Source organism: Panthera tigris, chromosome C1 (genome assembly GCF_018350195.1).
Source record: "Panthera tigris isolate Pti1 chromosome C1, P.tigris_Pti1_mat1.1, whole genome shotgun sequence".
Lineage (NCBI taxonomy): Eukaryota > Metazoa > Chordata > Mammalia > Carnivora > Felidae > Panthera > Panthera tigris.
In genome coordinates this window covers 8,688,281-8,757,620 of record NC_056667.1, presented here as the reverse complement: position 1 = coordinate 8,757,620, position 69,340 = coordinate 8,688,281, and the positions used below count along the sequence as shown (strand labels likewise).

Genomic DNA, 69,340 nt, shown 5'->3' with positions numbered 1-69,340 from the left:
CACGCTGTGAAGTGACCACCATCTAGGCCTGGCAAAAAGCTCAGAACATCCTCCTGCCATGTGACCGTCGAGGCAACACCCACCACTTTGCCCCACACGCCGTCCGCTGAAGGTCTGAAAGGCAAGCAGGCACCTGGAGAAGAGGCCACCTGCGTGGCCACCCACCAGTGAGCAGAGGCCACCAACTCATTTCCCGGAAGCTGGAGGGCGGGGGGGCGGGAGGATTCAGGAGGACAGGCCCCACCTCTGTGCCAGAGCCCCACCTCTTTCTGGGAGAGAGAGCTTTCTGGTTTCTAGGAAGTTCTCCGACCTGAGCTGCAGAGGCTGCTTGCCCCAGTTAACGCCCTGGGGACAGGAACCTGCCCCCTCTTCAACCAGTAACGATCCCAAACTCAACAGGAAACATTTCTCAAAGTCCACACGAGGTTGATGAGGGGAAGAGGCTCTGGGGGTCAGGGAGGGCAGCTGCTGGGTTTCCCACGCTGTCTCTCGGCCAACTGCAGCCTCAGCGGCACAGGAGACTTAGTCAGGAGGACTGACTGGTGGCCAAGGGCAGCCTGGGCCAAGGCGGGGGGTGGGAACACCTCTTAAGGGGCATAACGGGGATGCGATCAAGCTAACCGTGCGAGCTCTCGGAGCCTGTGAGCCCCTCACAGGGCAAGGTCAAACAGCCCTGTTCTCCGTGGACTCCACATTCTCCAACCATCCCGGACGGGGCGCCCCCTCCCTCCGCCATCTTGCCTTCTGCTACATCCTCTAACGCTCTGGACCAACCCATCTATGACCAATAATAAAACCAGGCTACACAGGCTAAAGACTGAACACAGAACAAGGGACATAGTGAAGAGAAGGGAGGCCAAGCCCCTCCTCAACACGGTACCAGCTACCTGCTCTCTCCACACGCCCCTCCCCTCGGCCACCGACCCCACCCCGGCTTCTGCAACATCTTTCCCGCCCCCTCATGGCACAAGGCCCCCCCCTCGGCCTCCAACCCAATCTCTGCCTCCAAGACGTGTGGGAACCGCTCTGCCGATGCAGCGAAGCTCAGAAGCTGAAAAACCAAACTGACGCTCAGGCAGCAGCCCTTCCGGAAATGCGTTCCAGTGCGATCGGGGAAGAAATCCCACCCTCCCTCGGGCGACCCTTCTTTGTGAGCGTGGAGCGTGGAGCGGAGCGGACGTGTGGTCGGGGGTTAGCGTCGCTGGAGGACGGGGTCTGCCTGACGCCCTCGGAGGCGCCGACCGGGAGTCCCGCGGGGCCGGCGGATCCCGAGACCTTGTCAAGCACTCAAAAGAATCTCAGTCAAGTGCACCCGACAAAGCAAAGACTCGACTCCTCGGTACCATGCGGTCCACGGTCATGATCAAAAAAAAAAGTCTCCTTTAGGGGTACGAGCCTGAAGATCTTCCTGCAACGGCAGGCAAAGGGGGGGGAAACTAGCGTTTCAGGGGCTCAAAATGGTATGAGACGGGGGTGCTTTCGCTCTCAGGGTGGCAGCACCGGACGGGAGCTGCCCGGGGCCCCGGTGGGGGCCACACAGCACGGGCCCTCCCCAGGCGGGCTGCGGCGCCAGGCTGCCCACTATCTGCTGGGCTGCAGGTACTGGTGCGTGAACATGTTGAGCTCGCTGTCCAACCAGCCGGCTTTGTTCCTGCGGAGAAAGGGTTAATTTGTAGCGCTCACAGCTGCCGACAGGTGACACCGAGTGCTGTTCTAAGGACACTGGACTCATAGCCTCATTTACTCCTCTGATAACCCCCACTTTGCAGGTGAGAGAAAGAGACCCAGAGAACTTATGACATAACTTCCCACAATCACGATTCATCAGCCGTGGAGCCAAAAGTAAGGCCTGTCTGACATTCAAGCCCTATGTCCGCTTCACCTGACCACAGGCAGGCCCCTGCTGTCCGGAAGTCAGTTTTCCTGTCTGTCGGTGGGGGGTCGGGTTGCTGGATATGCGGCCCATACGGGCTCACCCCGTCCTTGTTGGCTATGAGCAGCAGAGGCATCGGCGACCACCCCCCCGCCCCCCGCCAAGGGGTCCTTGAAACTGACTCGCCCAGGGCAGTGGGCGGGGAGGGCACATCAGCCCGGGAAAGTCCACCGTTTGCCCAGGGGTTGGCACTGACGTCAGGGGCGGGAGCAGGAAGCGCAGGGTCCCCGGGTGCTGATGTTATCTCAGGCTGAGCGGGCTGAGGACCTTTGCGGAGCGCTTTCTGGTTCAGCTCTGTGGCTCTGTCATGAAATCTCGCTCCATTTTACAGACGAAAACAATGAGACTTAAGAAAGCTCGGTGATCCGCCCAAACACGAGTGCCTGGGCCAGAACCCAGGCCTCTGGCTCCTTAGATCGACCCCCCCCCCCCGGCAAAGCTTGGACAGAAGCTCCGACTTTCCACAGGGACCCCGCACGGACCTGGGTGCCAGTGGGGGCTCTGCCCGTCACCAGCTGCCTGACCAGCTTTCCGACGGGTAAAAATGCCGACGTGGCCCCTTCCCTGCGCCCAGAGAAATGGAGTAAAGCATGTGGCGGGTCCAGCCCGGAGACCCCGGTGCACAGTAGACAGAGAAAGACCACGAACGTGCGGAGTGTCCCGGGGTGCGGGAGCCACGCACACCTGGATCCTCTCCTCCCGGCCTCGCCACTGCCTGTGGGACCCCAGACAAGTTACTTAACTCCTGGAGGCTGCAATTTCCCCTTTTAGAAAACGGAGAGAGGTGACACGACCCTGCAGGGACACGGACGGGTGAGCGGCACGGCGCCCGTCAAGTGCCTGAGGTGCTGCTGAAGGAGAAGGTGCCCGTGAGCGGTCCCTTCACGGCTCCCTTCCGCCCGGCTCCTCCTCCGCCAAGGCCCCGACCGAGGGCGTCCGCAGGGCAGTAACTCTACATCCTGTCGAACGTCCAGCGCTGGCACCGTATCTGGCACCCAGCAGATGCAAACAGCTCACGCGGAGTGAAGTTCACGTCCACGCAAGACACAGACAAGCAGCCAAACACGGCTGCGCCCGGGCCGCACACCGGAGCCCACCGCCTCCGGCCTCCCAGGGCGACCTCACCTGAGCAGCTTTGCTTTGCTCTGAAGTGAATCGAGAACCTCGATTTTCTTGTTCATGGCGGCGATGTCCTGCTCCAGGTTCTCCCGGGTGACGTCAACTTGCTGGCACAGGTGGGCAAAGGTCCCAGACAGTTCCCTGAGTGGGAGAGAGTCGGGATCAACGGGGCCACGTGGCTGGTTTGCAGAACACGGGCACTGGCTAGATCCACCTGGTGCCCATCGGTCAGCCGCTGGCAGCTCTGCCCTGCCCCACGCCGGTGTGGCAGAATCTTCTCCGCCCGCTGCCCAGACCGAGGACGCCACACACGCTCAGCGTCACCACAGTGAGAGACCCAGGAGCACCCTGCCTGGGGCACAGCAGGCGGGGATTCAGATCCCAGCTCTGGCGCTAATCACCAAGTGGCAGGGGAAAAGGGACCGCCCCTCGAGCCTCGGTTTCCCCATCTGGAAAAAGGAGACGCCCGCACAAACAATGTCTACTTCAAAGGGTTCACAGAGAAAATGAAAAATTAGGTGCGAGCAAGGGGCCCAGCACGCAGCAGCGTGAGGAAGGCAGGCCGGCACTCCTCCCGCCCCGACTAGCCAGGCAAGCAGCCTGGCCCCCTCCTGCCCAAAGCCGTGCCAGGAAGACAGGGCCGGGTCTTAGAATTTCAAAGCTCTGCCTACAGACCTTGAAAAAACACTACAAGTGACGTCCCTCGTCCGCCCGCATCTCCCTCCCTTGGGGGAACAGAGGCCTAACTGGTCCCGGCCCCGGGCATAGGGTGTCCCCGGAAACAGCTTTCTCCCCATCCCTGGTCTCAGAGCCGACACTGCACGGCTGAAGGCCAGTGTCAGATGATGCTTGGGATCCAGCGGTTTCCGGGGCAGGTCCGAGGGAAGCCAGCGGGAAGTTCTGAAGCAAAGGAGCCGGCCCCGGCCCCGCGGTGGACTCACTGCTGGACTTGGTGGCTGCAGTTGGAGCCGGTGTAGCTGATGATGAGTTGTAACTTCTCGCTGGCATATTCTACGAACTGACGCTTGAAGGCCCTCTCCTTGGCCCTGGTGGTCCAGGTCAGACGCTCGTAGACATACAGGAGGCCATAGAGCCCGAAGGACAGGGCAATGAGCCGCCAGCCCACCGCCTTCCACACCTGCAGAGGCACAGCGATCAGCCGATGTGGACCCTCTGCCGCCCCCCTGCCTCTCCCAAGGGCCCCAAAGAGCCTTTGTGTCTCTCCTCAGAACGCCTCCTTCCACACCTCTTTGATCCCACGGAGGCCAGAAGGGCAGGAACCTAATTCAGAAACAGGGTAACTTAGCGTTGGTCACGCGAGAAGACTTGTGCTAGGAGGTGGGGGCAGGGGAGTGGCGGTTAGGGGAGTGTGGGGGGTAGGGGAGCGTTGGGAGTAGGGGAGGAGGCACTAGCACCAGAAGCATGGAACCAGACACGCAGAATCCCTAAGGACAAAAGCAGGTGCCCTAAAGTGACATTCCATCCTCAGGACACTGACGAGTAGAATTCCTCACGTCTTTCCTCAGAGGGTGGCTTCTGTCGCTCTGGTCCGTGACACTTTAGTTCGAGGCAGCGCGGTCACAAAAAGCACGGGACACGGAGCCAGAAATCAAGGCTTCAGTGCCACCTGCCGTCCTGGTTGAAACCCACGCCAAGTTCTTTACACACGTTCCTCCCAAAAGAGGCCTGATGGTCTCTCCAGGTCTCAGGGTTGTTTGGGTAAAATGGGCTATCTGACAGGGTCCCATGACCACCGAGTACCGGCGCCTCAGCTAACGACCCTCTGCCAGGTCACCGTCTGAAAAAAGCCACACGGCACGCCAAGTCTGTGGAGACGGAGAGCAAGGGGCCTCAGCTGTGTCCACCCCAGTCTTCCGAGCTGAGAGCACAATCCCCAGCAGTTTTGTCCCTGTCACATCTGCCACCACTCTACGGCTCGAACGACCACAGCAGAGAGAGCGAGCCCACATCCCCAGCAAACTCAGGGTGGAAGTGTCCTGGCCGCAGTGTGTCGTGCGTCAGGACGTGGGGAGTACCCCAGTCACCAAGAAGGCAGCCTGCGATCTCAGGCTTTGGAGTGGAAAGGAAAGGGCAAGAAAACCAGGAGACAGACACACAAGGGTTCAAGGCTCAGCCTGGTCTGTCTTAAACCCTTGCCAGTTTTGCTCTGGGCTTCCTCACCTCCTGGCCACGCCCACCTGTCTGGACTCCAGCTTTGTCACCTTCTCGGGTCCCTTCCCCGAAGCCTGTCACGTAGTAGAGGCCTTCAGGTCAGAGTTCCAATCCTAACTGTCTTTGGCAAGCCACCCAGACTTTCCTCCTCTGTCACACGGGAGCGGTGCCATCTGAACGTCACGTCAGCTGACACTTCAAGAAGTCAATGACTAACACGCCGAAGCTCAGGCTGAGGCCGCACAGCTCCCGAGGCCAGAGACCACCATGAGAAGCCGCCGGTGGGCATGAAAACGCCGCTGTGTGGACTCGGGGACCCTGACCAGCACCGTGCCCCTCGGGCCCCACCCGCCTGTCCTCCAGCCCCCACCCTTCCCGGGCAGGGCTGCCCACTGACCACGCCTCCGACAACGAGAATGCCCATGGAGGTCCTGGACGTCAGGGAGGCCAGGCCGGTGACCATGGAAACCATGAGCTCTTCCTGGGTGAGGGAGCCCTGCGGCAGCGGGGGCATGCTGGGGTTGGCTGGCGTCAGGGGGATGGGGCGCTGCACCTGAAAAGACACGACAGGAGGGGTAAGAAGAATGTGGCAGGTCTCTGGTTCAACAGAGTCCTCAGTGACCCTCAGGACCAGGGGTCCTGGGACAGGGACACAGAGCGGCTCTTCGGTTTCCAAAAAGGCAAAAAGAAAATTAAGCTTTGCGTGCAGCAAGGAAGGACTGAAGCTTTGTAACAGACCTGCCAGCCCCAAGGTGAGCACTGTGGGGACCCCACAAAATGCGAGCAGTGGCAGCCCCCAATGCCTCGGTACAATTCCCCCGAAGTGGGGGTGTGCACCAGGCTCAGTACACACGTGAGTTCGACAGGTAGAGACATGAGTGGTCTTAAAAATCTAAATTTTAAGGGCGCTTGGGTGACTCAGTCAGTTAAGCGTCCGACTTCAGCTCAGGTCATGATGTCACAGCACATGGGTTCAAGCCCCACGTCGGGCCCTGTGCCGACAGCTCAGAGCCTGGAGCCTGCTTCGGATCCTGTGTCTCCCTCTCTCTCTGCCCCTCCCCTGCTTCTGTGCATGCGTGCTCTCTCTCTCAAAAATAAAAATTTTTTTAAAAATCTAAATTCTAAAACGGTGGTATGTGGATAGACTTAAATCATCTATATTCACAAGCCACACGCTTCATTTGATATACGTTAGAAAAAAAACTCAGCTAACGTTTTTGATTCCGCAGATGTCGGTGCTTAAGTCAAGGCTACGTGGATTTGTGGCAAAAACCCGGACCGTGGTGTGGTAGCACACGTGCCGCGGCTGAAACCGCAGGGAACCCCCTGAGAATGGCTCCTAGGTCTGGAGACAGGTGCAGACTGACCTCTGGCGACACCCAAGGGTGCGGGACACTGCTTGCCTGGTCACTGTAGCCCATCAAGGCCCGGCGGCTGTTCTTGGGGCCCAGGAACCTATTCACCAGCATGGTCCACCCGAGTGAAAAATGGAACTCGATGTCCTCCTGGAAGTCAGCACACAGCTTGTCACAGTTCAGGTCGTAGCTGAGGGAGAAGCACTGCCGAGGGACCAGCATGTCTATCTGACTCCGCACAGACGCAGGAAGGAGGGGTTTCAAACCATCTGTCGGGAACACAAACGAGGGGAAAGCGCATCGGCTCGGCCCTGTGCCACAGCGGGGTCCAGCCTCGAAAGGGAGGCCGTGCCAGCCTCCGCCGAGGACGCGGACCGCTCTGCAGGAATGGCCTGTGGCGCCACAAGGGCCCCTCCCAAGAGGCAGGCCAGCTGGCCCCAGGGGTGTGTGGACCGAGGCTCCAACACCTGCTGACGTTTATGCCTCGGGTGAATTTAAGGACAGGCCAAACTCTCAGCCTGTGACAGTCCCGTGTGGTAACTCAAGCCGGCTCCCCGAGTCTGTGTGTGGAACACAGGCTCCACACACCCCAAGAACCTGAGGATACCGGACAGACTCATCGTCAAGAGTGACAGACAAGGAGAGGCCATTATTTCTGTGGACTGGTCTCCAAAGCTGACTGCTGGGCAACCCAAAGCCCCAGTCTCAAGTCCCCACTGACCTATCATGTCCTGCTGCATGGTTTGCAGAGAGCTGGTGATGGCTGTGGAGCAGCGGTCGGACATATTCCGGCCCAGTCCTTCCTCTATATGGCGGTGCAGTTCCTGCAACAGGGAGGCAGAGGTTCAGAGAGGCAACGCCCCCGTCAGGAGTTCGTTCTGGGGACCCAGGGGACAAGGAAGCCCGAGGCTGGTCAGCCCGCACCCAGCAGGTGACCGCGGAACGCGGAGTGGAGCCTGGGTCCTATCTCCCTGGCTGAGGGACCCTGACGCAGACCAGCAGGGGCCGAATCACTGTCACGTGGCAATTCCACCCAGCGGCCCAAGGGATTAAGGTGAGTCCCCGTGCAGAACACCTGCTGCTTAACGACTCACGTTCTTGTAGACCTTGAGGACCACTGGGGAAGGGTGGAAATCCATCTGGTATTCGTCCACCAGCACGGAGAGGCGCCTGATCTCCTCCGCCATCGCAGTGGACACCTGCGGGAGAGGGGCGCGTACCGTGAAGCATGGAGGGCGGGTGAGCCTGGTTCCCTCCTGCAGCACCAGGGGAGCCTAACGAGTCCTCGCAGACCGCACGAGCTTCCCCACAAGCCAGCGGTCTTCTCAGCTCCCCTACGGCAGGAAAGCTTTTGAGGGAGAAGGGATGTCCGAATGGCGGGCAAACGCTCCTCGGAGATGTGGAGGGGAGGCAGGCCCAGAGCACAGGGACTTGCCCAGGGTCACACGAGGGACCGGGGAGCCCAGGGGAGGCTATGCGCCCGCTCCAGTCCGGGCCACAGCTTCCTTCTGGAAGGCTGAGAAACCGCCAGCACCCTGGACACTCCTAGGCAGTCCAGGTCGCCCAGAGTGCTTCCTCCACGATCCTCACCTGCCTCTCCACCTCCTCCGTGATCTGTTTAATCCGCAGCTTATAGTCCTGCGCCAGGAGCTCCAGCTGCTTGTCAATAAACCTCAGCCGCTCTTGCCGTTCTTCCCGCATCTCCAGGCAGTAGACCCTGAGAGAAAGCGCGCTGGGCTCAGGAGCGGGTCCCCACCCGACCAAGCGGAGGAGCGAGGGGACGCCAGGAAGGCTGCACATGCCCCAGCTGGGGCCCCAGCAATGTCAGACGGTGCCCAGAAGCATGCTCTCCCCGTTCCCGAGCACCAGCCCTGTGCCCTGAGGTCTGCCAGCTGGGAAGAGGTGGTGGGGGACCAAGGAGGATGCTTGGGGAGGGGGGAGGGGGGGCGTTTAGAACAGATTCTGCTCATTAATCCGGGAAAAAAAAAGCTCAGCCTCACTAGTCATCGGGGAAATGAAATTAAAAAGAGGTACGACTCTACGCAGGCAGGAACCTGGCAAAAATCACCAAGTCTGAAGTGCCGGTAAGGCTCGGGGAATGCACAGTCCCAGCACGCACCGCGGGGGAACTGGGGACGTGTTCAGACGTTTCAGAGGGCATCAGAGGAAAACGCTAAAACTGAAAATGCACACACCCTAGGACGAAACAGTTCTGCCTCCAGGAGTTAATCTCCTAGACATACTCTTACAAATGTGCACAAGGGGCCACTTGAACCGGTGTCCTCTGCAACAGGGTTTGCAACAGAAAAGAATTAAATCTAAAAACTAATCCATTGGCCGGGGCACCTGGGTAGCTCGATCAGTTAAGCGTTCGACTCTTGGTTTCAGCTCAGGTCACGTTCCCAGAGTCGTGAGATCGAGCCCCATGTCTGGCTCTGTGCTGACAGCGCAGAGCCTGCTTGGGATTCTCTCTCTGCCCCTCCCCTGCTTGCACAGGTGTGCGTGCATATGCTCTCTCTCTCTCTCTCTCGCTCTCTCTCAAATAAATATCAAAAAATAAACAAAACTAAAAATCAACCCATGGGAAAATGAGGTATATTGTCAACGGGATGCTCTATCTCAGTTAATAGAAACACCAACTCTGTGTTACCAGCTCTGTGTTACCCGAAAGGGATAGGGAACAAAACCAAAGCCAAGTGGAAAGAAACACAAGGTGTCCTGACACGTTCAGTACGACACCCTGTCCACATGCCTGAGGCACATCCACAGCAGGATTATGTATTCTTCAGGATTTATGCAAAAGTACTTTCTAAATGGATGATGGGGCTACACACCAAATTCATGGCTGTCATTGCCTCTGAGGAGTGGGCAGGGTGACAGTGGGGGAGGGGCTGAAGACTCAAAGGGTATTTGATGTTTTTTGTTTTATTTCAACTTTAGGATAATATAAAGCAAACACTAAAGAAAGCAAGATGTTTTTACGTTATTCTCTGTATTTTCCCATATTTTAATTTCTATTAAAAACAAAACAAAACAACAACAACAAAAAACGGGCACCTGGGTGGCTCAGTCGGTTAAGCATCTGACTTCAGCTCAGGTCATGATCTCACGGTTCGTGAGTTCGAGCCCTGCATCGGGCTCTATGCTGACAACTCAGAGCCTGGATCCTGCTTTGGATCTGTGTCTCCCTCTCTCTCTGTCCCTTCCCTGCTCAAGCTCGCTCTCTCGCTCTCTCTCTCTCTCTCCTTCCCTCTCTCTCTCTCTCTCAAAAATAAACAAACATAAAAAAAAAAAAAGTTATTTTTAAAAAACTGTGCCCTGGGAGCACCTGGCTGGCTTAGTGCAGTGGAGCATGCGCCCTTGTTCCTGGGGACTGAGCTCAAGCTCCACGATGGGTGTAGAGATTACTTATAATAAAATAAAATCTTTAAAAAAACCAAATCCACGTCTCCTGCCTCTAGCTCTGAGAAACGCTGCCATGCTCAGTGTGGTGTCGGCTGAGGCCTCCAACATCGGGCTTGTGGGGCAACACTTCTAAGAACCACCACACAGACCACGTGGGATGACCAGATACCCACCCAATGGCCGTCCTCGCCAGGCTGCTCCCTGGGGATCTCACTAGTCCCGGTGGCACCGCAGAGACTCAGCTCTGCCGGCAAGTCCCCAGGCTGGGGTGAGTGATCCCTTCCCAGCCCTGCCCTCTGCGGGCACGCGGTGTCGGGTTCTTACCGCTGCTCCTGTGCCGCAACGTGCAGGGAGTCCATGATGAGACGCACCGCTTCCGCGATCTGCTTGGCCCGGACCGTGTGCTGCTCGAACTTGGTCTTCACCGCAGACTGGGAGATGCACTCCTGGAACAGACAAGAGGTGCTGAGGAAGGCGGAGGCCACTGGGGTCCACCAGCCCCAGGCGAGGCTCTGGCGTTCACTGCCAGGGTCATGGCTGGCGGGGGCCGGGGAGGCACAGAATAATCAAACGCTGGAATCAAAGGGCTCACCTCAAATCTCCTTTCAAAGTTCTGAAACTCAAACATCCTCACTTGAAAGCCTTCTGCAAGAGCGCCCCCTAGGAGAATTACACCATATTAGTCCGGAAACAACAGCAGAAGGAAATGGTAACATCGTCCAAAGCCAGCCGACGGGGCACTTGGCTTAAACACTGGCCGAGAAGCAAAGAGCTTCTCCCTCAAGGCTCTTCATCAGAGCCATCTTTACCGGCTGAGCACAAGCCAGATGTCTCAACCATCAGGGAAAAGGAAGTCTGTTCCATCGTACCTCCTTCAGGCATGCCCTGGGCCTTCTGGATCCTGGCGTTGAGCACCTCCTTGGCAGACACGAAGAAGATGCGGTCTCCAGCCTGGCCTCGGTCCACCACGCCCAGCTCATCCACCAGGAAGCTGGTACAACGTTCCATGTGCTGCCGCCGCACCTGAAGCCCAAGCAGATGGGTGGGTGTGACCAGGTGGGTGCCAGCGGCCCCTCCCAATGGAGCCCACAGCCCCGAACTGCCTCTCTTCTAAAGAAGAGGTAAGGTAGTCACATGGTTCAGTATTCCACAGGTACAAACACACACCTCCCACACACATGAGGAATCATCTCCCACTATCGCTGTTCTCTAGCCACCAAGTTCCCCAGAACCCACGTCATGGAGGTTTCTTGGGGCACAGGCTGCCACAAATATTTTATGCACATACAAGCAGAAATGCCTAGACCTGCCCCAAACTACCTCTTGTTAGAACCCACACGGCATCTCACTTTGGTGCCCACAAGGAAAGGAACCCGGAGCCAAGAAACCTAAACTTGGGCTTCACCCTGCCAAGCCGAGTCCTCCCAGGGCCTCGTTTATAAGATCAGTGGACGCCACCGGGAAATCCCTTCTAGCTCTGAAATCCTCAGGTTCTACTGGCAGGTGCTTTCCTCAAGTCGGCAGATTTCCTCCTTCCAAGAACTCTGTTACACGCATCTCAAAGACAAGGAGCTTCCCCATCACTGTCCAGCATCAGCCTGCGGGCCGCGCGCTTCATCGTCCCATGTTACCAGTCTGTTACTCCTTTTCCTTTCCTCTCGTGCAAAAAGGTAAAGAACTAGAGGATTTGCCAGTAAGAATCAATTATTCTTTGCTCCTCCCTGAAGCTTCTTTCCTGGACGTCTTCTGAAAGCTGAGCCTGTTCTATGACGAGTAACTCTTTAGGAACTGAAGTGAGCACTGGCCTCAAACAAGGGTGTGGTTGATGCGGTGGGGACGCTTTTCAGGCCTGGATGACAGCCTTTGGAAGAGTAGAGGGAGCAGGGGAAGTGAGCAGAAGTGAAGGGAGTGTTCCTAAAGCCCTCAGAAGACACCGCAGTGACCCCAGGGAACGCCTGGGAAACCTCTAGTGAAGAAGTCAGTCACGGGCCCAATGTGGCCGGAGAGCCCGCGGGGAGGCTCTGCGTGGACACGGTCCCAAAGTGACGACTAAAGAGCTACTCACCTCTTCCATGTACTCAGGCTCCGAGGCGGACGCGTCCCAGCGGTTGTTCAGGATGAAGATGTTCGGGCGGGACAGGCGCTCACTCACCTTGTGGAAGAACTGCTTCTCCTGACGGGGGACAAAGACCTCAGTACAGGAGGCGCTGTGCCGGCCAAGGTCGTCAGCCACACGCACCCCCTGCCCGCTCAGCTGGGGTCCAGGGGTGTGGGAAAAGGTGGAGGGGTTACCGTCTGCATCAGGGTGGACTCTGAGTTGGCCACCAACACAAACACGTCGGCGTCCAAGCAAAACTTGTCAATCCAGCTGTCCAGCTCTGTGGTGACGTCGATGCCAGGGCTAGAGGTGACGGGGTAAAGCATCATGAGGCACACAGACCTTGGGCCCTAGTCTTCCTGCTCTGCACAGACTTGAGGCAGCCAGGCAAAGGAGGAGGAAGTTACAGGTGTGAGAGAAATCGGGCCCGGCCTTTACTGGAGGGATAATTACTTTTCATTTCATATCCTTCCTGATAGTCTGAAAATATGTTTTGTGTTTTGTTCCACCCGTGTATCACTTTTATTAAAACAACGGTTTGGGGCGCCTGGGTGGCTCGGTCGGTTAGGCATCTGACTCTTGATCTCGGCTCAGGTCATGATCTCGTGGTTCAGGAGTTTGAGCCCCTCGCTGGCAGCATGGAGCTTGCTTGGGATTCTCTCTCTCCCCCCCTCTCTCTCCCCCTCCCCTGCTCTCTCTCTCTTTCTCTCTCCCCCTCAAAACAAACATTGAAAGAAAATAAAATCAAAACATTAAAAATAATGACTTGTGGGGCAACTGGGTGGCTCAGTCTGTTAAGTGTCCGACTTTGGCTCAAGTCATGATCTCACACCTGGTGAGTTCGAGCCCCACATTGGGCTCCGTGCTGACAGCTCAGAGCCTGGAGCCTGCTTCGGATTCGGTGTCTCCCTCTCTCTCTGCCCCTCCCCCGCTTGTACTCTGTCTCTCCCTCTCAAAAACAAACATTAAAAAAAATGTTTTTTAATAATGGTTTGTAATTTCGCTTTGCAGATACGCAATTAAGGTGAAATTTTATATTTCTGTGAGTCCAATAAGCACTACGGTACCGTACTTCTCAAGACAGTTATGACCTGCCCCAAAGTGTTCCTTCGAGAGAAATAAAATACCACACGGACCCCAACACCACAAGCTCCCGACCCTAATACACGCACCAACCTCGGGTTATAGCTGAGAACCTCCTCAACTTTTGGGCCTCCCTCCCATCTGTCTTTATGGATCGTCACTGGGACATTTCCAGGGCACTGATGCCAACGGCTACAGCAGCCAGACCCGGGGAAATCCAGGAGGCGGGAGGATTTGGCGGAGCCAGTAGGAAAGGCCGCACGAGAAGCAGAGCGCCAAACAGGCCCCAGGGGACCCTGGCTGGAGGGTGCAGAGGAAGGAACCCGGAGAGGCCCGGCGTGGACCTCCTACGGAGGCACCTTCCCTCTTACCTGTCCATCAGCACGAGGTCATCCTTCAGAAGTGGGCACTTGGAGTTGGGCCACATCACACTCACCAGGCTGCCAGCATGGAGCTGCTCGTCCTGGTGAAGGGCATGGGCCAGCTGGTTCACAGTCTGACGGGGGAGGAGGAAAAGAATGAAAGAAAGACCGGAGCTGAGGAAGACTCGCTGGCCACCAGCCCGCCCGTGCCGCCCGGCACGCGGGGCTCAGTGGCCCAGTGCTGCGGCCTGGTCTGCTTCCCCTCCTCCTTTCATTTCACACGGAAAAGCCAAGGGCCGGGCCGAGCCAATGAGAAACAACTACTCTTCACTCCTTTCAAAGGCTGCTTTCTTGGCTGTTGTCCTAAAGCTGCAGTTATTCTGCACTGATGAGTTCTCCACGCACCGAAAGGAGCTTCTGGCCCCAAACGAGAATGCCAGCGGCTCTCAGAAAAATAAAAACGGACCAGCCACGGGCTATTGACTGAGAACCACGGGACAAGTGCAGGAGTCGCCCTGTAGCAACAGCCCAGAAAACGAGGCACACGCACTCTTCTGAGCAAGGAGAAGAGCCACCGGCCTGCTTGGCAACACAGGAACTGGAGCCTCCTGACGCTCTTCAGACCCGCCCGGAAGCTCTCAAACCTGCCCAAGCTCAGCTCTGACAGGCCTTCCCATTTCCCACCGCACGGGCACCACCCTCTCCTTAGAGGTGCTGACTGCCCGGTCACAGTGGACGTCCCGGTTGGTCTACGCCCAGACTCGACCCGCCAGCACACCCCCCCCCCCCCCGGCACGGTCCCGCCACGGCACCCTCACCTTGACGCTCCTCTTCTCCTCCGAGCCCTCTGTGAGGAGGAAGGCCTCGTGACCGTCTGTGCCCTCTACCCGCAGGAAGCAGTTGGTGGTGTGGCCGATCCCCGAGGGCAGAACTTTGTCCCAGAGCATGGCATTGATCACCGTGCTCTTCCCGTTGCTCGTCCTGCGAGGACAACCGGCCGTCAGGGAGGCCACCCGTACCTGCCTTGCAGGCTTCCACACGGAAGCTGCCGGCCTGGGAGCCCGAGTCTCTGCAGTGGCACCAGGACCCAGACAGGGGGAGCGAGCACTCTGTGTTTATGCAAACGGATGGACAAACACCTCTGGCCTGTGCCCATGATGTGCTCCCAGGTCATCACTGCAAACCTACCCGCAGGGGCCACCCTAATCTTGGTAACTAGCGTGGTAATCTTTAACAGGGGTGCTAAGTGCATGCGATTGATTTACTAACCTTCCCTCTGTTACCTATTAATCCCACATTCCTCTCTAGAAGGAGAAGAGAGACTCCTCACGTGTCACAGGAGTCAGATCTCTTGCACAACCCTTGAGCACTGAAAGCTGCAAACAGGAGCCACTAAATCTGTACAGAATCGAAATGTTAAAGGCCCCTGCACCCCCTCACTGATGAACGACCCTCGTCCCTTTAAAACCCTCACTGGGGCGCCTGGGTGGCTCAGTCAGTTGAGCGTCTGACTTTGGCTCAGGTATCTCTCAGTCCGTGAGTTCGAGCCCTGCATCGGGCTCTGTGCTGACAGCTCGGAGCCCGGAGCCTGCTTCGGACTCTGTGTCTCCCCCTCTCTCTGCCTCTCCCCTGCTCATGCTCTGTCTGCATCTCAACAATAAATAAAAACATTAAAAAAAAAAAATTTAAAACCCTCATGGGGACACAGAAACTGACGAGTTGGCTATTGGGTAACAGTCCACCTTCCTCCCACGTGGCCAGCCTCCTAAATCAAGCGCATATTCCTTTCCTATCAATACTCATCTTTTCTAAGCTTACTTATATATTTTGAGAGAGAGAGAGAGAGAGAGAGGCAGAGAGAAAGGGAGAGAATCCCAAGCAGGCTCCACTCTGACAGCGCAGAGTCCAACGCGGGGCTCAAACCCCTGAACACCTAAGCCGAAATCAAGAGTCAGACGCTTCACCAACTGAGTCACCCAGGTACCCCTCAATACTCATCTCTCGAGTACTGGTCATTCGAAGGATGGGGAGCCGAACTTGGGATTCGGTAACCAAGTCACAGGCCATTAGGGGCAAGACTCAAGGCAGAGTGCCTATTCCTCAGGCCACTGCTGTGTGTATAGCATCCAACCTGTCCAGGTGTCTTTGTTCCCTTTATTAGATTCTAATCTTTCTAAAGATTAGACATAAGAAATACATTTGGTTTTTGTCCCGTTACTGGCAAGTGCTTCTAAAATCCTTGGAATTTTAGCAAGGGGAGTGTCTTTTGTCATTCACAGGAGCCCCTTTTGAGCACACCTGTCTATGCTAATGAGGGGACGGAGGTTGGGGCCCCTACTCTCAAAATGGGCTGGTCACCAGAAAGACCAAGCGATTAGAGAGTTAGGACTTTCAGCCCCACCCACCTACTTCAGGAAAGAGGAAGGGCCTGTGGATTAAACTCCATAAAAATCTTGAACAATGAGGTCTGATGAGCTTCCGGGTTGACGAAGACATCCATAAGCCTGGAGGGTAGCGCTTCTGGCCCTCACCCTGTGCCCCTCTTCACCTGCTGGTTCTTCTGTATCCTTTACACCAAAACAGTAAGTGTGAGTCACTGTTTCCCCAGCTCTGTGAGCAGCTCCAGCTAATTAGCCAAACTTGAGGAGGAGTCATGGGAACCTCCATGTCACTGCCAGTGACTGCCAGTCACTCCAAAGCACAGATTTCCGAATGGCATCTGAAACGAGGCCCGTCTTGGGGGACTGGGCCTTTAACCTGCAGGATCTAATGCTCCCTCCGGGTAGACAGTGTCAGAGCTGGGTTCAGTCTGCAGGACGTGCAGGGTCTGCTGAGAACTGGAGAACCTCTAGTGTCCACTAGACCTCAAAGTGTAACAAGGAGATGTGATGGCTAAAACTGTAAAACTCTTGGAAGAAAACAGAAGAAAAGCCTCACGACATTGGATTTAGCAATTCCTTGGACAGGACAGCAAAAGTCTGATGGACTTATTCCTACAGAAGTAGGAATAAACTTAATTGGGCTATATCCAAATGAAACACTTCTGGGCATCAAAGCACACAGCCAACCGAGTGAAAAGGCAACGCACAGAACGGGAGGACACATCTACAATCATGTATCCAGTAAGGGGTTAATATGCAGGCTATATACAGAACTCTCACACCTCACAAAAACCCCACAAACAACCCCATCTAAAAATGGACAGTGGACCGGCACAGACATTTCTCCAAAGAAGATACACAAATGGCCGAGAAGCACATTAGAAGATGCTAGGCATCACTAATTAATAGAGAAATGCAAATCAAAACCACGATGAGATTCCACCTCACACCCATGAGGAGGAGCCCCGTGCACTCCCGGGGGGGTTGGAAACCGGTGCGGTCGCTGAGGACAACAACACGGTGGTTCCTCAAAAAATTAAAAATGAAACTACCATACGATCTAGGAATTCTATTTCTGGGCATGTACCCAGAGCACTGGAAGGTCTCGAACAGATATCTGTACACCCACGTTCATACAGCATTCTTCACAACAGCCAAGAAGTAAAAACAACCTAAGTGTTCGTTCTGGATGAACGGATAAACAAGATACGGTCTATACACACGGTGGCATGTTATTCAGCCTGAAAAAGGAAGGCCATCCCGAAGCGCACAACAGAGGGGACCTGGGGACATTATGCTAAATGGAAGAGGTCAGTCACAAAGGGACAGACACCGTACGATTCCACTTATTGGCGGTTCCTCGAAGAGTCAAATCCATAGAGACAGAAAGCAAAGCAGTGGCTGCCAGAGGTTGGGGCAGGGGTGGGGGTTCCGGGAGGACAAAAGCGAGTGTTTCATGGGGATAGAGTTTCAGTTTCTCAAGATGAAGAAGTTCTCGAGATGGACGGTGGTGATGACTGCACAACAGCGTGAACATAGTAAATACTACCAGACTGTAGACTTAAGAGCAATCGTGACAATGGGGTACTCAGACTGCGAGGCTGCACAAGCGCCCCCCTCCCCCCCAGGCAGGAAGAAGGTGTGACAGCTTCACAGACTCACCGGCCAAAAAAAGCCACTTTCATGTGCCGCCGGGCCAACACCTCACTGATGCCCCTCACTTTGGACAGGTAGCCTTTGACGTCCACGACCTGTTCTTCTGTCGTAACGGGGTCCAGTTCCGCATTCCTGTAGGTGTCTGGAGGTGGAGACGGAACATGGGTCACCACTCTGTCCGCGGGGGACAGAGGCCCTGGCCGCAGCTCCCCGCCGCTGCCCGCTGAAGAGCAACCTCCCTGCTGGGGGCCGCAGCGCAGACACCCGGGCTCCAGAGCAAGGAAGTACTGCTTTGCCACCTCTTCCCAGCTGTGCGACCTCAGGCGACGGAGCCCAGTCTCAGACTCCCGACTCTCACAACAAAGAGCAGTGCCCACCTCTTGCGACTGCCGCAAGGATGAATGAACGACGTCCATTTGAGCACTACAATGTTCCCTGCCGTCACTTCCAGGCGTTTTACTTACCAAACAGTGTTCCCTACACACCAGGCACTGCTCTGATCACCTTTCAAACACAGTCTCACCCCATCCTCGTCATTTACCTGCCCCACACTCGGAGCCAGGACGGGACCCTGTGCACCTTCATGAGGCCCTTCCTGACCGGCCCTGCCTACTGCTCCAGCAGGGCCTCCTGCCAGCCCCATCCTGCACGGCCCGTCCCCACCCTCGCCATGCTGCCTCCAGTTACTCTGGGCTTTGCTCAGTGCACCCCCCCCCCCCCCCCCCCCCCCGCCGATGCACAGAGGCGCTGCCTTGGGGGGCTCTGGCTCACTCCCACTTAGGCCTCGTCTAGCATGGACCGCACAGCCCCCGGAAGCCTTCCCTGACTCCCCCAACCCGAGTGAGAGCCCCCCGTTTGTGCTCCCAAAGCACCCTGTACTTCAGCGCTCACCTCACCATGGTGTGACCGTCTAGTTCAAGTGCATCATCTCCCACACGAAAGCCAAACCGTGCGGTCCCCGCACTCAGCAGGTGCACCACAATTGCTAAGCCAGTGGGGACTGGGATCACTGCACTGCTTTCTCCCAGTGGCTCTGACAGGCAGATAGGCAACGGATGACAGAAGCAAATGAGCAAGGTCCGGCCCCACCCCATCTAGTCTTGTACCAGGAAGGCGTGTCAGCTGGCGGAGTACACGGGCGCCTGGTCCCTCGGCACACGCTCGCGGCAACGGACTAAATGTTTATGCCCCCACGACGTGATGGGTCATGAGGGTGCAGCCCTCATGACTAAGATTAGTGCCGTTATCAGAGACCCGGAGAGCTAGCTAACTCCTGCCGTGTGCTTACCTGGGATGTTACACAGGAAACGACAGCAATCCAGGAAGCTGGCCCTCACTAGACACCCAATCTGCTAGAGTCCGGACTCTGAACTTCCAGCCTCCAGAACCGTGACAAGTGAGCTCCTGTTGTTCATAAGCTACCCAGCGTGTGATATTTCTGCTACGGCAACCCGAGACGACGAGGGTACTGGTGACCACAGGCGGCATTCAGAGACCACCGGGTGAGTCTCCCCTGCATGATGCCACGAGGGGAAGTGACCAAACCGCCAAGGCCTCCCAGGTCCCCTGGTCACCGCAGTCTCAGACCCATCACCCCTCCTCCTTCATAGGGGCACATGGGCGTGGCTTCTGCAACGCTCCTGAAAGGAGCTGGGCTCTCGAGCGAGTGGCCACATTTAAAAGAAACAGCCAGAAGACTGACCAGGCGGCCACCATCCCTGCCCCTAGCCAGGGCAGGCCCAAACACATACCCAGAGCACTCCAGCTCTTTCCCCTGCGGCCCACCAACAGGACAGGCCTCCTAGTCTCACAAGAACAAGAACCAAAACAGCCATTCCTAATGCCAGCGCACAGACCCCTTCATTAAGCACGTGTTCGTCCACGGCACCATCAAAGTGAGTGAGTCAGAGCATCACAGACGGTCAGCCGGAGCTCTGGAAGGAGTGACTTGGTCTGCCCCATCTCTGCGTGCACAGAGCCAGGTGCACCCGAGTTACTGCCAAACAAACGGGTCGTGAACTGGAATAACTTCAGCTACCAGTCTTCTAACTGTAAAACTCGGATTTTCACGTTAACAAGTATGTGGGGACCACCTTCTCTTGCATCAAGCACCACGCCAGGGGCAGGGCAGAGAGTCCGTTCTCAGTCTTGGTTTGCTCAGGCTGTTCCAATGAAACCGCACAGACTAGGCGGGTCATACACAACAGACACGTACTGTTCCCAGTTCTGAACTGGAAGGCTCAGATCAGGACGCTGGCCCGGTTAGGGGAGGGCTCTCTCCCAGGTCACAGGTTTCTCACTGTATCCTCACGTGGCAGAAGGGGGCCAGGGAGCTTGGTGGGGTCTCTCGTAAGGGCACTAATCTCCTTCATGAATGCTCCCCCATCGTGACCTAATCACCTCCCAAAGGTCCCACCTGTGAACCCCATCACATTGGGTCTTAGGGTTCCAACATGAGAATGTGGGGGAATGCAAACATTCAGACCACAGTACTGAAAACATTCCCTCTCTCTAAAGGGAGCCTTAAGAAGGAGCCTGTCACATAAACCAACCCGAAGCCAAGCCACGCTAGTGGAAAGCAGACGGTGAAGCATGTCCCTGGGGCGTTTCCACTGAACATGGAGAGCTCTGCGGACTAGAATTTAAAAAGCCCTGGTCTCGCTTGAGCGCCTCTTTCACAAACAAGGAAACCAAGGGCAGATGAGACTCAGCTACTGGGTCTGGATGGACAATCCCAGACACAGGAGCTAACGTATACCTTCTAGAGAGGGAGCCTCAGAAAACCAGAGGCTGGGGTTGGCAATCGACTGAGCGGGCCCTGGGAACCTGTCCTCCTCTGCTGATAGAGCAGGCACCAGGGGCTGGGCTCAAATTAGTAACTAGTGGAAAAGGTGCCAGTGACGCAAGTTTCCTTTCCACAGCCCCGCTGACTAAAAATATCAGAGAAAGAACACCCTGGTCAGGGACAACCAATACCCGCACAGTCAGGCTGAGGAAAACACCTGGGCTTAGGAGTCAGAGATACCTGGTAGAGCCCTGCTGTGTCACTTACAAGATATCGAGCAAATCTCAAAACCTCCATCTGCTTGTCTTCTACGTGGGACTGAGATTCACCCACCCCTCACGATTAAATGATACAGAATACACAGAATTCTTACATGACAGGTCTCTAGTTTTCCTGGTCCGATCTCCCTGGAGCCCAATTCCACATGATTCCCAAAGCACAACACTGCTGAAGGTGACAACCTACCTGGGGATGAGCTCCCCAGGAGCAAGGCTCTACCTCCCCTCCCCTCTATCCTCCCACCTACATATGGAAACTGACAGGTGTGGGCCCGGCTGAGCAGGCCGCCTGTCTCACCTTCAAGGAAGGTGGCGCTCTCTTGGATGTAGGCCCCCAGTTGCTCAAAAATGCCATTGATCTTCTTCTTGGCAGTGACAAAGTGCTTGAGTGGGGAAGCATTCACCTCAGCCATGTGTCTCTTGTCCTTCTTGACTGTAACAATGGAGTTGCACCGAGAGAAAAGCAGGGACATCGCGCTGCAAGAAAAGACAACGTGAGTGAACCCATGAATGCCCAGTTTAGACGTTCTGCTAGGGCTGTGGCGGGGTGCCGTGGGGGGCCTGGGGCTAGCCCTGGGGGCCATCAAGAACACGGGCCCTCCAGGACTAGATCCAGGATGGTAAGGTAAGACTGGCGTCCTCAAGAGTAGGAAGGGACCGCCGAGGACGTGTGGGCACCCAGACAGCTGGAGCCAGGGCTCTGGGTTTAGGCCTTGCGCTGGCTGATCCCCGCCTGTGGAAGAGCAGCAGACCCAGCCTTGATTCCCAGGGAATCAGGCCGGGATCACGAGGGGACACATGAGAAGCCCTCCTCTCGGTCTCAGGCAGAAAAGTGTGACAGAAACCTACTTCTTTCCTACATATCACCCACCTAAGAAAAAGCACGGATGACTGAAAGCAGTGAAAACAAAGTGATGTTCAAAGTCAGTGACCCCCGCCACCCTCCCCTGGCCACTCTGCTATCCAGGTCACGACGGCCATAATCCTGAATGGGTTTTTTGTTTGTATTGGTGGTGGTCGGGGGTGGACAAGGAAGGGTGGTACTCAAGCGAGAGGTCTGCATCCACTCTTTACTTAAAAACACTTATTGGTCTCTTTCACTGCAAGTGTGTGCACTGTAGAAAATGCGGGAACTGAAGGGAAAATCCATAACCCCCCTCCTGTGATAACACTATTAATACCTGTCTATCAGCAGTCTGTTTTGGGGTAGATAGCTCTCTTGCCCTCGATCGTTACAACCTATATTTTCCAAATAGCAGTAACAAACTAGGGGCCGTGAGGCTGAGTTCCAAAGCCTTAGAAATTTTTGCTCAAAGTCAAAAGCGGCAGATAGAGCAGAGAAGGTGGCATCCAGATGTGGCTGGAGATCTCTGGTCCCATAAGTGCACTGCCCCTGAGTTCCCATCATGCACAGAGCTATTTCCCCAGCAGGGCCCTCAGATCCTGGATGTCAAAGGACAAAGGCCCCTCCAACCCCACACAGCTGCGTGTGCCTGGTTCTGCGTCTCCAACACCCAGCAAATTCTCCCTCCCAGGCCACCCTAATCATAGCAACATGGGCTCTCCATGGGAGCCAGCACTCAGCACTCGCTGCATCTGGGAAATGAGAAAGCTCATGAGGGAACATACACCAGAAACTTCCCAAGCGTGCCAAAAGGTACTGAACAAGTTACTGAGAAGCAGAAAGAACATCCAGAGAAAGTGCACAGTGACTGAAAACTGGTTCTCAGGATCTAATCATCCCAAAGAGTGGGCAGACAGACAGACACACAGGGAAATATCAACCCACATGTTTTGCATAACTTACAAATTACTTTGTTAATGATTTCTAGGGAGATAAGAAAGACAAGTAACTGTCCATTTCTACCTTCCTCCTCCTTAAATCGCTACAGCTGTGCACTTTTCTTAGCCTGGGGGTCAAGGCGTCAAGGAATTTTGAGGCAACAGAACCCTGAGAAGGGGAATTGGGAAGAAAGCACCCCTGCCTCCTCCAGAGCAGAAGAGGCACTGGGATCAGGCTTCACGTGGCCCAGCAGGTTAAGACTCTAGGAGAACGGGGGATGAGTGCAAAAAGAGAAAAGCATCAAAAGGAAACGGAAAGGGATCTGGATGGAGCGTGACACGGCTGTAGGGGACAGAACCAGAGCTGGGTTCAAACCGTACTCTTTCTGGGCCAAGTAAACTTGAGCAAGTTATTTAACCTCAGAGCCTTGAATCCTTCATGTGCAGGACAAGAGTGATGCCACACAGATGGAGAAGGCTCAGGCTGACACAGGACAAACTTAAAGGTGATTTTATGGGGGCGCCTGGGTGGCTCAGTTGGTTGGGTGTCTGACTTCGGCTCAGGTCATGATCTCGCGCTCCGTGAGTTCGAGCCCCGCATCGGGCTCTGGGCTGAGAGCTCAGAGCCTGGAGCCTGTTTCGGATTCTGTGTCTCCCTCTCTCTCTGCCCCTCCCCTGCTCATGCTCTGTCTCTCTCTGTCTCAAAAATAAATAAATGTTAAAAAAATAAATAAAAATAAAATAAAATTAAAAAAAGGTGATTTTATGTGTTATGAAGTAACAACAATGATAAACTCCACCAGCAAGATCGGGCAACTCTCCCCTCCAACACCCAGCCTTCAGGGAAGGGCAGAGACGACTCCACCAACACATCCTCGGCTCCCCCTCCCCCACCGTCACGGGGAACCCAGTGAACAGGTCTGCTCAGGGCTGAGGAACAGCAGGGCCCACCCCCAGAAGTGACTTGCTTGCAGGCAGAAAGCTCCCTGAGATCAGTGGGGCTCTTAGAAGCATGTGCTTTCAAGTTCTGGTCATTGTTTGCCAGCCCAAAGGATCCGAAACCAAAAGTGCTAGTGTTCGCTAAGTGCAAGATTCAAAGGCACGCACGCTAGGAAAAGCTTAGCGGTTCAAGGTTACGAGACAGACGTGCTCGGAGTTGCCAGGCCAGGACCTGACCTGCTCTCACCATCCCCCAGCCTGCAGCCGCATGCCCCAGCCCTCTCAGGGATCCTCCCTCCAACCCATCCAAACTGCCTGATTTCTCTGGCTCAGTTAACCCCCAAGCTGAGGTTCCCTGTTTGTGTTGTACGTGCGGCTTCCGGCCTGGTATCCTCTTTTCTTTTTCACCCATTTGGGACACTCCTACTGTCCTTCTAGACCCAACCGTAGCGTCACCCCTCCGTGAAGCCTTCCCTGACGTCTCCAAGGAGGACACGCAACCTTATGGTTTTTAAATCCCCGTCTCCTCGTCTAGTCTGTGACCTTCCAGAAAGATCGCTGGACACAGAGTCGTGACCTGTTTCCAGGTCTACTTTCCTCCTCCACAACTGTGAGAGACACGGATGAGTTAGCGAATGCCCCTTCACGAGAGTGCCTTCTTCCCCTTCCATCCCTAGAATACACACATCTACTTTTTTTTCTTAAAAAGCAGCTTCGGGCTAAGCATCTGTTTCTTAGTGTTTGGAGCTCACGGAATCAAGAGAGTTGACCAAACCTTTCAGATCCCAGGATCTGATCCTTCAAAGAGCAAGTTGGACATACATATGTGCACAAATGGACCCAAGTTACGGAACACACACAAACAAGCCAAGATGGGGGAGGGGGGGAGAGGAAGGCCCACTATCTCAGGGCTTCGCCTGCTGGCTGCCTACTCTAACAGAGTGGTAGGAAGCAGCTGGGATCCTGTTCCTCCTCTGGAAAGCCCTGATAGTCCCTACTTCACCACAGAGCTCACTGCAGGCATGCAGGTCCAGTCCCCTGGGCACAGCTAGGTTAGAGTGGCTCTGATACCAGCTACACACTAAGTGGCATGCTTCAAGCTGGGGTGACAGGCGCAAAGTGCTCTTCAAGTCAGGGTTTCAGATAGTTCAGGACAGCATTTCCCAAAGTGCGGGCACTACAGAAATATAGTGCACCCAATGCTCCATGTAAAAAGGGATCCACAGTAGACAAAATTTCTAAAACACTATATGCCACGGTCATCCTCCATCAGAGCACATGACCAAAGCAAAGACTCTGGAAAAAGGCCTGTTCTAAAAACACTAGCTGAATTGTATTTAATGCAGCATTTCACAAACGTATCTAAACAAGATGTTCTGCTACGTAACGTTTTTTAAAATCCTGAGGAACATCCTTCAGGGAAAGCCTCATTCATCCTGGTCTCCCTCTCCCACCCCAAAAAAGTGCTAGGGGCACAGTATTAACAGATAGTAACCTAAGACCAGAACCAAACCCAATTCCAAACCGAAAAAAAGCTTTGCCTCAACCCAGGCTATTTATTAGTTAAGGAGTATTAGATGCCTCGCACGTGAAAACAGCAGTAGAGAATTCACCGCATGGTGTGTTTGGATCCCAAGCACAGTCCCTAAATCCACACCACCTCCTTACCCAGTTTTATGCACAGCAACTCCTAGCAGGGAAAATAAAATAGGTCCACGGATCGTCTGCTGGCACAACTGGAACAGAGGAGAAGCTGAGAAATTGAAACAAAAGAGTATACAGGGTAAAAGGGGCAGAGTAGACTCTCAGAAGAGCTGTGATAAGGAGCCAGTCTCTGCTGGGCAGAGACAGGGAGGGAGGAGCCAGCAGAGCAGAGAACAAGGGAGACAGAGAATAATTCTTCGGGGAGCCCAAAGATTCCAGCCACCTTCTGAACTGTCAACCTTTAAATAGGCTCTCTCTGCCAACAGTGAAAACCATGGAAACAGAAAGGACATACATACAGTTTTTTTCAGCACAGACTGGAAAACTCCAGCTCTGAGCAAAGATGACATCCCATCCATGACACTTGCCACTGGACAGCCAGCAGAACATACCCCTTTCCACTCAACCCAGATCCAGGGTGCCAGACGTCCCAGCTACCACTTACTTTTTGGATGGTAAGAGACCTTCACAGGCTGGGCATCATGGGCATGGCTGGTGTCAAAAAGACGAAAAGAATCTGAATTCTCCTCTGTCCTGTCTCAGGTTGAGGTTGGCTATTGATTGTGTTGACTCCACCAATTCCAACTTACTGGGGGAAAAAAAGGGACATGTCAACAAGCAGAAAAAAAAAAAAAGGGCGCAAAACACGTTTAACCAGGTTTAAAGCCAAACAAACTCATCCCTGAGGGAAGCTTAGTCATTGCCCCATACTCGGATGGTATGTGAGGAAGTGCCCTGGGGGAAAACACAACACACAGGTGTGGGGACAATCGTGGGGACACACAAACATGTGCTGGTGAGAAGCAGGAGCCCTGGTAAAGACAGGTCCGTGTCCAGAGAGGTGAGAGGAGAGGAGGTAGCAGACCAGGACAAGGACTGGTCTTGAGGATTGTGGAACTGAGGACTAGAGATGAGTGGGTGGGGGTGGAGGAGAAGTAAAAGTGGAACTTATTGAAAGACCGTGTGTGCTACATGCTGTAAAATATATCTGACTTAATTTTTAATTCTATGGGGCAAACAGAGGCTTGGGATACTTAAAAGATTTGTAGACTGCTAATAAGTGGCCAAGCTAGGAACTGAGATACCACCTCCCTTTGACTCCAAAGCACACTTGTTTTTAACTTCGTGGATCTGCCTCACTCCACCCTTCCGGGTGGGAAGGGTGATAATCAGAGGCCTTTCTGGGAGGAAGAAAAGAGAGACGATGGAGAAATTGAAGAAACAGGGCAACGAAAGATTACAATAGAGGATGGGCAGTTTAGGCTTCACGCATCCAAACAGTAAATTATTCCGCATCGTCTGTGTGCCTGTGTGCATGCTAGGCGCTGAAGTTAGGGATGGGTAAATCAGTACCTGCCCTCAAGGGGCTTACCTTCAGGTGAGAAGTCAAACAAGAAAATAGGTGACTGCACCTGAGCGCAGAAAGTGCCCAAAGTGGGAGAGGGCAGGGCGCCACAGTGGTCAACGTGGGCACTTATCTTGTGCTGAGTAAATGCTGGCAAATATAGAAGACTGGATACGAAAGGAAGAAAGGGCTGGGGTGGAATGGGGCCGCGAAGGTGGGAAGGCTGGGGGAGACGAGGAACCTCAAGGAACCCCACCCCCAGTCCAGACACCCACGTCCCGCCCCCTCCTCTCAGGGCCGCGGAGGGCCCCGCAGCGAGGCCGGGGCGTGGAGACGCCCGCCTGCCCGGATCCCGAGTTCCCGGGGCTCCAGCGTCCCACCGGTCCCCGCCGGGCTGCTCAGGACTCGCCGGGCTGGGCTGGGCGGGTCCCCACCCCTCCGGCGCGCTCGCCCTCTCACCTTCACCTTCCCGGCCTCGCGGCGGCCATCATGCCCCTAACGTCACCAGACGGCGCCACCCCGGAGAGAGGCGGGAGGAGGAGGGAGGTCGCGCACGTCACTAGCCGCCGCACGTTTGCCGCCCTGGCCCTGATCAATCGGTGGACTCCGAGCTCAGGCGGTTAGACCCTATCACTCCTTACGGGTCAGGGGGTCTGCCGGCTGAGAGCCCCGAGAGGCGGCTCAGCGGGCTCGCTTACCGCCGGGGCGTCCCAAGCCAATGACGTCAGCAGAAGGACTCCAGCTGCATCGTGGGGGCTGTAGTTCCTCCGGGCGCCCGTCAGGGCGGGGTGGGCGGGGCCTCGAGCTGTCCAAAGGCCAAGAAAACAAGGGCGTGGGTTAGAGGTTCCCGCTTTTTCGTCTGTTGCACCAGAGCCTGACCCTGAGGCCCTTGCCGGCTCTGTGATCCCAGCCTGCGTTTTGTAATTTTAGAGAAGAGCTCTTAAGAGAAAGAGAGGAAGCAAACTTGGGCCTGTTGCCCTTCGGTTGACTTTGAGGAAATGAGAACAGCAACGGTCGCGGAGCAGGCAGGGTGCCTAACATACATGCATTTTATTTAACCTTCAGGACATTCCCTGGAGGCTCAGAGGAGACATTATTCCAGCTCACATATGGCAGACCACTGGGCCTCATTGTGTGCCGGGCGCTAGGACACAGCAGTGAACAGGTTGTCTGGTGGCCTCAGCCACAGCAGGGAAGGTTTGAAGCCTATGCTCTCTCTCCAGTACCGCAGCCACCAGCCACCTGTGGCTATGGAGCCCCTGAAAGGTGGCCAGTGCCAATTGAGATGTGCTGCAGACTCGTACCCCCCCCCCAAAAAAAAAAATAATAATATATACACACACACATATATATATATACACACACATATACATATGTATATACACATATATCCATATATACATATGTATATACACATATATACACATATATCCATATATACATATGGATATACACATATATATACATATATATCTATATATACATATATAGGCACATATAGACACATATATCTATATCTATATCTATATCTATATATACACATATGTATCTATATATACATATATATAGGCACCTGGCTGGCTCAATTGGAAGAACATACGACTCTTGATCTTGGGGTTGTGAGTTCAAGCCCCATTGTTGGGTATAGAGATTACTAAGAAATAAACTTTAAAAAAGGTAAACAATTTCATTAATGCTTTTATGTTGACTATATGTTAGTGATCATATTTTGGATAAAGTGAGTTAAATAAAATATATTGCTAACATTAAGTTCACCTGTTTCTTTTTACTATTTAAAATGTGGCTACTAAAACATCAAAAATTGCATAAAATGGCTCACTGTGTGATATTGGGGTTTATGACAAATACACATTTTGTCTTCATCCACTGTTTCTATAAATTGGGTGTCTCTTGTTATTCATAATGAGCCCCTTTCAACCACACCTGGGTTTATGTGAATGCGGTAACTTTTGGAAACCCCCTAAGGATTGAGGCTGGTTGCCAGGGGAACCAACAATGTGATTAGAGGGTTGAAATTTCAGCTCACTACCTGTAAGCAGAAAGAGTTAGGGGTCCCCAGGAAAAGACAGACATAACTTTCTTGACATAAGTCATTTTAGGGGTGCCTGGCTGGCTCAGTCAGTACAGCATGTGACTCTTGATCTCAGGGTCATGAGTTCAAGCCCCACGCTGGGCATGAAGCCTACTTTTAAAAAGGGGGGGAGGGCACCTGGGTGTCTCGGTCAGGTAAGTGTCTGACTCTTGATTTTGGCTCAGGTCATGATCTCTGGGTTCGTGAGATCAAGCCCCAAGTCGGGCTCTGTGCTGCGTCAGGCTCTGCGCTGACAGCACTGAACCTGCTTGGGATTCTCTCTCTCTCTCTCTCTCTCTCTCTCTCTCTCTCTCTCTTAAAATAAATAAACTTAAAAAAAAAAAGGCATTTTCAGCTCCCCACCATCCCATTGAAGAATGCTAGAACAGCCACACCCAGGCCAGGAGATAAGCTAATCACATCAGGACAATAATCAGTGGTGAAATCCTCAGTGTTGATTCCAAAGTGAACAGTAACCTGACACACATTCTTGAGCTATCTCTGCAGGATCTAAACCCCTCTGAGCACTCAAATAGAGGGCCAATTGGAGCCAGAGACCTGATGCTGATTTTTGCCAGCCCTCCGGACTTTGACCTGGACTCAGTCACCTTCAGATGACTTTTGCCCCCAAGTCCCTGCTGTATTCCCCCTTGTGCCAGCCCCTTCATGCATATGTATGCAATCTTACCTTAAAACTTCCCCGATGTTGTTTCTGGAGACACTGCTTTGGGAAATATCCTTAGTGTTCTCCTTTTACTTGTTGCACGGAAATCCCTTCCTTTTCCTATTCTTTGGCTTGGTTGTGAATTTTGGCTCAAAACCCATCAAGAGGAGAGCCCAGGTTGGGTAACAAATTTGGCAACTCTGGTGGAAACTCTCACCTAACCCCTTCGAGTTCCTTCTGTGGGGAAGGGCATAAGAGAACCCCTCTTGATGCCTGATTTGTTGAGGCACCTCATCTCGCTGAATGAGCTCAGTGGCTGTGCCAAACATTTTTTTAACGTTTACTTATTTTTGAGAGACAGGACGTGAGTGGGGAAGGGGCAGAGAGAGAAGGAGACACAGAATCTGAAGCTGCCTCCAGGCTCTGAGCTGTCAGCACAGAGCCCAACGCAGGGCTCGAACCCATGAAGTATGAGATCATGACCTGAATCAAAGTTGGACGCTTAACCAAATGAGCCACCCAGGCGCCCCCCAAACATTTTAATCAGAGAGTCCCTTCAGAGAGGTCAATGGCAATTATCTCACAAATCAGATTAGGGTTCTGCCGCTATCTCAAGGGGAGAAAAGGAGGGCTGGAGGTCTGAGCAGCTATCTGGTCTGGTCTGGTCTGGTCTGGTCTGGCTGGGGAGTCAGGACTTGTAAGACGTCCTTGTCTCCCCAAGTTCTGGAGGCTGAGAAGGGATGCCTGATCATTGAAGGCCTCCGTGAGCTAGATCTCAGGTTCTGGAGATTGTCTGCAAATTGGGTAGAGAGGTGCCCGTTTGGTATACCTCAACCAGCTGGGTGTCCACTTTTAAATGATCAACTGAAAGAGCTTACTTACCAACGCTCTGCAGGACATTTTCAGTGGGCTCAGAAGAGCTGAATTTGTGTGGACACTAATCCTTATTGCAGATCTCTTGGTAGTTGGAGAACGTTTGTAAAAGAGCTCCATTTGATTGGTTATAAGGCAAGTGCTCACCAAAATTCAGCATTCGAGGGACGCCCAGGTGGCTCAATTGGTTAAGCACCCAGCTCTTGATTTCAGCTCAGGTCATGCTCTCATCGTTCATGAGTTCAAGCCTTGCATCAGGCTCCGCACTAACAGTATGGAAACTGCTTGGGGTCCTCTCTCTCTCCCTCTCTCTCTGCCCCTCCCCAGTTCATGCTCTGTCTCTCTGTCTCTCAAAAATAAATAAACATTAAAAAAAAAAAGGATTTTATTTTTTTTAAGTAGTCTCTACACCCAATGTGGGGCTCAAACTCACAACCCTGAGATCAAGAGTCACTCACTCTACTGATCAAACCGGCCAGGTGCCTCTGTAAGTACACTCTTAAAAAGTTTCCAAAATTTTTGGTTACTTCAAACTTTGACGTTTTTCTGGGTCAAATAATAAATTGGGTTCGATTCAATGGATAGCTAAATCTTTTCCAAATAAGATCCTGCTATAACAATTCACAATTGCTTACCACTTAGTTTCCACTAGACATTACGGTTTCTGAGAATTAAAAATATAATTAAGAATACTGAAAATAATAAGGGAAACAACTCTGTATGCAAGGAAAGATACATGTTTTTGGCAAGAAAGGTATAAGGAATGGGGATACTTTTTTTAATTCTAATTTTTTTAAAAATTTACATCCAAATTAGCATATAATGCAACAAGGGAATACATTTTTTTAAGAAAGTAATTTTGTCCTAAAATGAGACTGGTTGTTATTTTTTTCTAATACTTTAATGTTTTAATTTAATTTTTGAGAGAAAGAGAGAGAAAGCGTGAGCATAAGTTGGGGAGAGGCAGAGAAAGAGGAAGACACAGAATCTGAAGCAGGCTCCAGGCTCTGAGCTGTCAGCATAGAGCCTGACGAGGGGCTTGAACTCATGAGCCTTGAGATCTTGACCTGAGCACCTGACCCGAAGTCAGATGCTTAACCGACTGAGCCACCCAGGGGCCCCAATATATTTTTTTAAGATTTTATTTTTTTAAGTAATCTCTACACTCAGTGTGGGGCTCAAATTCACAACCCCAAGATCAAAACTTGCATGCCCCACCCACTGAGCCAGCCAGGCGCCCCCTGAATCTTATCAATATTAAGAGCTAAGTTTTCCCAAAAAGTTAAAACCAGAACTACCCTACAACCCACCAATTGCACTACTAGGTATTTACCCAAAGGATACAAGAATACTGACTCGAAGGGACACATGCACCCACCCCGATGTTTATTATGAACAATAGCCAAATTATGGCAAGAGCCCAAATGTCCATCGACTGATGAGTGGATAAAGATGTAGTATATACATACACATAATGGAATATTATTCAGCCATCAAAAAGAATGAGATGTTGCCATTTGCAATGATGTGGATGAAGCTAGAGTATATTATGCTAAGGAAAATAAGTCAGTCAGAGAAAGACAAATAGCATATGATTTCACCTATATGTGGAATTTAAGAAACAAAACAGATGAACATAGGAGAAGGGATAAAAAAAAAAAAGAGAGAGAAGCAAACCATAAGAGATTTTTTTAAGTTTATTTATTTTGTGTGAGAGACAGCAGGAGTGAAGGAAGTCAGAGAGTGTTGCATCCACACGACTCCTGAAACAGAACGCTACGGGCACCAGTGACAGTCACAACAAAGTTTATTGCAATGAGAAGCAAGGCCGACCGATCGGGACCGACACTCTGGACCAGAGTGTGGCCTCCAACAGCCGGGGTACAGAGTTTTTATAGCCAACCACATCGTCTAATGATCACCTAGGAACAGAACAAAGAAATAGTTCCCAGATGGGGGTAGAAACAGTTCAGACCTGCCCTTGCCCCAGTCCAATCAAACACTAATCCAGTTGATTTTCCTTGAACTTTTGTTCCCTTGATTGATAGGATAAGGCTGTTATCTCTTAACCTACAGCGTTAAAACAAAGCTGTTATTTCTCAAGGCTACAGGTTAGCCCTAACACTACAATTTAACCCTTACAAGAGAGGGAGAGAAAGCATCCCAAGCAGGCTCTGTGCCGTCAGCTCAGAGCCTGACATGGGGCTTGAAACTAGGAGGTCATGACCTGAGCCAAAATCAAGAGTCAGATGCCCCACCAACTGAGCCAGCCAGGTGCCCAAAGATTTTATTTTTTTAAAGTAATCTGTACACCCAGCATGGGCTTGAACTCCTAACCCTGAGATCAAGAGTTGCTTGCTCCCCAGACTGAGCCAACTAGGCGCCCCAAGGAGAACAGATTCTTTTCTTTTCTTTTTTTAATGTTTATTTATTTTTGAAAGAGAGAGAGAGAGAGAGAGAGACAGAGTGTGAGTGGGGGAGGGGCAGAGAGAGGGGGAGACACAGAATCGGAAGCAGGTTCCAGGCTCTGAGCTGTGAGCACAGCTTGAACTCAAGAACTTCGAGATCAAGACCTGAGCCGAAGTCGGACGCTTAACCAACCAAGCCACCCAGGCGCCCCTAGATTCTTACTGAACCTATGCAGATAACTGTAATTGCCATCAGAGTAAGAATACTCACTGAGAGTTTCCAAGTTTTAGAGGGATCCGGTAGGGAGAAAAAGAGAAATGTTTCAGTTTGTTCACAAAGGAATATTTTACCAAATTTCTGTAAGTCACAGATATGTTAAGAGAAAAAGTTTCCTTAAATCTGGAAAGGCAAACATGGAAGAACCAGCAATGTGTCACACGAGAGTGATTAAAAATTATAATCATTTTCCTTAATTCATTTAGTCCCACGTTATTCTCGTTCTGTTTGAATGCAGTTTTTCCATTAGTTCTGAAAATTCTTACTCAGTTTTAGTTTTAGGATCTGAAGGGTATCAGAAACCTGTATTCATCAAAAGTCCTGTCCATGAATCTCCTTGAAGATGAAAAACATTCGTAAGAGCATCAGAAGAATAATTGTAAATGACGAAAGACTCAAAACTGGCCCTGGGTAGGGGTGCCTGGCTGGCTCAGTTGGTGGAGTGTGCGACTCTTGATCTCAGGGTTGTGGGTTCGAGCCCCATGTTGGGTATAGAGGGTGTTTAAAAATGGAATCTTTTTTTCTTTAATAAAATCCTTAAAAAAAAAAAAAAAAGGTCATGGTTAACGATCTGATGACAGCACATTACGACATACCTGACAAGGAAATTTGGTTATTTCTGGGACACACAACATTTCAATAACTAGATTACAAGTGATGACATTATACCATGGCATAGTAAAACGTTAGGAATTTCATATAATTTCTATGACAACTATAGCATTTACCCATACAATATAACCGGAGGGGGTTTATCATCACTTATTTGACAATCCTTCCCATGGGATTGAAGATGCCAAATAAATAAGTTTATTTTTGATCCGTCAAAAAACTTCCCTTAGAGGAGCCTGGGTGGCTCCGTTGGTTAAGCAACTGACTTCAGCTCAGGTCATGATCTTGAAGTTCTTGAATTCAAGCCCGGCGTGGGGCTCTGTGGTGACAGCTCAGGGCCTGGAGCCTGCTTCGGATTCTGTGTGTCCCTCTCTCTCTGTATTCATCCTGTCCTGCTCCTGCTCTGTCTCTCTCTCAAAACAAACAAACAACAACAACAAACACCGAAAAAAAAAAACACACACACACACACACAAAATTTTTTAAACCCAAAAAGAATGAAATCTTTAAAAAAAAAATGACTTGTTTTACAAAGTAGTTTTAATTTGTCTATTTTTGATGGAAATGAGGGTGATTTTGCAGAGAAAAATGTTTCAGTTACACATACTTATGGCTGTTAAATTCTAGTTCTGATCATCTTTGAGTGTTTGCTGGTTGGCCTATGACACTGGGCTGGATCCTGAATTCTTATCTCGAATATCTAGCTATAATTCACCAAACTAAAGTTTTCAAGTTTCTCCCATTCTTGGACTTGACGAAACCTGTCTTTTCCCCTAAAGCCCTGCAAACCGGAACTAGGTACCTGGAGGCAAACTTCAGAGAAACTTCCACAGTGGCCCGTGTTTATGCCATGTTTGTGCCTGTTGCTGTCTGAGTCATTCAGAATGATCACGGGAGACCTGGGGAGAGAGGCTATACAGAAGAGTGTGTACTGTGTTAAAAACTCACAGAATAAACTCTGACTCTGCCTCTAGCCAAGGCTGTGTGAACTAGGACTTTGCCTGGGGAAGGTCGGCAGGTGGATTTTACTGCCTCTGGGGGATTTAAACACCTTCTGTTTTTTTACAGATACTTTCACTGGAAGGATGGAGGTTTTCCTTGTGGAACTGAAGGGGCAGATGGGGTAATCAAAGGGTTGCCTGGGGGGAGGATTCCTAGCTTTGGTCTTGCCTGAACAATACAAAGTGATAATGGACCAGCATTTGTTTTAAAATAACTCTGGGTGTGGCCCGTGCTCTAGGGACAAAATAGAAGCTACAGGCTGCCGGCAGGGCACAATCATCTAGAATGGTCTTAAGTAAAAGGCACCTTTGGGAAATGCTCTGGGGGAGATTGAGAGCCTAGACGTCCCTTGGGGGGATCGTTGAAAGCTACAACCAGACTTTAAGTGGGGAAGACTTTACCTGGTGCTGAAACTGAATAAGCGATAAAGCTTATAATTCACCTAGGGGACTGTCATTCTGCCCTCAACAAATACACAAATATGAGCCTGCCTTTATCAAATGAAATAAACTCCATTCCTATGAACCAAGTGACTGGGTTTGCTTGAAGACCTGGAAATCAGGGTCATCTCAGGATCAGCTCAGCCCTATCTCAACAGGACCCGACTTGATGCTATTAACCACTCACCCTTTTAGAAAGCTACAGAAGGGGGCACCTGGGTGGCTGGGTCGGTAAAGCGTCTGACTTCAGCTCAGGTCATGATCTCACGGTTCGTGAGTTCGAGCCCCGTGTTGGGCTCTGTGCTGACAGCTCGGAGTCTGGAGCCTGCTTTGGATTCTGTGTCTCCCTCTCTCTCTGCCCCTTCTCTGCTCATGCTGTCTGTCTGTCTGTCTCTCTCTCTCAAAAAGAAATAAGGGGCGCGCCTGGGTGGCTCAGTCGGTTAAGCGGCCGACTTCGGCTCAGGTCACGATTTCACGGTCCGTGAGTTCGAGCCCCACATCGGGCTCTGTGCTGACAGCTCAGAGCCTGGAGCCTGTTTCAGATTCTGTGTCTCCCTCTCTCTGACCCTCCCCTGTTCATGCTCTGTCTCTCTCTGTCTCAAAAATAAATAAACGTTAAAAAAATGTTTTTTAATTAAAAAAAAAAAAGGAAACATTTGAGAAAACTAAAAAAAAAAAAAAAAAAAGAATGAGGAATGCAATATCTCAAGTGTAGGGAGGGCAGATTTTATAAACAGAAAGAGTAAAGAGCTCCTAGAAAAAAGAGAGACAGACATAGCTTTCTTGATGTAAGAAAAGTCATTTTAGGCCCCAGAGGCATTTTGTTAAAGAATGTAAGAACAAACAGCCACTCTCAGGCTTGGAGATAGCTTAATCATATCAAGACAATAATCAGCAATAAAACTCCCAGTGCTGATTCCAAAGACTGACCTGATGCACACTGAATTGTCTCAAAGTGCCCTTTGAGCACTCGGATATGGACCAGAGAATTGAAGACCCTTCCCCTATCCAGCCCAATCCCATGCTGTATTCCCCACGGCACAAGCCCCTTCATGAATATGTATGTACCCTTACCTTAAAACTTCCCTAATTTTGCTGTTGGGGAGACACTGCTTTGGGTCATGTCCCCAGTGTTCTCCTTACTTGTTGCCCATAAACCCCTTCATTTTCCTATTCTTTGGCTTAGTTGTGTCTTTTAGCTTGACACCCACTAAGAAGCAATCATACTCCCTTGGGTAACATTCTCACTCAACCTCCTGGGAGGAGAGAGGACTGAAGATTGACTTGATCATAGATGGCCAGTGGTTTAATCAATCGTGCCTATGCAATGAAGCCTCCATAAAAATCCCTGAGGGACGAGGGTAGCAAAGCTTTCCGGCTTGGTGAACACGTAGAGATATAGGGAGGGTGGTGGGCCCAGAGAGATGGTGAGAGTTCCTTGCCCCATCCCACATACCTGGCCCTACGCATCTCTTCTATCCGGCTGTTTCAAAACTGCAATCTTTTTTTTTTTTTTAAAGATTGACTATTTTGCTTTTTAAAAAAAAAACTTTTTTAGTGCTTATTTATTTTCGAAAGAGAGACAGAGCATGAGCAGGGGAGGGGCAGAGAGAGAGGGAAACACAGAATCTGAAGCAGGCTCCAGGCTCTGAGCTGTCAGCACAGCGGACTTGAACTCACAAACCTTGAGATCATGACCTGAGCTGAAGTCGGGCACTTAACCAACTGAGCCACCCAGGCACCCCCAAAACTGCAATCTTTTATAATAAACCAATAATCTAGGAGGTGGAGTGTTTTCCCAAAATCTGTGAGCCATTCTTGCAAGTTAACCGAACACGGGATAGGGTTGTGGAAATCTCCAATTTATAACTGGTCAGTCAGCAGCTTAGGTGACAATTTGCATGGGTGATTGGTGTTTAAATGGGGGTGTGTGCGGGGGACAGTCTGGTAACAACACTGAGCCCCTAACCTGTGGACTCTGATGCTATCTCCAGGTAGATCGTGTAGGATTGAGTCACATTTGTAGGATATGCTTTTGGTGTCTACCGAGAATTGGAGAATTGCTTTGTGTGGCTTGGTGATCAGAAGTGGAGTATCATGTAGAATAAAAAGGAAAACAACAGTTTTTCTGTGCAGTTGGATCTGTGGCTCACATTATATTTCTACTACACAGCACTGCTTTATAAGCATGGTCGAATCTTGCCACAAATACTTGAAGAGGCAAATCAGTACCCGCAGACCGACCAGCTTATCAGTTCCCAGTAAAGTTGATCCAAGGGAACGTTCCAGCTCTGAGTGAAGCAGCAGCCTCATGTCTAGATTCGGACTCTGCACTGTGCGGCCACTCCCAGACGTGGCCTCTGGGTGTGGCCAGGCCTTTGGGATGGGGCACATACCAGGGCCTGTGACCCACTGCCTGGTAGAGTGGCTGTTTCCTCCTTCTAGCTCCCTGGCCTCCCTAAGGGGACCAAGGGCAGGAAATGAGTTCCATTTGCTTTCTCTTCTTTGGCAGAATCTTGCCCAAGTCAGGTGGAGGCCTGGAGGTTCTCCCTCCTCAACATCTGTCTTGTCTATTTCTGCGAGCTGTGGCCTAGGTCCTGGTCATGTGACTGACCTGCTCCAGGAGGCTTGGAATCCACCCCCAGCCCTCTTCTCTGGCCCTCCAGCCAACACCCCGGCTTTCTCTCTGAAAGGGTTTCAAGCCGTGAGGCTCTCATCGACAAGACTCCCCCAGTTCGACTGATAGTATTATAGGTGAGGGGTGCAGGGCAGGGCTGGGGCCCAATTATAGACCTTTCTTTTCTACATTACCTACTTCTATTTTGGATGGCTTTTTCTAGGTGGACAGGAATTGAGTCGTAATCAAAAACAGGTAGTAGTTGGGGCGCCTGGGTGGCTCAGGTGGGTAAGCATCTGACTTCGGCTCAAGTCATGATCTCACAGTTCATGAGTTTGAGCCCAGCGTGCTAAAAGCTCAGAGCCTGGAGTCTGCTTCGAATTCTGTGTCTCCCTCTCTCTGCCCCTCCCCAGCTCATGCTCTAGCTCTCTCTCTCTCTCTCTCCAAAATAAACATTAAAATTTTTTTTAAGGTAGTAGTTAAAAACAACCCTGATACACACACACATATATGCACAAACCAGCTCAAAAAGGACACCCAAGAAACAGATCAGGCATGGTTGCTTCTGGGGAGAATTCTGTAGCCAGGGGTGAGCAGGATAAGGATTAAGATTTCTACTATATGGGTGCACCTGGGTGGCCCAGTCGGTTAAGCGTCCGACTTCCGCTCAGGTCATGATCTCGCAGTTCATGGGTTTGAGCCCCACGTCAGGCTCTGTGCTGGAGCCTGCATCAGGTTCTGTGTGTGTGTGTGTGTGTGTGTGTGTGTGTGTGTGTGTGTCTGCCCCTCCCTTGCTTGTGCTCTCTCTCTCAAAACTAAATAAACATTTAATAAAAATTTAAAGTATATATAAAAAAGATTTGCACTATATGAATTTACTGTGAGTCAATTTAAAAAACACAAACACTTAAAATTATCTTTAGAAAGCATACACAGAATCCATCAATCATCAATGATATTGAAGCCATGAAGTCCAATCCTCCTTTTACAACCTGGGAAAATGAGATTTTACAAACCCCCCCCCCCCCGCCCCCCCGCCAACAGCAGCCACCCTGCGCCTTGCTGGCCCCAGCCGCCTGGCCTGGAAAGTCTCCACTACTGGGAATCTCGTCCCCCTCCAAGGCCCCACTCAAATGGCATCTGCTACCAGGCTTCTGTCTCAGCACTGCCGGCATTTGGGGACAGTTAATGCTTTGGGTCAGGGGTCATCCCGTACACTGTAGGGTGTTTAAGAGCATGCGGGCCTCTGTCCACCGATGCGGATAACACCCCACCCCCCACCCCTTTCCTGGATGTCACAACCAAAAATGACTTCAGACATTGCCACATATCCCCTGGGGAGAGAAATCACCCTCAGCTCAGAAGCACCGCATCACAGAAGACACTGGCACTTCCTGGGCACCGTGAACCATGTTGCAGCTCTGATTTCTGTCCCACGGCTCGGGGAGCAAGGGACCAGATTTCTAGCGAGGTCATATTCAAACCCCTCTCCCTACGCTTACTTGTGTGACCTGAACTGGCTTCTCCTAAGCCTCCGGTTCCTCATCTATAAAAAGGAAATGACAGAGGCGCCTGGGTGGCTCAGTCGGTTAAGCATCTGACTCTTGATTTAAGCTCAGGTCATGATCTCGTGGTTCGTGAGTTCGAGCCCTGCATCTGGTTCTGCTCTGGAGGTGCAGAGGCCGCTTGGGATTCTCTGTCTCCCTTTCTCTCTCTCTGTCCTTCCCCTGCTCTTTCTCTCAAAATAAATAAACTTAAAAAAAAAAAAAAAAAAGGAAATGACAGCCCCTACCCCAGAGGGCTGAGCACCTGACATACACAATGCCCAGCCCACAGCAAGGGATGGATAGAGGTTGGCCCTCAATATTAATAAACACCCCGAAGTGTTATCAGTGTTACAAGAAGAGTGTGTCCAGGGTGTGGTGGGGGCCACCAGGAGTTCTCTCTGATGCAGATCTCCAGAGATGAAGCATGCCCCAGGCGGCCAGCGCCGGGCTCACGTGTAAGGCTTTACAGAACACACAAATGACACCGGGATCATACGTGACTGGGTTTGGGAAACACAAGCCACCCGGTCTGCTGACACAGCCCTTCTTGCCAGCCACGGGCTCTTAAACCTCTCCCTGCAGACACTCGCTCGGACACGTGCACAGTCACTCACCCAAGCATCTCCCACTCTGTGGTGTGAATGATCTTTAATAGAAACTCTCCTGTTTCTGTCTGTCCCTCTCTCCAGAGGCATCGGGACAGGGTGATTCACTGCAGTGTGCGGACATGTCACTCCCTCCCCCCACGCAGAGGATGGAGCTTTGGCATCGATGCCTTTCCTGTCTCCCAGGGGGGTTTCTGAGTCATCATCTCCAGGGGACAACATTCTGCTCCCACGACAGGAGCCACGGAGGAAGGGGCTTCGGCAGTCCTGGGGGCAGGGAGGGGGCGTGAATCTGATCCGGTCTCTGTGTCTGCTGGGAGCAGAAGTCCTGGGCTGCAGCTCTGCCCGGGAGAAGCTCCAGGGCTCCCTTCTCACACCTAGAGCACCTCTGGGCAGCCGGTTAAGCCCTTGTTCTGCTCAAGTCCCGCCCCATGGAAGAAGCAGACAAAGAGGACTGGGTATGTCAGGAAGATGGGTGGGAAAGGGCAAGTTGCCACAAAGCAATGAACATGCACTGCTGACTACGGGGCGCCTCCCTGGGCTGGGTCCAGAGCACCAGGAAAGCCCCAGCCAAGGAGGTGTGTTCTGCCTCTGGCTCGCGGCCAAATCCCTCCGATGGTGGCTCCAAGAGCAATGGAGGTCAAGAGCCTGGAGGCTGGTCCAGGTTCCCTGGGGCCCCGACACCCCAGAGTGCTGCCCGGCAGTGGTTGTTGGCAAAGAGGAAGAGGTCCGAGGTGGCTGGCCTGGCCAATTAGGGATCGACGAAGGACACGGCGATGTAGCGGGTGCCCCTGGTGGTGGGGAGCCCCTCGTGGTAGTGCGTGAGTCGCCCGGGGTGCATGAGGGTCCAGCCTTTCCGTGGGGCTCGGATGGAGCAGTTGTAGCGCAGGAACCGACAGCCCCCGCCCTGGGAGACAGGAAGCGTCAGTTCTCCCACGGGAAGCTGGGCCCTTCCCCCGCCGCCCTATCCCCCACCTGAGCCACTGCAGCCCAGTGTCCGCAGCCCAGTCTGCCAGGGATGCCTTGTAGAGTGACAGCCACAGCTGCCTAAGGAGGACACTCAACTCAGCAAAGACAGAGGGAGCGAGAGCACTGACCTTGAGTCAGGCAGCCCTGGGCAAAGGTGGGCTACATGCTTTACTAACCCAGGCCTCAGTTTCCCCTCCCAGGAAACAGGCATGAACCTCACAGGGTCATGAGAATTAAGTGAGATGATCCAGGTAAGAGCTCAGGGCCAGGTTTCTCAACCTCAGCACTATGGACATTTGTGGGCAGAAAACCCCCCGTTTTTTAAATTGTGGTAAAATGCATGTAACTGAAACTTTACCATCATAAACATTTTTTAAGTACACAGTTCTGGCGGTACTTTCTCTTGTGGGGGGGGGCTGCCCTGGGCACCCCTGGCCTCTACTCACTAGATGCCAGTAGCACCGCCACAGCTGTGACAACCAAAAATGTCCCCGGGGGTGGGGGGACAAAACCGTCCCCTAGGTGAACCCCTGATACGTGGTAAACTCTCAAAAAAATTAGAGGATGCTTGTGTGGGTGTCCTTCACTGTGGCCAGCCCAGGACTGAGTCCCCAAAATGCTTAGAAAATAGCAGCTTAAAAAAAAAAAAGAGGGGCGCCTGGGTGACTCAGCCAGTTGAGTGTCCAACTTTGGCTCAGGTCATGATCTCATGGTTTGCGAGTTCGAGCCCCACGTTGGGCTTTGCGCTGATACTGTGAATCCTGCTTTGGATTCTCTGTTTCCCTCTCTCTCTCTGCCCCTCCCCTGCTGTCTCTGTCTCTGTCTCTGTCTCTGTCTCTGTCTCTGTCTCTCTCTCTCTCTCAAAAATAAATAAACAGAAAAAAATTAAAAAAAAAATAGCAGCTTAAGGAATGAGTGAATGAACAATGAATGAATGAATGAATGACTCCCTAGCTGAGCACACCTAGAGGCCTCCCTTGGGACCTTGAGGCCCCCAGAGCTGTCCCCTCTCCACCCCACGTCCTCCTGGTTTCCCCGGCTCTCCCCTCCAACCACCAGCCTGAGCCCCGCACCCTGACTAAGCCCATCCTGCCATTTCCAAGGCAGCCTCTTCCTTCTGAGACTGATGGAAACCCTAATCTCCTTATCACCAACAGCTATCAGGCCTGGAGTACTTACTGCGGGTTCCCATAGGCAACCACCTGAATGAGCTCAGGGAACTGTCACAGCAGTTCTGTGGAGGGCCCTCTACATTTTTCCAGCCAAGATAGGAGGAAACTGAGAGCCTAAGAAACATGTCTGAGGCCACAGAGCTGGTGAGTAGGTAGGCAGGTGCCGGTTTACGCAGTCTGACTTCTGACCTCCCGTGCCCACGCTCCACTGTGTCTGAAGTCCTTTCCCTCACAGACCTGGCACCCTCTCTCTCTCTCCGGTTCTTGGGCACTGGGCCCCACAGGCCCCGCGGCCCCAACCACCCCGTGAGCAGCTCACCTCGTAATCCACGCCGACCCGGTTCAGGGCGATGTTGATGGTGAAGGTGGAGGCGTCGTGGTGCGGCATGAGGGACGGCTGCTCATCTGGCTTGTAGCGGACAACAAAGGCCAGGTCGAACTGGGCCTGTGTCAAGGGGGTGGGAAAGAAAAGCGGCTGGACAGAAGCCGCTGAAGAGCAGGAGAGGCAGGGGTGCAGAGGAGGGGCCCCTCACGCAGTCTTTGGGATGCTGGCTCCCTGAGGGCAGGTTTGTTCAACGCCGTGTTCCCCCGTGCCTGGCACAGGGAAGGCTTTCAATAAAGATGTGCAGAGAGGGGAAAGGACAGAAGGAAGGGAAGGAAGAGAAGGGAAGGGAGGGGAGAGGAGGGGAGGGAAGCTAGGGCAGAAGGAAGGCAGCTCATCCTTACAACCCTTGATGGCAACGATGCAGGCTGCTGATTCGTCCGTCAAGGGCAGTGCCCAGGCAGTCAAAGCAGGGGTCTGGAGAAAGCCTTGTGCGTGAGGCGGTGATCAAGGGAGGGAAGGAGCGCAAAGGCAAAGGGGCAGTCAACAGGTACTCAGTGGGGAGCTAAAGGGAAATTGAGAGAGGAGGAGTATGCTGGCCAGCGAGCCGGGGGCTTGTCTGCAAGCTGGGCAGAGGCATCCTTGAGGCAGGATTTAAGGACACGAAGGAAGGAGTCAGAGGAGTGATGTCACAGGCTGGAGGCAAGACGGGCTGCCCCTACCCTGGACTCTTCCAGAGGCGCTCCCACCATGGGAGGAGACTTCACTCCCACCTGGAGACCAAACATTCAGGCCTCTCCCGCAGGCTGGGACCACTCTCTCTCCTTCCCCCCACTCTCCTCTCCCTAGCCACTCCCCCCATATCCCCTCCCTGGCTACATCCCAGGCACACCCACCCTGGTATAATAGCCTGGGTAGAGCTTCTCGGTCATGGGGGCGATGTACTCCACCAGGAACTTGTGCCATTCCCGCTCGAAGCTGATCTGGTTCATGTGGATGTCGATGGTTGGTACGTTTTCGTAGCCACCCTGGATGCGGTTGTCCTGGAAGTGACCAAGGCGAGCGTGGTAAGCAGAATTCTAAGACGGCCGCCTGGTGTGTGGACTGCCCAACCGCCCCCACCCCACCTGTAAACACGATGGGATGAGGTTAGGGCAGAGGGCAAAGCGAACGGGCTCTGCAGATGTCACTGAGGTAACAAGTCAGTTGACTTTGGGTTGATCACACGGGAGAGTGCCCCGGGCGTGCCTTTAAATGAGCATCTTGAAGAGAGAGACTCTCCCGCTGGCCTGGAGGAAGCACGGGAATGAATTCTGCCACAGGAGCTTGGATTAGGACCCTGAGCCTCACCTGAGACCCCAACCCTGGCCGCCCCTCGACTGCAGCCTCGAGAGACCCCTGAGCAGAGGACCCGGCTAAACCACATGTGGACTCCTAGAAACCCGGAGATGATACGTGGGTGTTGTTTTATGCTGTTGAGGCTTCGTGGTGATTTGCTACACCGCAGAAAAAAACCAGGTGCAGAGGGTCACAGGTTGGCTCAGGCACTGGAGTCCCAGCACTGACCTGGTCCCGGGAGCACAAAGGCTGGCCAGACCCCAGAAAGCATGGGCTGTGCCCGTTCCTGGCCTCCGAAGACGATCTCACCACCAAAGCACGTGGATGAGGCTGGTAATCGGAACCACTGGTTACTCCAGCTGCCAGGTCAAAGGTTAGCCAGGCTCTGAGGCACACGGGCCCAGGGCCTCATGTGCCTTTAAAAATGCCCCCTGAACTTTCTAAGATGAGTACAGGTACGGGATTCCTCTTCCAGGGAACCACACAGCCTCTCAATCCAATATGCTACTTGCTTCTGCCGTCTGGTGAATGTGGCCTTAACGTCCCTAATTCTTCCTCATCCCACACTTGCGTGTTCCTCCCCCATTACACACCCAATCTGGTAAAGGAAGCGAAATCATTCTAATAACAAACCAGGAACTGGAAATCTAGAATGTGAGATTAAGGCAGCTCAGAGTCACCTAGCGGTCATGGCAGCCTGGGGACCCATACTCCAACCCATTTCTTCAATCCCCTACTCCTCAGTGCCAGAGCACCCCCCGAAAGAGTCCCAGAGAGAGGGGTGCCTGGGCGGTTCAGTCGGTTAAGCGGCGGACTTCAGTTCAGGTCACGATCGCACGGTTTGTGGGTTCGAGGCCCGCATCGGGCTCTGTGCTGACAGACCACTTGAGATCCTCTGGCCCCCTTTCTCTCTGCCCCTCCTCTGCTCATTCTCTCTCTCTAAATAGATAAATAAACTTAAAACAAACAAGCGAACAAAGTCCCAGAGAGGTTGGCCAGCTTGCCAGGAAAAGAGCCCAGAGGGCAGGCTCCCCCACATTTCCCAGCCCAGGCACCTGGGCCCCCACCTTGTTATCTCCCAGAGACCACTGGCCATAGTGTTCCATCTCCTCCACCAGCTCGTCACAGGCCGTCTCCGTGAAGATGGGGAACCAGTAGACATCTGGGCAGGGCTGGGGAGGGCGGGGACGGAGGGGAGGACTCAGTCACACGGGTCCGGGTGGCACCGCTGCCTCTTCCCCCACCTCCCCCACCCCCCTGTGGAACCCGCCACAGGCAGGGCCCCTCAAGTGGCCCAGGCCCTTCCCCATACCCTGGTCCGTGAGCTGCTAAAGGGGGAAGGAAACTGAGCTCAGAGCTGGTCTTTCTCAGCCAAGGTCACAGAACTACCGGGGCAGAGCCAGGAAGGGAATGTGCGTACGGAGGGAGGACAGCCCAGCAGGCTTCGGGGCAAATAGAGAAGCACTGTTTCTTGCTACTGGCCCATGGCCCACGGTTGAGACCACATTTGGGGACATTTTCCTCTTCCTCGCCTGGGCCAGGAGAGCAACCCAAGGTCCCGAGGCCCCTGCAGACTCCAGCTGGGAAGTACCGACAGGAGGAAGGACCAGCCCTCTGCCCAGGCTCTTGCCCAAGTGCTTCCAGAGCCTCCCCTTCTCTCCTGGGGCAGCTGATTGCCTTCCTCTGCCCTCCATCCCCCTCAGCAGGTGCAGGGTGTGAATCCAGTACCTTTGTCCCCAGAGGCGCCCAGTCCTTACCATCTCTAGCAGCTTCCCTGCCAGGGCCTTGGTGTAGTTCTCGTGGATGTACTTCTCCTTCCAGTCCTGGGGTGGGGGGAGGGGAGTCGGTTGGGGTCCTCAGGCCTGGCCCGGGCCAGCTGGGGCTCCAATGCGGGTGAATGTGTGCATGCCTGGGGGAGGGGGTACGCACCAGGCCCACCGGGTGCAGGTGTATGACGTGGGCACACAGTATGCCTGCAGGAGCTGGTGTCTTCATGGGTACCTACACGCGTGTGCATGTGTGTGCAGGTCTGCGTACAGGTATGTGCATGTGCCCAAGTCAGCCATAAGCTCACAATGTCTAGGAACGCCGTCACCACTTTCTCCTCCTCTGAGCTTCTCGACACCCTCAGAAGTGAGCGAGGCTCAGACAGTATACCCATTTTAGAGCTAAGATAACTGAGACCCCAAAGGTCGAGCGGCTCAACTAAGTCACAGCTGAGGGTCCACAGACCCAGGCCTGACTCCTGGTCTCCCCTCCACTAGATGGCGCTGCCTCTCCAGAGCCCGCTTCTCCCAGCCCAAACCCTGCCCCACACGGTCCCTGGGGTGGAGGAAGGCAGGTGGCAGGTAGCCCTCAGAGCCCCAGCCCTTCTCAGGCTGAGCAGGAGTCCCCTTACACCACTGGCTCGCTGGGGTCCCTTCCTCTCCCTCCCCTGCCCATCCACCCAGGACCTCACCTCGGGGTTGCTGAACACCTCCCAGAGGTCGTTGTGGAGGTGGCTGGTCTGGTAGCTGTCCAGGGAGAGCAGGTGGCCAAAGGTGTGCCGGTTGGTCAGGTACATGAACACATCCTGGGGAGAACAGGACGGATGGAAGAGAGCCCCTCTCCCCCACCAGTCCCAGGAGAGAGAGGCATGGCTGCAGCCTCCTCTGTCCATCAAGTTGGAGATCAGGGAACCAAGTGCGGGCACCCCATCTCGTCTCCCTAGCACCCGGCCAGGCCTGACATGGATACAATCAAGGAGGGCTTCCTGGAGGACTGAATGGGAATCAAAGAACCAATGTTGATGGTGTAGAAGCAAAGAATGGTGTCTGCTCCTGAAGTTCAGAGCACAGGAAGACACCATCATGCTGCCACATTTAAATAAAAATAACCACAGTCGGGGGCACCTGGGTGGCTCAGTCGGTTGAGCATACGACTTGGGCTCAGGTCATGATCTTACGGTTTGTGAGTTCAAGTCCCATATCGGGCTTGCTGCTGTCAGCCTATCAGCACAGAGCCCACTTTGGATCCTCTGTCCCGATCTCTGCCCTTCCCCGCTCACTCGCGCTCTCTCTCAAAACTAAATATTCTTAAAAAATAAAATAACCACAAAAACATATCGGGTGGGGCACAGGGAGAGGGCAAGGGCGTCTCTTTGGCACATTACTCTGTGCTGACAGCTCGGGGCCTGCTTGGGATTCTGTCTCCCTCTCTCTCTAATGTACTAAGGTACATCTAATGTACTCGGGGTACATTTAGGTGGAGAGTTTAGGGTTTTTTGGCTGTGTTGAAAATGTCAATGAAACAGACGGTGTGAAAACTGGGTCCACTAAAATGGTCCCCACGGACCCTAAGGACCAGCCCTCGTGCCTGATGCCCCGAGTGCCCCCCACCAGGCCCTGGCATCTCAGAAGCTCGAGGCCTAAGGCGACAAGATCCAGACCACCTTCTCCATCAACGGCCCCCCCCCCCCCCCCCCCCCCCGCCGACTGCCCAGCGCTGCCGACCTGCTGCCGGATATTGGCACAGAAGGCCATGTCGGGGTCCAGCTTGCTGTGGTGGAACAGGTCTGTCTGCAACAGCTCAGCCCGCAGGGCACTGCCCTTGATCAGGTAGATGTTGGAGATGTAGGGCACGTTCCAGACGCCACTAAGGGTGAGAGAGGAAGATGGAGGCGGCTGCAGGCCGTCATAGGCTAGAGATCAGGGCCCCGGGGGAGGAGGCAGTCAGAGGCCGGGAGGGCACGAGAGTGCTGACTTGATTCCCCTACCCTGGGCACATGGGCTCAGGACAACTGCCGGGAAGTCCTTCCCTGTGTCTGACTGCAGTCTTCCCTGCTTTGGGTTTTGCAGGAATTCGAGGGCAACAGGGACGGGAATATTGGGGGAAGACGGGTGAGGGCGTTCCCATCCCACAGGTACTCACACGCGCCGCCCCTGCACAATGTCCACATAGTCCTCGGAGCGGGCGTAGTAGCCATCTGCGCTCAGGGCCCCCCAGAAGTTCGACCACAGCCTCCCATGGCGGGTCATCAACGGGGCGATGACGTTCCTGAGGAAGGGAGCACCTCAGTGGGAGTCTCCCTGCCCACTGGGAGTTTGGGGCAGATCTAATTAGGTGTGGGGCGGGGGGGGGGGGGGAGGAGTGCCCTTTCAACCCGCAAGTGGGGCCTGGAGGGGGGTGGGTTGGCCCATCTGGTTCGTGCTCCCTCCAACAGGGCAGCCGGGAGCGGAGGGCAGGAGGGGCGGCTTGCAGCAGGGAGGAGGGAACATCTTGGACCAAGACAAGGTTGCCGGGCTGGGGCAGGCCCAGGGTGGGAGGTGAGGCCAGGGTGAAGGCGGAGAAGAAAGGCGTGGCGGGGGGCCGGGGGGGGGCCTGGAGCGGGGGCCCGGGCTTGGAGGGCCAGCCTGCCGCAGCCCACCCACAGCCTCACTTGTTCTGCTCGATCAGCAGGCGCAGGGTTTTAGGCTCCGTCAGGGCCACGTCAGCATCCACGCTGAAGTAGTAGGTGCAGCCACGGTCCTGTCGGCACAGATCCCTGCAGGTAGGGGTTCCGGGGTCAGCAGAGGGGTCCCAGGGTCCCAGAGCAGCGCTGCAGCCTTACTCTCCAGGCCTGCCCCCCTCTGTGACCACAGGGAACCAGCCAAAGGTCTTTAGAGGGGTCAGGCCAGCCCTGGTTCAGGTTGGGCCCAGCAGCCTTGACCCCGAGACCCAAACCCTGGGCTGTTAGGCTCTCAAGATGAATGCCCGGAGCTCAGCGACTGCTATCATGTGCCCTGAAAACCCTCGGACTGGGGAGAACACGGCCCACAGACAGGTTCGTACACCGCCCAGGGCCAGGGGGTAAACCGGTTCTGCCCCTCCTGAAGTGTAGTTTGGTCACCCGTACCAAAAGCCTTACAAATTTATGCTCTTTTTGTTAATCTGGCCCAGGGCTCAGCAAGGTACAGCCCGTGCTCCAAATCTAGCCAGCCCACTGCCTGGTATCATTGTAGGTCGTGACCTAGGAATGGCTTCACGTTTCTGAATGGTTGGGGGAAACGAAGATCAAAAGGAGTCACATAAAAATCATATGAGGGGTGCCCGGGTGGCTCAGTTGGTTAAGTGTCTGAGGTCGGCTCAGGTCATGATCTCATGGCTCGTGAGTTCGAGGCCCGCGTCGGGCTCTGTGCTGACAGCTCGGGGCCTGGAACCTGCTTCGGATTCTGTGTCTCCCTCTCTCTGCCCTCCCCGCTCATGTTCTGTCTCTCTCTAGCAAAAAATAAATAAACATTAAAAAAATTTATTTTCAGGAGCGCCTGGGTGGCTCAGTTGGTTAAGCATCCAGCTCTTGGTTTCGGCTCAGGTCATGATCTCATGGTTCGGGGGTTCAAGCCCTACATCGGGCTCTGTGCTAATGGCACGGAGCCTGCTTGGGATTCCGTCTCCCTCTCTCTCTGCCCCTCCCCTGCTCGCTCTCCGTCTACCTCTCTCTCAAAAACAAATAAATACACATTTTTTTTAAAGTTTAAAAAAACTTATTTTTAAGTCGTATGAAATTCAAATTTCAGTGTTTGGAAGTAAAATTCGTGGGCGCACAGCCACGCCCATCTGTGCTACAACCTCAGGGTCAAGTGGGCATGGCAGAAGAACCTTCCTGGAGGTTCCACAGCCTCGGATCTGGACTAATTCTTCCACAGTCAACAGGGATTACTTGTTTGTGTTTTTTTTTTTTTTTTTTTAATTTTTTTTTCAACATTTTTTATTTATTTTTGGGACAGAGAGAGAGACAGAGCATGAACGGGGGAGGGGCAGAGAGAGAGGGAGACACAGAATCGGAAACAGGCTCCAGGCTCCGAGCCATCAGCCCAGAGCCTGACGCGGGGCTCGAACTCACGGACCGCGAGATCGTGACCTGGCTGAAGTCGGACGCTTAACCGACTGCGCCACCCAGGCGCCCCTTGTTTGTTTTAATAGTAAAGGCAAAATCAGAGATCGTCTCTCGAAACTGTCCTTGTTTACCTACTTCTGGCTTTCCAGTTCTTCCTTTCTCTGATTTGCTTCCCGCACCCAAATGACACTGCTCAGCCCTACCCAGGAGCCCCCAGGTTGGCAGGGCAGTGCCTATTTCCCCATTTGACAGATGGGAACACTGAGGCCCAGAGAGGGGCAGGAACTTGCTGGAGACCACACGCAGCCTTCTGAACTCCTCTGTCTCCTGGCCTGATGCCCCCCTGCCCACTACCGTCAGCAGAGATGACCGTGGTGCCCCAGCCCCCAACTCACGCGCCCACGTTCCTGGCGTCGGCGTTTGCCACCCGAACCTCAGGGCCCACCAGTTTCACGGACTGGTACTCGCTGCCATGCTCTGCCAGGAACTGTTCCACCCGAGCCTTGTGGTGTTGCTCCTAGGGGTGGGGGATGGGAGGGTGAAGATGGGGACAGTGGTTCCACCCCAGGACCACAGCACCCCTGCTCCTGCAAGCCACTCCCCTTCATTCCTCACACACTCTTGGCCATTGGCTTTCCTATCTCCGGACCTCTGCGCATGCCAGCCTTTCTGCCTGGAGTGCCCTTTCCCAGCCATCCCTGACCAGGCCAGGCCCACCAGCGTCTTAAGAGCCTCTGTCACTTGGACAGCATCCCCGACCCCATATCCAGAGTCGTTGATTCTGCCAGTCTGGAGCGAGGCCCAGGGACCTGCTTCGCTACAAGATGCTCTGCGTGATCCTTGGACTGCACTTTGAAAAACAACAGTCCATTCCCCAGGCCCCTTGCAGGGGGAAGCGGACAAATCAAGATTTTTAGGATCAAACCCAGGATTCAGAGCGAAGCCCGGCTCTGCTACCATTAGTTGTGTGGCCTTGGACAAGCCCCCTCACCTGCCTCAGCTTCCATTCCCTCCCTTGTAAAATGGGAGGGCAACTGAGCCTAAGTCCCAGGGTTCCTGCAAGGAGGCGACAAATCAGACCGGGCTCACAGGTCTTTAAAGACTGCCTGTGACAGTTTTCTTTTTCTGCACAAAAAATGAGAATTCACGTCTCCAGGGAAGCGGGGAGACTCCCAAGGGCAGGGCTGACACCCTTCTCCTGTTTCCACGTGGCACAGTTGAACTAATGTCTGTGACACAGGCAGAGCTGAGCCGAGCGTGCGGCCACAGGGCCCTGGGGGTGGGGTGCTGACTGTCGGGGCTGAAAGGTCTCAGAAAGGGGTGCTGCCGGATGAGAGAACATTACGGGAGACAAGAAGCCTTGAGAACAGAGAGAACTCGACGGCGTATCTGGCATCCCGGATGCCAGGGAAATGAGGTGGGACTTTATCCAGCTAGGAAGCGGGGGAGAGGGAAGGAGCTAGGAATACTGAACCTGGGCCTGCTCCCCACAAAGCAGCAGGCCTCAGGGCCCTCCTTGATTCCCCAGAGGGTACGCAGGGAATGAAAACCAGTCTGTCACCGAATCGAATCAGGAAGGACCGACTGAGGCAGGGAGAGAAACAATGACGATGATGACAGCTAGGAGCACCTGTCATGTGCCTGCCCTTCCCTCCTGTGTGTTCCCCGTGCCCACTTGTTTAACCCGTGCAGCAATTCCACGAGGTCGGCACGATTCTAGCCCCATTGAATAGGTGAGAAAACTGAAGCACAGAGAGGTTGAGCAATGTCACACAGCCGACACAAGCAGTGGCCCTGGGATTCAAACCCGGCCAGTCTGACTCCAGTCAAGCCCAACGCCACTTCCATTTGGCCCAGACAGTGATGCTTCGGTTAGTTCCGGAGATGTCCCAGGCCACCCCGTGAGGCTGGGCCTTGACCCAAGCCTCACGGCGACCCCGCCAAGTGCCTGCTACTCACGTGGTTGTGAATGAAAAGCCGCATCTGTTTCCGGGGGTAGTGGAGGCGGAGGAGCCGCTGGAAGAACAGGGATAGGAACGGCGTGGGCTGTTCGATGAACACGCCGACCAGGACTGTGGGCAGAGCTTCATCCTGCACGGGGAGGGGGCGGCACGAGGGGCTGGCGATGTGGCCACCGGGCCACTGCCGAGCCCCTAGGGTGGCCTGAGGGACCCAGAGCCAGAGGCAGAGGCGTGCAGACTTAGCAGGAAAGGGGCCTGAGCCAGGGAGCTCCAGGCAGGATGTGCAGAGACAGGCAGAGGCAGGGACTGACAGGGAAGCAGAAGGAAGCGGGAGGAGGTGGGGAGTCCCTGCTGGGCAGATCACGGGAGCCTAGACTTGGAGCCAGGCCTGCTGTCACACAGCTTGGCTGGCATGGGTCTGCAGCGAGCCATAAACAAGGGGTTCAGGGGGCGCCTGGGTGGCTGTGGGTTGAGCATCCAACTTTGGCACAGGTCATGATCTCACAGTTTGTCAGTTCGAGCCCCGTGTTGGGCTCGGTGCTGACAGCTCAGAGCCTGGAACCTGCGTCAGATTCTACGTCTCCCTCTTTCTCTGCCCTTCCTCGGCTCGTGCTCTATCTCTCTCTGTCTCTCAAAAATAAATGAACAAAAAAATATATATATTTTTAGTATGAATAGATAAACATTTTAAAACAAAACAAAACAAAACAGGGGTGCCCAGGTGGCTCAGTCAATTTAGCGTCCAACTCTTGGTTTCAGCTCAGGTCATGATCTCACGGTTCACTGTCAGCACAGAGCCTGACTGGGATTCTCTCTCCCTCACTCTCTACCCCTCCCCCACTCATGCTTTCTCTCTCTCTCAAAATAAATAAACTTAAAAAACAAAAAAACGAAAAAAACGAGGAATAAGATCCGTGAGTGAGTGGAAGGCAGCTATAGGAGAGGAATCAAGCGGAAGGAACCAGAACTCTGGCATGGCCAGGGGCGTGTGCATGAACAGGAGCCATATGTAATCTCAGAAGGCTTCCAAGAGGAGGTGCCTGGGTGAGGAGGAAGAGGGAACCCCAGACGGGAAGGTTATCCCTTTACCTCCCACCAGAGACGACAGTCTCTTCCAGAGTCTCTCAGCCTCCCCATCTGCGAGGACCAAGCGCCCCACGTCTGGCAGCCTTACCCCTATGCCCCTGAGGCTGCGCAGGCCCTCGTCACACACAGCGCAGCCTGTCTCGAAGGTCCAGAAGCGCGGGATGTAGTTGCCCAGGTAGTTCAGCTGCAGCTGTAGGGAGACGTGGGGTCGGAGACGAGGGGTAGGGCTGGCCCCGCCCACCTGTAACCACTGAGTCACATCCCTCTCAGCCCCTGGTGTTCCCACACCCCGGCCCTCTAAGGGGACAGGAATGCGGCTTTATTTGGGGCAGGTTTTGGACAGAATGTTCTGGTGCCCTGAAGATCACCGAAGCTGCTCTGGGGGCCCAGGGAGAACTGGCAGCCTGATACACTTTTATCTCTGGATCTGCCAGAAGCTTGTAAAATGCAGACTGCTGCCTGCCCCCCACCCCAGAGAGTCCAACTGAGCAGCTCTGAGGTGGGGGCAGGAAGTCTGCTTTAATACCCTCCCCTTTCTCTCTGACATGGTGGGGGGAGTGGAGGGGGTCGGGGACCACACGTGAAGAAGTGTGCTGTGAGCCAGGGCTGGCTCCCCGGGGCATGTGAGGTCCGGCCCGCACCCCAGCTGCTTCTTAGCTCCAGAAGCACAGGGACCAGTCTGTGCTGCTCATGACAGACTATGCCTTATGTCCTTCCTAAATGTTTGCTGAATGAAGAAACAAGTCTGCCCTGGGATGATGGGGTACGGATGACTTGGGGCAGCCCAGCTGTGGCCTGGATGGGGTCAGCAACCTCCTTTCTGTCCTGGGGTTTGGCAGGGATGAACATTACTGACCGTCACAGCAAGGAAACAAGTCACCATGCTGAACTCAGATGTGAGGACAGAGGCAGCCAGGGGGCAGCGGGGCCCAGGGGGGTGGCTCTGACCCCAAGGAGAAGCGGTGGGGTCACAGTGAGAGCAGAATTGAGCCTCTGGCCCTGCTCTCACTCTCCCCAGGGGCTGGGGCCTCTCCCTACCTTGGTGGGCCCATTGCCATGAATCAGGACCGGAAGGGTGTCATAGGCAAGGTTCCTCGCTCTCACGTGGCCCATTTCAAACTTGAGCACCACCTCATCTGGGGGTCAGAAAGCACAGAGACATCCAGTATCAGGTCTAGAGGCCAAGTTCAAGTCCTAGCTCCTGCTCAGGGCTTGTTCTGGGCTATTAACATCACTTCTTCGAGCCTCAAGTTTCCTCGTCTGTGAAACGGGGGTAAGAGCGGGAGGGCTCTGTGTTGGGCAAGCACTCAGCACCACTCCTGGCACATAATGAGCATAGAATCCACGGCAACCCCCAGTATTTATGGTGATTACTTATTCAAGCCAGAAGCAGGAGATGGGAGAAAACAAAGACCTGAAACATCCCAGCTAGAGAAGCTCCAGGGACAGAGCCTGGGGGCACCTGCTCCGACAAACGACAGACCTGGAGAGCAGCACTGAGAATGTGCCAGCCCCAGCGGAAGGCCTGAGCAAGGTGGGGGACAGGTCCTGTCCTGGTGGAGAGACTCCCTCGGGCAGGATCCTGACAGATCCTCTGACCCCATTAGACAGCAGGAGGTAGCAGCCCATCCAACAGTTACAAATGCAGAGGAGTCTTCCGTCAGAGGCCTGGGAAGACACTGGGGAGGGAGGCCCTCCGTGTGGGTAACCATGTGAAGGGGCCCCTCTGCGCAAGCGCCTGGCTCCCCCAAGAGACGCTCAGGACCCAGTTTCTTAGTCTAGGTTCCTGTGCTTCCAGAAGCCATAGACAAAAGGGTGTGGCTTTTCCTGCACCTTCCTGGGAAAGGACTCATTAGATTCTCAAAAAATAAGATTCCATTTATCCCATAAAATCACCAAGCAGCTATTGGGTCCAACTATCCTTTTTTTTTTTTTTTTTTTCCAACTACTCTTTTCTTAAGATGTCCATCAGCTTCCTGTGCCAGCCACCTGGGAGGTGGGAGGGCAGGGAAGGAGAGGAAGCAGGAGCAGGGATGCGTAAGAACCAGGGATGCAGGGCTGGGGACGGGTACCTACTGTGCACATCGCCCACCTGCTCCCAGGCTGAATTGCTGCCTCCTCCCCTGGTGTCCCGCAGGCTCTTAGACTGACCTCTTGGCCCTCCTTTCTCCACCCCCAGGGAAACACAGCTCTGCCCCAGGACATCCAGGTGGCCTCTGGGACCTGGGGATGGGGCAAGTGACCTCCTGGAACAATAGCCAGGGAGAAACCAACCTCTTCTCCTCCTTGGGCTCAGGCCCTGCCTGGAATCCTCATCACCTTATTAATGACTCTCTTAGGATCCCTCTCCCCATGGGGGCCGCTCACCCAAGGCTCCATCCAGATTCTGGAAGATACGGCAGCGGTGGTCCAGGGTGATGTTGATCTGCTCCTGTAGGAAAGAGAGCACTGGGCTGCAGCAGGGACAGGCCCTGGTGGAGGATGGGGCTCCATCATGCCCAGTGTGGGGAGCCTGCCTTCCTACTTCTGCCCCTTCCTCCCCCTAACACCTGCTGTGCCCTGGCACACCAGGACAGCTCGGAGCCCTGTGATCTACTGGTCCAGTGGCTCTACTCACAGAGAACCAGGGACTTTCAGAATTAGAAGGCATCTAAGGCAACAGCTGGTTCAAGTATAACAATCACGATGACAACAAATGTTTTTCACTTTACTGTCAATCAATGATCTAAATACTACATAAGCATTAATTCATTTAATCCACACATCCTTTTTTTTTAATCTTTAAAAATTTTTTTAAAATGTTTTTATTTATTTTTGAGACAGAGAGAGACAGAGCACGAGCAGGGGAGGGGCAGAGAGAGAGGGAGACACAGAATCCGAAGCAGGCTCCAGGCTCTGAGCTGTCAGCACAGAGCCCAACGCGGGGCTTGAACTCACGGACTGTGAGATCATGACCTGAGCCGCAGTCGGACGCTTAACCGACTGAGCCAACCAGGCGCCCCAATCCAAACAACATCCTTATGGGAAAGTCCCACCATCACCATATTTTACAAATTTAAAAAACAGGGCACAGAGAGGTTGGATAACTTGCCTAAAGTCACACAGCTAATAATTGGTTAAGCTGGCATTTGAACCCCAGGAGCCCGGCCCTGAGGTCCCTGTTCACTGCACAGGGCTGCCTCTTCAAGATCCAGCTGTGTCTCATGCAGCCCTAGGCCAGGCCAACAAAGGCAAGTGGCATGCTAGGCCCAGTCCTCATCCCATAGAGAGGGAAGGGGACTCCCACAGAGTCCGCTTTTATGTTTTGGACCCTGGGCTTCTGCAAATGATGTCACCCGAGGCAAAGGGGAAGGAGGAGGAAAGACTGAGTTAAAAAGATCAAGTTCATGTTTCTACCGCACAAGTCCAGCTGTTTCATTTCAGTAGTTCGTGGATAATAAAAACTGAGGCCGAGAGAGGGGAAGTGACTTACCCTAGGTCGCACAGCACCGCATGGATGGAGGTTATGGGGACAAGCAGGGAAGAATCCAGGAATCCTGACCCCCTCCACCCAAGGACTCTCTGAGTTTCCTGCCTGCCCGGAGGACACTGGCTAGTTTGGGGCGACACTGGTCCAGACCTGCCACCTTCAGTCCCTTCGATGACCCCTGCCTCCCTTAAGGCAGGCTTGGAGGTCATGGCACAGGTCTGGCCAAGACCTCTTCAGCCTCCAGAAACCTGCCCGCCCCCCCCAGGCAGGGTGGGGCAGGGGCAGCTCAGCCTGTCGGTTCCTTTCAGTACCATCACCCCCAAAAAGGAGGCTATGAACTCCTGTCTCGCTGACTTGAGTGTCCGTGAGGGTGAAGGCCCCCACTGTCTTCTTCGCAGCCACATTCCTGCCCTGCACCTGACAGTGTCTCACATACAACAGGCGCTCAATAAATAGCCGCTGAGCACCTGAGTGAATCTGCGAATGAATAAGTGGGGGCTCAACCCACAGAGTCAGGGGGCACTGCTCCCACTATAGCATCAAGATCCAGCGTCAAGATCCCCCTGCCCTGCCCCTGTTCCTCAGCCCCACCCGCCGCCCCTTACCCTCTTCTCTGGGTCCAAGAAGATCTTGGTGTAAAAGAGCTGGTCACTGTCACCGTCCTGGCCCTCCCACTCGGCCACCAGTTTGCTGAGGCTGGGGGCATAACCGATGAAGCCTGCGGTTGGTGGGGGACACACAGAGACAGACACTTAGCTTCCGGCCTCTAAACCAGAAGCCTCTTCCCAGATTCTGCTTTCATTCATCTCCCACTCCTTTACCTCCTCTTAGAGGTCCTCCTGGATTGAAGGGAGGTAATGTCTGTAGGCTGAAAGCAACCTGCTAGTTCATGCCACTTGGTGACAAGTTCCCCCTGAGTTCACAGAGAAAGATCAATGGCATCCACTAACCTGAACCAAATCAGGTGCCGGGCACCACGTAGGTGGTGAATAAATGCATCAGACCAGGAGTCCCTGGAGAGCAGAGCTGGTAGGACATAGGCTTGGAGCCCCTTTTCTACAGTTATCTGGGAAACTTGGCCCAGAGAAAGGCAGAGGCTGGGCCAAGGTCACACAGTGCATGGGGGCTTAGAGGGAAAAGCCCACACAGCTCCTTGGCCACAGTGCAGACTGGAATGGAGAGAAAAGGGAGAAGGGGCCAGCCAGGGAGGGCTCCACCCCAGGGAACACCCCCAGCCTTGGGCCAGGACCAGGCCATCTAGACTGTGCTAACTCTCTCAGCCAATGGGGAGAAGTGGCTGCCGGAGACGAACCCCCTTCCGTGGCTGGACAGAAGAATCCAGAATAAAGTATGGATTTTACTCTCCATGCAATAAGAAGGCATTGAGTGATGCGTGTGGCTTTGCGCCTGGCTACTGGGTGGAGAGCGGACTGGAAGGGGTGAGGGCTGAGGCCGGCAGAGCAGGCAGGAGGCGACTGCAAATGGCCGAGAGCCAAGTGAGGCGGCAGCAGTGGGGGATGGACACGAGGGCAGAGTCGAGACCTTTCAAAGTGGGAGTGGCGTCACCAGCCCGCTGACTGAGAGGCTGGGGGGGGGGGTGGGGAACCGAGGGAGGATATTTAGGGGTGGCTCTGGTTTTGATCTGTGCAGATGGGTGGCTGTTCACAAGATGGGGAGGACTGCAGGGGGCAATATGTCCCGACGGCAGCGGATGGACCCCTCTGGAACCCGCCCAGCCCCACCGCGGCCTCCGCGCCCAGACTCCTCACCTCCAGAGCCCAGGAACCTCTTGCCATCGGACACTGCCGGGTACTTGGCCTCCAGCCTGCGGTCAGGGTAGATAAGCTCCTCGGCCGAGAAGACCACCTGGCTCCTGGCCTGCCGGAACTTCTTCAGGAGCTCTCGAGGCCCCGACGCAAACACCACGTCATAGCTGTGGCCAGAGCCGAGGAAAGTGGGGGCGAGGCAGAGGTGAGCAGGGGCTCATGAGGCCACCTTTCCCACGCCACCCCTGGGCCACGCCAGGGGAAACGGCTCTTCCCTGCTGTCTTTGGCCCAGCCCGTGGCGTTGCCACCCCGCCCTGGGCAGAGATGGTCCCCACCTCACACTCGAAGCATGGCTCACCCCACCTGGGCAGGGCCCCCTGCCCATCTCACCACCCCTGGGAATGGTCTTTTCTGGGCTCACAGGCCCCCTCAAACGGTAGGCAACCTTAGCTAGAGCAAGTCCCCCCTCCCCCCCGATATCCTGCAAGGGCTAGAATATTCTAGAATATTCTCTCTGGGCCCCACCCAGGAAGCTCCCAGCCACCTACCTGTCTGTGAAGAGAATGACCAGGTTCTCCTTGTCTGCGTGCTTCTCCAGAGCTTTCTTCAGCAGCCGAACCTTCAGCCCTCCACCCGATGACGCCCCCTTCTCCCCATTCCAGTCTTCCCCCAGGCCCAGCGCCTACAGAGAAAGGCCCTTTAATGTGGGCTTTTGGTACAGAACTATCTTGTCAGCCAAAATTCTACCTCTGCCTGAACAGTGAACATCTTTGCCTGTCTGTCCAGCACCTCCTCCCTCACCTGTGGGGAAACCATTCTACACCGTGTGTGAGGCTGACAGGGCTCTGGGGGTGGAGGTGGGGGTGATGTGACCACACCTGGCCAGTCAGTGTCCCATCCTTCCCCCAGCCATGGGTTTGGGCATGTGACCTAAGCATGGCCTGTCAGACTCTTCCCCGGGACTGTTCTGTCCCAATTACGGAAAGGCTGTCTAGTTCTGTCGAGGTTGAGAAGCTGAGGCATGTGGGTCTGTGACTGGTGGTCATCCTGCCACCATGTAGAGAGAGCATGCCTGCAAATGAAGGCCAAGGGAACCTGGAGATAGAAAGATAAAGCCCTAACCATGCAGCTCGAACCCCTAGATCCAGCTGTGCCTGAAGCAACCCTCTGCTTCAACCTGCATTCATGTGAGCTAATCCATTTTCTTTCCGGCTTAATGCCACTGGATTGCAAGCTGTGTAGGCAATGCCCTGGTCTGCCCTGTCATCATTCCAGCCCCAGTGCCTACCACTGTGCCTGACAGAAGGAGGCACTCAGCACACTCAGCTAAATACTGGAATGTCTCCCTGCAGGGCTTAGCCCCCATCCTGCACACAGAGGACACCAGAGGACAGCTCAGCCTCTGTTTCTTTAGAGCAGAGTTTATACAGGTAAGATCTCCAGACTACGGCCGTCTCAAAATCCCTTGGCGGGGGAGGGGGGAGGAGGGAATTGGTAAAATGCTGGTTCCCAGGCCCTGCCTTCTAAACCAGCCCTACTCCCCTAGCGTTAGCATCGCCCCATAGCCCTCCTGTCTCACCTTCCCCACATTCCCAACTCTGGCACCTCCCAGACTTTGCTTACATTCTCCCCTTCTTGCTTTTCCTAACTCATCCTCCTCTTTTGGGCTTCCAGAAGCTTTCCCTGTGGCCCCAATCAGTTCGGGAAGGGCAAAAACCCAGCTCCTGGACTCACCCGCTACCCCGCGGTTGTCCTGGCCCCTTCCCCCCACCGGGAGCCTCTTACCTGGATCTTGTAGTTGAAGAACTGGCCTGAACGCTTGAAGCGTCGGAACCCCTCAGTCTCCTTCGTGGCCACCGTGAGGACTAAGAGGTTGTCTATGGACAGAGGACGGCGTGGTGAGTGGGAATGGAGGGTGAGGAGAGGTGACAGGCAGGAGCAGGTCATTGTTCCTACATGTGTCAAATCCCCGCAGGATGTGCCCTCACGTCCACCCATTACAGACAAGGGTCCAGGGCCCGGGTAGGAAAGATGTACCGAAGGTCACTCAGCTGGTTAATGATAGAGCGGGGACAGAACCTGGGTCTCCTGGAATCTCCTCCAGGGTTCTGTCCCCCTGGGAACTGAATGGCACGACAGGAGGCGCCCAGAACAGAAGCGTCTGCACCTTGCACGGTGGGGCTGGGTTTCTCTGGATTTAGGGGGCTGTGGCCCCAACACGGGGGCGGAGGGAAGGGTTCGTCCTGAATGCCAAGCACCAGGGGGACCTCTCTAGCTGATGCTGGACATGAGCCCAGGGATGGCCACCTGCCTGCACCCAGGGCGCACACTGCTAATCCATCCCAACAGCCTTTCCTGCTGAGCCTCTCCGCCAACATGTGAGAACCTCTGAGTTGACCCTGAGTGGAAACGGACTTGAAATCCTCAGCTTTGGCCAGAATAGCTGTACTACCTTAATAAGACATTTCTCTCAGGCTCTGTCGTGTGGCTTCACCTCTGCAATAGAACCTGCTGAGGGGCGCCTGGGTGGCTCCGTCGGATAAGCGTCTGACTTAGGCTCAGGTCACCATCTCGCGGTCCACGAGTTCCAGCCCCGCGTCGGAATGCGTGCTGACCGCTCGGAGCCTTGAGCCTGCTTTGGATTCTGTGCCTCCCTCTCTCTCTCTGCCCCTCCCCAGCTTCTGCTCTCTCTCTCAAAAATAAATAAACATTTAAAAAAAAAAAAAAAGGCTACCCAATTGATTCTGATTGCAATCAGAGTTAATCACCGACTTAAGGAAATCATGATTCATTAAAAAAAAAAAAAAAAAAAACCCTGCTGAAAACAGCTCCCCAGGGGGCATCTCTGGGAGCCCTGGGGAAGCCCCTTCCAGATCACAGTAGGAAGGGGCACCTGGCTGGCTCAGTCAGTAGAGCATGCAACGCTTGATCTTGAAGTTATGAATTCGAGCCCCACGCAGGGCAGAGAGATGACTTAAAAAAACAAAACAACACAAAAAAACAAACAAACGAGAAACAGTACAGTGGTCAACGCTTTATCCACGGGAAATGCATTCCAAGACTCCCAGCGGATAGGACCGCTCCACAGATAGTACCAGACCCTATATACGCGATGTTTTTTCCTATGTGTATGTATCTACGATAAAATGTAATTATAAATGAGGTACAGTAAGGAATGAACAATAGCGAATAATATGATGGAACAATTATAACAACATACGGTAACAAGCATCATGTGGATGTGGCCTCTCGTGCTCACCCTCCTTGCGATGATGTGACATCTAAATGCCTACCCGACGAAACAGAGTGAGCTGAATGACACGGCACTGAGACATAGTTAGGCTGGAGGATCATCTGCTTCCGGACCCTGGTTGACCGTGAGTAACTGAGGCCGCGGGTAAGGGGAGGCTACTGTTACCCACTTCAGGGAATGCCAGACTCATTCAGTGAGATCGGGCCTGTAAAACCCTCGTTGGGTTTTACTAAGAGCTATGACTGGTGCTGATCAGTGAGAGGCAAACACCCTGCTTTGGCATTCAAGGCCCTCCCTGATCGGCCCAAGTGACGTACTCCTTCCCTCCATTGAGTGGACGAGATCTCCCCCAGCCAGGGGTCTCACCTTGCTGAGCTCCTCCCCTCCTGCCCCAGCTCCCTCTCTCTGTCCCCTTTTGCTAATCTTCCTCCAGGTCCCAGGGCCAGTGACAGTGACACCCCTTCCCTGCCACCACCTCTATGAAGCCTTCTGAGATTTGTCCTGACCTCTCTCCTGCCTTTAGAGGTAGGACACCCCCCCGCCCACCACTTATTACCGTTTCATGGGGTCCAGGACATAATGCTTTCCTGGGTGAACTGACCCACCAAGTGGCCAGGCCAACACAGGCAAGTAAGACCTTCCCATACACCCCCACCCCCCTAAAAACAAGAGAGGCCTGGGCTGAAAGAACAGAAGCGTATGGAAAGGGGAGGCCTCGCCACCTGACCTTGGGGGCCAGGAAAAGAGGGGTGCTGCTCACACTTGAGGAGAGGCTCCCCCAGTTCTTGCCAGGATGGTTAAGTGTCCCTGCACCTCCCCCCCGCCACGCCCCCCCCCCCCCCCCCTCCCCCGAGCAAGGAGAAGAGAGTGGCTGGCTCTGAGGCCCTCCTGTCCTTGGCAGGGAACGCTGGGACAGGGAGTGTCACATTTCACAGATGGACAAAGCCCGCATGTGTGTGTGTGTGTGTGTGTGTGTGTGTGTGTGTGTGTGTGTCTGTGTAAGTTAGTGGATCAGGGCTCCTGAAGACAGGCTGTGGTGGGAGGGGCTTGAGGGGGTAGGCATCTCAAGGCTCCTTTCCTGAGTCCCCTCTAGCAAAAGAACAGGTACCCGATGGCTAGCCTTTACCGAATACCTTTGGCACGCAGGACTCGGTTCTAAGCACTTTACTCTCCTAACTCCCCACTCTACAGTTAGAAACCTACGGCTCAGAGATGGTAACTTGCCCAAGGGAGCCAGGAAGTGGTAGCACCAGAATGTGGTCACAGAAGTCTGGACCCAGAGTCCCCTCTCTTAACCTCTGCACGCACTGCCCTGGCTTGGGGCAGTGACCAGCTGTCTGTCTCTCCATCTGTCTGAAAAAACCCTAGCTGAGGTCGAGGAGAAGGTCCCAGGCTATGCTGGACCCTCCCCACCCACCCAGCCTGTCTCTTCTCTGATTTCCAGGATGATCCCAGGTGCCCCATGGGGGCCTTAACAAATCTAGTAGCCGAGGACTCCAGAAGATCACCTGGTCCAGAGGGTCAACCTGCCTACATAGCAGCATCACAGGGAGCCTGTGAATTCCAGGACCAGATGTCTGAGATGGGCCCAGGAGTCTGGATTTTTTCTACCCTTCCCAGGTGATTTCTGATGTTAGCCCATTGGGAAATTTCTGATCCGACCCATCCCCCGGTCCTGATCGGGGCTCCGATGCAGGGGTGCGGGGATGGGTCACAGCAAGAGAACTCAAGGCAGACCCCTCCCCCAAGGGACCCTGCCATTACCTCTCAATACCCCCCACCCCCACGCAAGCTGCCTCAGTGAACCCAACTTTTGCCCCATTCCCTTGCCTTGCCTGCACAATTCACTCCTCCTTCCCCTGAAGAGGCCCCAGTCCTCCAGGAAGCCCTCTTTCCTCTGCCCAGCAGGTGATGCACCAGTACAAACATGTTCCTTGTCCCTTTTGCCAGGCCAGGCTCCTGTCTTTATTTCCTTGGCCTCCCTCCCCCTCCCTGGGGCTGGGACTGAGCGTGACTCAGGACGTCTGGTGTATACCGTCCGGCCTTAGGGAGCACGGTGGGCAGGTGACTCTAGTAAGCACTACCACCGGTTGAGCCCTTGCTAGAAGCCACATGCCACACAAAGTGTGTTACAGTCATCACATTTAACTATCGACATCCCATGTGGCAGGTGATAGTTCTACCCCTCCCTTCTATAGGCAGGAAACTGAGGCACAGAGAGTCCAAATGACCTGCCGCAGGTCACAGAATCTTGCCGAGAGAAGGGAATGAGCTGGAACTCCAAATGCCTGTGTTCTTAACCTCACCATTTCTCTGTCCAACATCCTGGAAGGCTGCAGACCGAATCCAGCATTTCCAGCCGCCCTCTCTCAGGCATCCCCAACGTGGACATTCGGCTCCAGTCACCCGGCAGGCAGCCAGAGCACAGGGCATGCCACAGGGTGTCAACGTGGAGGCTTCGGTATGGAGCACCAGGGCCCTGCCCCCCTGCTTTCTGGCCGGTCCGGCCGGCCCACCGGGGGCCAAAGCCAGGGTCCCCATGAGGCCTGCCACCCAGGGCTCTTGGCCCTCCAGACCTGCTGCCCAAAGTGCAGCACTGGTTTTCCCCAACAGGCAGGCTGTGATCCAGGATCAGAGGTGAGCAAAAGGCAGCAGGGCAGAGCGGCAGACAGACTGCTGGTGAGTAACTTAGCTTCTCTGTGCCTTTTATCTGTAAAATGGGGTCATAACAACAATAGTAGTACTTTCCTCCAGAGACTTTTGTGAGTACTGAATGAGCTAATGTCAGTGAAGTGCTTAGCATAGTACCTGGCTGCGGGTGCCACATGTCATAGGGAACGTCCCGAGAGAAGGGCATGTGTGTGGCCAGGTGCTGCCCCGGGGGTCAGGGATGCAGAGAAGCCACCTTGCTGAGAGCAAGAATGATGGGGACAGGCTGAGCCCGGGGGCCTGGGGGAATACAGATCCCTCTTTGGGGTCCAAAGAGAAGGCTGGGAACGCAAGATGGCTCTCCAGGCACGGTCATGACACACCCAGTCTGCTCTCTGGGGAGGTGGGAATGAAGCTCCTCCCCATCCTCCGTGCTCCCCCCAGGCTTGAACGGAAGCCATAAACGGTGGGGCAGAATGGCAGGAGATGTACATTCCCAGTGCCCAGGAGCCCGGCGTGCCTCCCCTGGGTCTGAAGCCCTACTCCTTTCTGCCCCTTCAGTCCTCCTCGGACACTCCCTCCCCCCCACACACATCCAGCTGGGCCCGCCTGACTCCTGGGACCTTTCCACTCCCTGCCTGGAACAGCATGACCCGGGACCCCCGCCCACGCCCTGTTGACTTCCCAGAGCCTTGGAACTTGGCGGCTGTCAGGCTCCAGGTGGGCCTTCCCTCTCCATGGCCAAACCGAGGCCTGCAGGGACAGGCGGGAGCCCAGGGAGAGAGCAGTGATCAGCTAGAAGTCTCTACAAAAGGGAGAAAGGACCAGGTCTATGGGAATTTGTTCGTTTGAATGTCGCTTTGTTGACCGTCTCTTTCTGTCTCCCACATTGGTCCGGGGGCTCCCCCAGCATAGGGCAATGTCTCCCTTCTCAAGCATAGGGCATTCTGGGAGCAGAGGGCTGTATCTCCCCCCATAACATTGGGTACCTACTGAGGTGAGCAGTTCTGGGCCCACCCACCGCTAAAACTGGGAACTCCCTAAAGTGGAAACCCCGTCTTTCTCTCCATGTGCCAAATCCACGTGCGTGTGGGTACAAGCTGCGAAGAGCGCCATTCCTGAACCTGCCCACTGGAACATTCCTCGGCAGCTGCCCCATCCCAGCCACCTGGCACCGACCGGGCACCCCAGCCCAACCAGGGGAAGGGAGGAGCTGGCCTCTCTGGGGGGTGCTGGAGCGTCCCCCACTCCCGACACCAATCAGTGGGCCTGCAGGACCAACTACCCTCCCACTCTGTCCTAGCCAGCAGGCTGAGGGTCCCGCCTCAGTTGGGCCTGGGAGAGTTGAGCAGGCTCCTCCAGACAGCATCTCTGACCAACAGCACCCCACCCCCACCCCATCCAGACAGGGGTCGGCGGAGATGAGCAGTGGGTCTGAGTCCCAGTCAATGACCCCACCTCCAAGCACCTACCACGACCCGAGACCAGGTGTTTAACCTTTTGGGCCCTCAGTCTTCCTATCTGCAAAATGGGCTAATGATTCCTTACTTATTAAAAGGATCTGAATAGAGTAAGGGAAGAGAAGGGTCTCAACCTTAGAGGGGCTTGATATTAGCTCCATGTCTGGCAACTGTTACCTCTTGTCCATCAATCTACTATTTACTTACGATCTACAAGGTGCTCTGCCTGGATCATCTCAGTCACACACTCAATCCTGCAGCTTTAATGGGACTCCCTTCTGTCTCCTCTGTCCCTTCCAGTCACCTGCCGGGGCCAGCGCGCCTGAAGCCTTGTCATCGATTTGGTCCCTGACTCACTTCTGTGGGCTTCATTGTGGGAGCAGGAGTTTTTTCTCCTTCAGTGGTCTGAGGCGGAGGGAGCCCACATCAGCAGAAGCAGGGGAAAGAGAGGCCCAGGAAACAAAGGCTATTATAGGGCGCCTAGCTCCTGGCCAGCGAGTGGACCTAGGCCACAGGCCTTTGGCACACACTATCAGCCCAGCCCTGTGCTCAGCACCTGCATCACGGGATTTTTTTGACCTGTGTTACTACCCTGCTGGGATACTCCAGGAAAGCAGGCGGTGCTGGGTCCAAGAAAGAAAATGCCGGTGTAGGCCAGGTATGGAGCTGAACCCTCACCAGGAGGCCTCATCTCCTGGAATCCTGGTCAGAGCACTAGGACTCAGGTACCACTGCCCCCACTTTGCAGGCTAGAACACCAAGCTTCATGGAGATTAGTCACCGTGGGCTTTACCGCTAGGAGATGTGTGGCCTTGGGCACAACCTGGCACAAAGGAGGTACTAAGAAACGGTGGTTCCCATCCCCTCCCCTGGTGAGGGTCTTCTATACCACCATCCTGCCTCCTCTGGCTCCCGGGTTCTCAGGAAGGAGGGCAGACAAAACAGGGAACCGTGGTTGGGGTGGCCAGTTCAGCTCTGCTTTGCTGGGATTGCCCACAGGCTATGCTCTCCTCCGGGCTCGCAGATGTTCAGCAGGCAGCCCTGGAGGTGACCCAAGGAGCGGTGGGGAAGACACTAGCACCTACTCAGAACGATGGGGCACACTCTGAAACCTGCCCTGGGGATGTAGAGGGAACCCTAGACACGGAGTCCAGTGGGTCTAGAACCAACCACTCCAAGACTGGACAATCCTGGGAAGTCACTGCACCTGTCTGAGCCTCAGTTTCCCCAGGTGCAACCTGGAGAGAGTTAAGACCCACCCAGCAGGCGCCCCGCAGACCACAGAGGACTGATATGACAGCGTAAATGGCTCTGCCACGTGAGCCACCCCCTCCTCTCCCCACCCCAGTGGCTGTGATGCCTACGGTCTCTGAGCCCGGCTCGGAAACCAGGCACCCCTGGGTGTCAATCCTGGTTCCAAGGCCCCCAAGCTGTGTGATCTTGGGCAAGTGAGCCGACTCCAGAACCTTACATAGTGTGCCCCTCTGGAAAAGGGGGTAATAGAAGAGCTCGCTTCCGCAGGTTGAGATCAGCTTAACCGATAGCTGGCCGATAACAAGTGCTCCCTAAACAGTAGCCATTGGTATTACTGTCATGAGAGCTATTACGATTTGGATGGACCTCGGCTGTCCCTCCCCTCCCGGCTGCACGGACGTGGGAACCGCAGCGCCAACAGAGGAAGTGATTTGTCCGAGTCACCAGCGAGTCAGTGGCCAAACGGCCAGAACCCGGATCCCCTCGGAAGCCCAGGCCTCCCGTGCAGCCCAGACCAGCCTCTCGGGCCCCGGGCCCGGCCCGCGCGCTCACCCTCCGGCTTGGCGTCGCCCTTCGCTTCGGCCAGGAGCAGCCAGCCCAGCGGGGCCAGGAGCAGCAGCGGCCGCATGGCCAGGGTCTGGGGACGTCCGGCCGTTCCCGCCGCGCTCGCAGTCTGGAAACTTCGCGACGGGGCCCGCGGTCCGGCTGCCACGCACGGAGCCCGCCCCGGGGGCGGTGTCGCGCCGCCCTCTCCTCCCTCCCCGCCGCCCGCCCGGGGGAAGGCTTTTCCCGCAGACTCGCCCGAACTGGGGCCTCGCGGAGCTGGGGCGGCTCCCGGGTCCTTCCGCCCGCTCGCCCGCCTCCCGTTCTTCTCTGGGGCTTTTCTACCGCAGGAAGCGGGGGATACGGGGGTGTTCGGGGCGGTCAGGGCCCTCCACACCCCTGGAGAGACCCCACCCCTGGCTGCTGGAAATGCAGAAAGTGCATCACCATTCACCAAAAAAGGAAATCACTTAATCCGCCTTTAAGTCCCTGGGCGGCAAACAGAACCTCTAAGCCAAGAAAGGTCTTGCTCTGAAGTCGCCGTGTTAAGTGAGTGAATGAAAGAAAAGGAAGCAAGCAAGGAAGGAAGGAAGGAAGAGAGTTAGTTTAGTTAGTTTAGTGGGAGTTAGTTTAGGACCTCCAAGGGCTCCTGGCACAGATGTCAGCCAGGGGCATCCAAGTCTGGGGAAAGAAAGGCATCCTCCCTTCCTAGGAAGAAGCCCTCAGACAGATCGGGGAGCCTCTTTCCCGCAGAGTAAGCTCCAGAGGCGTGGGTGGTTGGGTGCAACTCTGGGTGCGGCAGGCCCCCCCTCCAAACCCTGGAGGGGCAAAGGGTGGCTGGAAGAGGCATGTCTTGGATGTTAATGAACAACAGAGTAGGCCATGCATAGGTCCTGGGGAAAAGAGAGATCAATACCCTAAGACTGCTCCAGCAAGGGAAATACTCTATCAATGTCAGCGGGCATACAATATGACCCCACTCAGTAAAAATACACTCTCGTGAATACAATAGAGACAATGCCAGAAGCAAATGACAGGCAAATGTATCCAGGTGTGGGATTGTATATATGTATAGTTATATATTATATATTACATATATTATTTCCTGGTTTGTTTATTTATTTATTTATTTATTTATTTATTTATTTATTTATTTATAAGCAGGTTCCACGCCCAGCACGGAGCCTAACACAGGGCTTGAACTCACAACCCTGAGATCAAGACCTAAGCTGAGATCACAAGTCGGACGCGGATGCTTAACCAACTGAGCCACCCAGGCATCCCTACTTTTATTTTCTTATTTATATTTTTCATTGCTTTTATAATTTTTCATGCAATTAATATATCCTATTTGTACAATCCAAACAAAACCAACACATGTTATTGTTAGAAAATGGGTACAATCCCTGGGCACCTTGGAGCTCATCTCATCGTACAGAGATTTACTCACTGTACAGATGGTAGAAGGGAGCACGGAGGGACCCAGTAGCCAGCTCAAGGTCACAAGGCAAGTAAAGGGAAGAGGTGTGGGTGCGATCCAGATTTTCTATCTCCCAGCTGGGACCCCTGGCAGGCGGGGAGTTTCTGCAGCTGGAGACAGGATTTGGTGCCAGAATCCACCGGATGTTTTTGAATTCAGGAGAATACAGACTGAAATTCCAGATCTTTCAAGAAGGAAATGGAGGGATGGGCAGAGGGATGGAGAATGAATGTATGTTGCCTGGTTCAATTTTCAAAGTTCTTTCTCATTCTGTGTTCACAACAGCCTTGTGAGTTAGGCAGTACCGTATTTGTGAAATAAGGAAACTGAGGCCCAGAGAAGTGAAAGGACCCTGCTCGACATCACCCAGCTGGTGTGGGACCACAGTAAGGGAGGTGGCTTTAGAACCTGGTTCTAACTCTCCATTTGCCGGGACCCAAGGAGAACCTCAATGGTCACAACGGTCACGTACTTTGGACAGAAAAAGTCCTTGGGCAGCGGGGTTCCCCTGGTCCACGGGCCCAGAGTCATTGTAAATCAGGAGAGGGAATCAATCTGGGAGGCTGCTGGCCTCCTCTGGAGAAAGGATTCACCCCGGTGCAGCCTGCCTTCCATTCCTTCCGTATCTATTTCCTGCTCCCTTTGCCAAATTGCTAGAACTTGAACCTGGTCCAAACTTCATCCAAAAGTAGAGCCTGTCTCCTTAACCAGTGGTGGCTGCTGCCCAGATGTTACTGCTGGTACGTGCTGCACGTGTTGTGCACAGTTAAAGGCGCAGGATTCGGCTTTCCTGGGAAGGTGCAGAAAGGACACCTGGCCTGGAGGGCGGTTGTCTGGTGCCAAGGGGTAGGGGCTGCTCTTCTCATCTCCATTGTCATCGTCGTCGTCGTCGTCTTCTTCTTCTTCTTTTAAGTTTATTTTCTTATTTTGAGAGAGAGAACGCGCACGCGTGAGCAGGGGAGGGGCTGGGGGGGGAGGGGCAGACAGAGAATCCCAAGCAGGTTCCACGCTGTCAAGCGCCAAGCCTGATGTGGGGCTTGAACTCACAAACCGTGAGATCATGACCTGAGCTGAAGTTGGATGGCTGCCAGCCGGCCCTCAGCCCCCCTCTGCCTTTATACTCATCATCTAGTCCCACTGGCACTTAGCCCCCTTCATAACAATAATGATGGTGGGGTACCTGGGTGCCTCAGTTGGCTAAGCATCTGACTCTTGATCTCAGCTCAGGT

At 54.0% G+C, this 69,340-nt stretch overlaps 2 protein-coding genes across 4 annotated transcripts in view; both read right to left on the bottom strand.

The window, feature by feature from the left end:
- Nucleotides 1–27,089, bottom strand: part of MFN2 (mitofusin 2) — a 27,470-nt gene extending 381 nt beyond the window's left edge. Inside the window, exons 1-19 of one of the 3 annotated variants that reach the window (XM_042995119.1) lie at nt 26,857–27,089; nt 25,498–25,641; nt 20,926–21,104; nt 17,571–17,706; nt 14,346–14,508; nt 13,537–13,661; nt 12,277–12,385; nt 12,050–12,157; nt 10,854–11,007; nt 10,577–10,644; nt 10,309–10,430; nt 8,170–8,296; nt 7,674–7,778; nt 7,301–7,403; nt 6,628–6,848; nt 5,622–5,777; nt 3,994–4,190; nt 3,059–3,193; nt 1–1,651 (exon numbers count right to left, since the gene is read on the bottom strand). The exon at nt 1–1,651 is cut by the window's left edge and continues 381 nt beyond it. In XM_042995119.1, coding sequence (XP_042851053.1) covers nt 1,582–1,651; nt 3,059–3,193; nt 3,994–4,190; nt 5,622–5,777; nt 6,628–6,848; nt 7,301–7,403; nt 7,674–7,778; nt 8,170–8,296; nt 10,309–10,430; nt 10,577–10,644; nt 10,854–11,007; nt 12,050–12,157; nt 12,277–12,385; nt 13,537–13,661; nt 14,346–14,508; nt 17,571–17,706; nt 20,926–21,100 — 2,274 coding nt within the window. In that variant the 5' untranslated portion in view covers nt 21,101–21,104; nt 25,498–25,641; nt 26,857–27,089 and the 3' untranslated portion in view covers nt 1–1,581. Of the gene's footprint in view, nt 1,652–3,058; nt 3,194–3,993; nt 4,191–5,621; nt 5,778–6,627; nt 6,849–7,300; nt 7,404–7,673; nt 7,779–8,169; nt 8,297–10,308; nt 10,431–10,576; nt 10,645–10,853; nt 11,008–12,049; nt 12,158–12,276; nt 12,386–13,536; nt 13,662–14,345; nt 14,509–17,570; nt 17,707–20,925; nt 21,105–25,016; nt 25,458–25,497; nt 25,642–26,856 lie in introns of those variants that run through there. The other 2 variants (XM_042995120.1, XM_007083805.3) reach the window with 2 other exon arrangements.
- A 12,471-nt stretch (nt 27,090–39,560) lies between these two features.
- PLOD1 (procollagen-lysine,2-oxoglutarate 5-dioxygenase 1) lies at nt 39,561–66,797 on the bottom strand. Its single transcript, XM_042995730.1, has 19 exons — nt 66,641–66,797; nt 59,258–59,349; nt 58,021–58,154; nt 57,475–57,638; nt 56,311–56,423; nt 54,604–54,667; nt 53,275–53,372; nt 52,325–52,426; nt 51,149–51,280; nt 49,585–49,706; nt 47,753–47,857; nt 47,245–47,370; nt 46,827–46,968; nt 45,794–45,907; nt 45,093–45,158; nt 44,403–44,507; nt 42,894–43,040; nt 41,995–42,120; nt 39,561–40,441 (listed from the first exon to the last, which is right to left on the bottom strand). The coding sequence occupies exons 1-19, from the start codon at nt 66,714–66,716 to the stop codon at nt 40,286–40,288; spliced, it is 2,184 nt and encodes a 727-aa protein (XP_042851664.1). The 5' UTR covers nt 66,717–66,797; the 3' UTR covers nt 39,561–40,285.
- Nucleotides 66,798–69,340: the final 2,543 nt, after the last annotated feature.

Coding starts and splice junctions, on each gene's coding strand:
- PLOD1 (XM_042995730.1), bottom strand. CDS start 66,716: ATGCGGCCGCTGCTGCTCCTGGCCCCGCTGGGCTGGCTGCTCCTGGCC. Junction 53,373..54,603: donor GAATCTGGATGGAGCCTTGG/GTGAGCGGCCCC, acceptor TCTGACCCCCAG/ATGAGGTGGTGCTCAAGTTT. Junction 40,442..41,994: donor GGGTCGGCGTGGATTACGAG/GTGAGCTGCTCA, acceptor CCTGTCTCCCAG/GGCGGGGGCTGTCGGTTCCT.